General features: G+C 45.6%; 1 protein-coding gene across 2 annotated transcripts; it reads right to left on the bottom strand.

Moving 5' to 3' along the window:
- Nucleotides 1-1,543: 1,543 nt before the first annotated feature.
- On the bottom strand, nt 1,544-33,362 carry BEND3 (BEN domain containing 3). Of its 2 annotated transcripts, none has more exons than XM_087817539.1 (4): nt 33,252-33,362; nt 19,390-19,437; nt 18,489-18,691; nt 1,544-6,685 (listed from the first exon to the last, which is right to left on the bottom strand). In XM_087817539.1, the coding sequence occupies exons 2-4, from the start codon at nt 19,424-19,426 to the stop codon at nt 4,439-4,441; spliced, it is 2,487 nt and encodes an 828-aa protein (XP_087673665.1). In that variant the 5' UTR covers nt 19,427-19,437; nt 33,252-33,362; the 3' UTR covers nt 1,544-4,438. The 2 variants fall into 2 exon arrangements, with proteins under 2 accessions (XP_087673665.1, XP_016073027.1); XM_016217541.2 differs by lacking the exon at nt 33,252-33,362 and adding an exon at nt 32,365-32,438.
- Between the last annotated feature and the right edge of the window lie 17,226 nt (nt 33,363-50,588).

Raw genomic sequence — 50,588 nt, forward strand, 5'->3', positions numbered from 1 at the left:
CAGGGGATTTTAGATTTACCTGGAAGCTCCCTTAAAGAGTCCATTGCAGTAATAGTGGTAAATACTTTGGTGTGGTGCTCTTATCTCTGAGAACTAGATTTCACAAGTAAGCTCGTATATATTAAAATTCTCTGAATTTTCTTTTGGGTGGAAAACAAAGGTACTTACAGCTAGAAGGGGCTTAAAGAATTTAGCCTTCAGTCAAGTCTTGCTTAAACTCGCTTGTGTTATTTCGCCTTCGGGGTTCCAGCCCTTGACCAGTCCCAACCTGCACATGGCTTAGCACCCAAAAGTGTCAGGACTCACAATAGCAAACACTTGCTGGAGGAAAAGTGTTCCAATCACAAGCCACAAGTCACTTCACACACTGTGACCCTTGGGCCAAAAAAAAAAAAAAGTTCCTCCTCTTACAGTGTACAACATTATTTGAAAAGTTATTCAAAGTTGATGATTTATAATTAGCCAAAGGGTGAGAAAAAACATGCATCCTCTTGCTGTCGGTTAATATGTTAGCTTGGAGGAACGAAATCCTATTTAATCCAAAGGGAAAAGAGTGAGATGAAGCTCTGCTCGCCCGGCCTCAGGCAGGGAGCCAGTGCTGCGCTGGCCAAGAAAGGTGAGGCCAAACGCACCTCCCTCGGTGTGGCCAGGAAGTGGTTTGTGCAGAAATGGGCTAGGATTTATTTGGTGGCTTCTCAGTCATTCAGCTGTGACAAACTGACGCCCTGTGAGCTGCGGCCCTGACACCCAGAGTGTGGAAGCCCCAGAGGCGGGGGTGTCCCCAAGCATTCAAGTCCCCCCCGGGAATGGGTAGGAGGCCACACGGAAAGACAAACAGACCAAGACGCGTTCTGAGAGCTCTCTTCCCTAAGAAAATAAGATGTTACGAGACCATATTTTTTCTATTTTTTTATAACATTTTATATAACTCATAAAACAGTGCTTGTATAAAAATTCACACAAAGTTGCTAGAGAGCATACAATTTCCAAAAATGTCCTGGGTTTCTGTTACATTCAGTTTTCTAAGGGTGCACTCAAATCAATGGTAAAATGCGGACATTATGTGATATTTCATTATCTTTGGTAAAACTATTCTCATTATTCTGTCTCCTCACAGTATTAACTCTGATATCCACTTTGTGCAGGGTCTGCTATCACTAGGATGTCAGAAAAACATTAAGGCTGGATCTACGCGAAGCAAGTATTTCCAAATGGCAATAATAGCCCCTTGGCCCCCACCCCCACTTCATATCATCTATTTACACGGGCAGGTGAGAGCTCAATGACCTCCAATCAGGGGTCTTGAGACAAGCCCCCCTCAATCAGGCAAGAGGCAAACATTTGGGGGAAAGGTGGAGACTGAGGCCATCTCTCCAGGAACCTGGCGGCCACGCTGTGGTATGGTCAGCCAGTGACTCTTACCATTTAAACAGCTACTCCGTTCATCACTAAGTAGATCCCATTGGTTGGGTGATGATTGCTGCTGATGTGATTCCCCTCCCCCCACCAAACACTTAAAGGAAGGTACAGGGCGGACACTGAATGGGGAGGGGCACATTAACGCCCACGACACGAGACACGACTTTATTCCCTGTCAAATGGTTGTTGTCATGTAGACACAGCCAAAGTGAACTGAAGCAGGATTAGAACACTTAGTACATTCATGACTATCTTCATACATTCTTTTAAAAGTTACTAACACAGAAAATGAGGGGCACTAACACCTATTGTGACTTGCTATTTTACTTAAGATCAGAATATGTCTGTGCTAATTCTTTAGTTCTCCGGATACAAGGCAATAAAAAAAAAAATCCGAAAAACATGTAAAAACCAAAAAAATTTAGACAGAGAGAAGGAAGGGATTTGCCAACAGATTTTATGGAAAACATCATATTTTGGAAAAAATAAGTATTTTGTACTTGTATTGCTTCATGTAAAAAACTGCCCTTGGAGCCCACCTGCATGGCTGGAGAACTGAGGACACCACACAGAGAGACACAGGGCCTGCTTGCGCTTCCTGATTGACAGTCAGAGGGACAGGAAACAGCTCCCAGAGTGTGGCCACCTCTCTTCACTGAACGGGACTCTAAGATTTGGAGGGGTGGGGAGAAGAAGCCCTATGCAGAAGGGTATTGGGAACCACCAAAATATGGTTTCCAAAAACTGAACATGCTCTAGGTTACAGAGATGTATTTCATCCTTAGAACCTAGAACTGTTGATTTTTTTTAACATGGGTAGATAGGATTTTTAAAAATTATTAATAAATGATTGTGCTTCTGAAGTTGCAGGGTCACATTCTACCCTCTAGAAAGCAGAACAATTTTCACATGGCTTGGAATCCTCTTGGATACATCCTAGAGACCAGAACGAATTCCAGGGCACCCTCCAGTCAGCAGGGCTGGTGGGCGAGTGCCACTGCCATCTTTGGGTAGGGCGTGTGTGTGCACGTGTGCGTGTGCATGTGTGTATGTGCATGCATGCATTTTTGTGTTGGGGAGACTAAGGCATAGAGAAAGGCCCAGGTGTGTGTGGGGGGGGGAGTGAGCCTCCTGGTTGCTCCAGTCCCTTCTTTCCAGGCACAAAGAGGTTGAACTTGTTTATGTAGGTCCCCGTCATCTCACCTCATTTTAATAACAAATGTGTGTGTGCATGTATGGGTGGGTGAGAGAGTCATGAAATCCCTGTGCACTTCTAAATTTCAATAATTTAGTCCTGCAGTTTCAACAGAAATAATCTGTAAATGGCATTTAAAAGCAAATTTACTAAAGTCAGATCAGCACATATACATTGTTCAAAATCCTGTCATATATATTTTAAAAAAGCCTGTTGGGTGCAGGCAAAATTCTGTCATACAGCTACGGGAACTGAAGTCCTTATCAGCTGTACAAAGACAATTCACAGATTGTTTCTGCATTTTAAGGTAGCCAATTATTAAGCCACAGGGTTTTATGAGTACCCTGTGTGATTCACTCATTTTTCCAGGTTTCTGGTATAATGCATTCAGTTTGAGTTAGACTGTTTCCTTTCCCTCTTAGGCATTTGGCTCCCAAAGTCTGGTACATAAAAGTATTATTTCCAAGGACTTTAACTATTGGGCAATTTCCTGGTTGGAACTCCTGGAGAACATGCCACCGGCCTGAAGCAGTCTGACCTTCCCAACCAGTGGGGAGAGAAGAAACATCTCAGGCCAAGGCCAAGGGAACAGCCAGATACAGGACAGTAGGACCTTCTAGAGGGTCTGAGGGGGAAGCTCTGCATGGACCCTGGAAAGGGACATGGGAGCCTCACTTGAGATGATCTGTGTCCTTCCAATACCAGGTATCCCCAAGAGGGCCCAAGGGTCTGGGCCTGCCCTGAGGAACGAGGATGCATACTGACTGGAGGAGCCAACACGGAGGTGTGGTGAAGTCACCATAAGCTCCCAGAACCTAGGCTTCGTACAAATACAAACACAGAAAGTAAACAGTTCTTGGTGAGTCCAAAGGGACCCATCCTTACATCAAACAAGAAGCCAATTATTCACACACACTGTTCTCCAAAGAAATGTGTCTGCCCCTCCAACTAGCATCCTCATGTGGAGAGGGAAGGGGGCAGTGGAAGGACACAGCTCAAATGACATTGTGAACGTGTTTCCACGTCTATCTACATTCATATCATCATCATCATCATCATCCAGTGTTCTTGTCTACAGAGAGTGAGCACAACATTCTACCGGCCCAGCAACGACGAACAGGCTAGGCCACAAGTACGCCCCTTCCTCACACCACAGCAGAAGGGAGAAAGCGGCCATGGTCGGGAAGGACATCGCGCTATCCCACCCCCTCTACTGCCATCCAAGGGGCATCTTGACTCTTCCAAAATCAGATGTAAAAGACAAGGTCAGTCAGGCCAGTCTCTATGCCCCCTGAAGCTGTTATTAGCCCTCATGCATAAACATGGCCATTCTCAAAATTTCATAAACCTGAAACCATCTTAAAAAGAAACCTCAGCCACTGAAGCCTTCTAACAGTATTTCACCATGAATATTTAAAAGATTTTTTTTTTCCTAAGCAAAGTGGCCCCCAAAGAGCCCAATGATCTTTTAAAAAGGGTTTCCTTTTAATTAAAAAACAATTGATAAAAATGGAAGATGTAAAATGTGGGAAGAGGAACAAGGGAGTTGCTGAATTTGCGTTTCAAATTGAGAAGAGGGGAGGGCACAGCCAAGGAGAGAGAAGCCCTGCTCCTGAGGCCTCTCTGCTCTCACAGGGGCTGCACCCCTGGGGAACTCAGGACAAAGGCTGGAAGTAGGAGAGACCAAATGTAAGGCTTCTTTCTTGTGGTTGGGTGGGTGTTCATGTGTGCAAAAGTAATAAGCCACTTCCCACTGACATAAGGTGCGTGTCTGTGGATACCATACACGTGCTCCGAAAGAAGGCCCAGGCCCCAGGGTACCCATCACTTCTCCACTTTCTTGGCTTTCTTCAGGATGTCACATTTTTTTCTGTTGGGCCGGCGGCACCGTTCATCGATGCTGGGGATACATTCGTAATGCCACACCTCCTCCATCTTCTCCACGGGGTACACTGCCTCCACGTAGTGGCGGATGAGCCTGAGCCGCGTGGGGTCCAGCTGCTTCTTGTTGCAGGCCCCGGAGTGGTTGTACTGCAGCCGGAGGTTCTCGGCGGTGAAGAGTTCGGGGAAGAGCCTGACGAGGAGCCGGGCGGCGAAGTTGCCCACGGACAGGCTCTGCTGCACGATCTCGCGCACCTCCTTGTCTGACAGCAGGTACGGCGAAGGCACCGGGAAGTCGGGCGAGGGCACCACCAGCTCGTCCAGAGGGATCTTGCAGAAGTCCTTGCTGCTTCTTTCGGGGGGTAGCGGGGGCCCCTCAAATTCCTCTCGGAACCTCTCGGGGTTGATTGCATAGTTCGCCAGGTCTCTGCACTCAGGGCCTGGCACGTGGACCTTGCGCTGCTGCTGGTAGGAGCGCCTCTGCTCTGTGTCCCGGCGCCGGCAGCGCTCGTCCAGTTTGCCCACAAACTCCAGCGTCCAGACGCGGTCGTTCTTGGCCCGGGGGTAGAGCAGCTGCACATAGTGGCGAATGAGCCTGATGCGGGATGGGTCCAGCTGCTTCTTGCCCAGGGAGCCGCTGCAGTTGTACTGTTTGCGCAGGTTCTCGTGGGTGAAGAGCTCGGGGAAGAGGTGCACCAGCAGGCGTGAGGCGAAGTTGCCGATGGACAGGCTGCTCTCATAGATGCTGCGCAGCTGCTCCTTGCTGAGCAGGCAGTCGGCGCCCGGCACCTCGAAGTCGGGCTGCGGGATCTCCAGCTTATCAAAGTCAATGGGCACCAGCCAGATCTTCTTGGACCGCCGGCCGGGCCGCTCGCCCTCAAAGCTGTCCTCCACCTTGACCACGGAGATGTCGTCGGGCAAGCTGGAGGAGTCGTAGCAGTCGTCCCTCGGGGGCTCACCCTCGCTGCCCCCATCCAGCCCCAGGCCCTCCAGCTCATCGTTGATGCGCTGGGCACACTGCTGCAGCCAGGCCTCCTCCTCCTGCATGTCGGGGAAGTAGATCTCTGTGTAGTTGCGGATGATCTGCAGCCGCTGCGGGTCCAGCTCCTGCTTGCCGCCATCCCCATAACAGCTGTACTGCTCCCCCAGCTTTCGGTGGTCAAAGAGCTCAGGGAAAAGCCGGTGCAGAAGGAAGACCGCAAACTCGCCTGGCGAGGAGGCTTCGTCCAGGAACTCGGTGAGGTCCTGAGTGTCCACCACGTGGTCTGAGGCGATGGTGCTGCTCCGATCCAAGGACAGGGCCTCCTCCTGGTCTTTGCTGTCCAGGAAGTGGCCGGGGTCCACCTGCTCAGCCTCAAAGAAGCTGGAGACCTGGCCCCCCGGCTGGCTGTCCTCCATTTCCCGCTGGGCCCAGAAGCGGCTGAAGAAGTCATTCAACTGGGGCAGGCACTCTGCCTGCCACACAGCAGTGTCCTTCACTGAGGGGTAGTAGACCTCCACATAGTTGCGTATGAGCTGCAGGTGCAGCGACTCCAGCTTCCGCTTGGCTGCAAAGCCGCAGGCACTGCAGCCTCGAGAGAAGTCCACGTCGCTGAAGAGCTCGGGGAAGAGCTGCACCAGCAGGCGGCAGGCCAGGTCGCCGCCCGACAGGCTCTGGTCCACGATCTGCTTGAGCTCTGCGGCTGTCAGCTGGTACTCGGGGGGCGGCTGGAACTTGGCCACCATCTCTGTGGGGCTCACCTGCTTCTTGATGCGGCTCACCTCCAGGGACAGCAGGTCCACCTTGCTGTGCAGCTGGGACATGTTGGAGGAGAGCGTATTGAGCATGTAGAACATCTTCTGGATCAGAAAGTAGATGTTGGGGTCACCGTCGGTGGTAGGGGCCACACTGCCACTGTCCCGCTTCTGTGTCTCGTTTAGGAGCCGCAGCGGTGAAGGGCTGTTGCTGGGGTTTGCCTTCTCCAAGAGCTCATACGTGCTGAGCACATCCCCCGCAGGAGGGTTCTTCTTCTCCATGATCTTGTGTGAGATGCCATACAGAGGCTTCTTGTAGGAGGGGGTGGTCACATCATTGCAGGGCTCCTCCTCACCTGGCCACATGGAGACCAAGTTCTTGCCCCTGCCGGCCTGCTCCCCATTGCCCTGGCAGGGCGAGCTATTCTCCCGGTTCCTCATGCCTGCTAGGAGCGCCTAGAAAACAAAAGCTGTATTAGGGGGTTGCTCTGATTTACTACACCAGACACAGGTCTGAGTCATACACACAGGGGCCAAGGTCAATCGCAGAAGCATGTGAGCAGCTGCTTCCCTCGCCCTGGAGTCACTCTGCCTGTCCAGGATGCACCACGAATACACACCTGCATCCCAATACAAACCTGCTTATGCCTATATCCCGAGAGAGGCTCAGACTGGACCCAGGAGGCTTCGAATTGATGTAGGACACCAACGCTGGAATTCCTGCCCATGGGCCTGACAGGAGATGAAGCACAAATGCTGGCAAAGACGGGCAAGAACCTCGCTTGAGATGGGAGAGAGACCATGGGAACAAGGAGCTCCTGTGGTACCCCTGCTATGGGCAGGTCACCTCACTGACCCGAGGCTCAGCTGTTCTCACACAGGGGCGATGACTCCAGCCTCCAGCAGCTCCAGTGTGTCCTTCAGTCTGCAGCCTCTAGGAGAACAGGTGTCTCCACTCAGGACAGTTGAGATGCACAGTGGTGGGCACAGAAGAATGGGGTCTAGACAGTGGCAGTGTGCTGCCAACTCTACCAAGGCCTGAAATCACATCTTATCTTGGATTGGAAAAGGGCTAGCCCAGAATTTTCCAGAGCCCATGCTACTGTGAGATTCCGTGAAATGATGGGGCCTCCCAGGTTTCTAAGTCTTGGTCTCCTTGTTGGTCCAGCAGCCCTTCTCAACCAGAATTCCAGGAGAGAATTAAGCCCCAATGTCCTAAGTCACCCACTGTATGTAATGAATTAACATGTATCTTATGCATCTAGAAGGGTACTTGCTATGTATTTGTTCAGCCTTGCTCAACAGAGGCCTGTGGGAGAATTCAGCCCTACCAGAAAAGATTTGAGGGCCGGGCTCCTCCACCTGCTCAAGGACGGTACACTCTGCAGGTCCATTGTTGCCACTCCCAGAGAAGCCCAAGATACTCTTTAAGGACCCCAAGGCTGGACTCCAAACTCCACCACTGGAGAGCAGTCACCCTGACCATTGAGAACCCAGTTCTCAGTGCTTTCCTCAGTAGTTTTCCCTATTGTCAGGCCCTCAATGTTTTAAGAGGCTTATTTACATATATGGACAGGTGATTTTCAAAAAAGGTTCACAGGCAAGTCAGTGGAGAAAGGATAATCTTTTCCACAAATGATGCTGATTCATTCTACCATGTTCCATATACAAAAATGAACTCAAAATGGATCGCGGACCTAAATAGAAACCTAATTTAAAATTCTGACACTTCCAGAAGAAAACATAAGAGAAATCCTCTGTGACCTTGGTTTAAGGCAAATATTTCTTAGAACACTATAAGCACGATCCATAACCATAAGAGAACAAATTGATAAGTTGGACTTCGTCAAAATAGAAAACTTCTGCTCTTTGAAGGACACTGCTGAAAGAAAGAAAAACAAGCCCAGATTGGAAGAAAATATTGGTAAATGATTTATCTGATAAAGGACTTGAACCCAGAATACTCAAAGAACTCTCAAATATGATAACAGATGGCTCAATTAACTATTTCAACAACTACTTCAAAGAAGATATATTAACGGCAAATAAGCACATAAAAGATGCTTATTAATGACATGCAAATGAAAACCACAGTGAAATGCCACATCACCCCCACTAGAATGGGTATAATAAAAAATGCAGACAATATGGAGTGTTGGAGAGGAGGTGAAGGAACTGGAACCCTCAGACTCTGCTGCTGAGGATGTAAAATGGTATAACCACTTTGGAAAGCACTTGGTACTTTACATGGACCATATGATCCAGGTATTCCATTCCTAGGTATTTATTTACCAAGCAAAATGAAAGCACAAGATCATATAAATAAATACTTCTAAGCACATGTTCATGGCAGCCCTATTTGTAAATAGCCCCAAACTGGAAACAACCCAATTTTTTATTAACAAGCATATAAACAAACTGTTATATTCATACAATGGAATACTATTCAGAATAAAATTGTTACACATGGTACTCATAAATCTCAAATTATGCTAAAAGAAGCCAGACAAACAAAAGAGGCCACACCGTATGATTCTACTAACATAAATTTCTAGAAAATGCAAACTTGTCTATAGTGACAGAAAGCAGATTAGTGGTTATGTGAGGGTGCAGGGAAGATGCAAAAGGGCATAAAGCTCTAATGTGGATGATTTAAAGCTGATGATGGATATGTTTATCATCTTGATCATGGAGATGGCTTTACTGATGTACATGGGTCAAAACTTACCAAATGGTACACTGTATGTGCCATTCATTGTATTTCAGTCCTAACTTTATAAAGCTGTTTTCGACAAATGTTGAATTTGACCCCAAAATGTTCGGGAATATATTTTTGAAGGTTTAACTGAGCAGAAGAGCTAACTGGCGAGCACTGGTGGATGTCAGGGGAGCAGGCAGGGTTGAAGCAAAGCATTTGCTCCCACTGACATGCATGTGCCCCAGGCAAATGCAGGATAGACAGGAACAAAGTGTACCCTTAGGATGCTTCCACACCTGGAAAACACGGTTGGCTTAGGCTGGCCCTGCCACTGCTTCTGAAACCCTAGTATGAGTCACCTGCAGATTCTGATCCCTGGGTCTGCATTTCTAACAAGTTCCCCGGGTGTGCTGTGATTCCTCTCCAGGGCCTTGAGGAAGGTGGTTGCTCTCAGTTTTTCTCATCCAGACAGATTCAATGTCATTTGTAAGCCTTCAGATAACTAATGCCAGCATCAAACAGTACATGAGGTTTTTTTCTCTTGCAGGGCAAAGAGACAATTTCAAGAGGCCAGGTTTACAAAGGCAGGTAAGCAACATGGTGCTGAGAACACGAAGGCCTAGGGTAAAGACAGGCCATAAGGCCACATAAACCAAAAACTTTGATCCTTCTGAACCTCCCACGTTATTTTTCATTTAATCAATTACTTCCTTGACCCTCTTAGATAACAAAATAATGTGACTCATATTACAGAAAGGTTAATTTTTCTCTTACATCTCTGTTGATAACCACACAAAAGAAAAGCTACTTTACTCTCCTAGGAACCTGAAGATACAGGAATTCTTGTGTTTTCATTATCCCACAGACCTGCCCAGTACTTTCTCAGGGGTTGTCTGTCGAAGCAGATGAAAGGTCAGAGGCATCTGGCCCTCCTGTATCCCACCACCGCCAAACTCAAGAGCGAAGGATGAGGGGCATGCTGGGGTGGGGGAGCGTGCCCCCTTGCCCCACTCCCTTCTGGGGTTTCCTCACCAAGCTGTCCCCAACCTCATCCCACTGCAGGATGGTTACATGACAGGACCAGGCCATTCCTGGTCTACCCCCAGTGCCTAGCACAGTGCCTGGGACACAGCAGAGCTCAATGAATGTTAATCAACCACATACATGGATGTTTAAAGCAGGGCAAGGGGTTCTACTCCTCTCAAATACACGCTTAAGACAGAGCAGTTCAGAGAGGCCACTCGCTTCATGAATAACCTGACTGTAGAGAGGCGAATGGAGTGGATGTTGTGTGACCTTGGCCAAGTTACATGACCTTTCATGTCTCAACTTCCTGTGTGTAACTCAGAGATAAATAATGGTATCTGTCTCACGGGGGTTGTAAAGACCTAAAGAGATAATGTACACAAGTACTTAATATTTATTATTACAATATGGTTATTATTAAACAGTGTTACTCCTGAGCCAGAGCAGAGGTAATACTATAGGCCTTTTATAAAACTAGTTGTAATGATTACCTCAACCAGTAAACAAGAGAACTTGCCTACAGCACCAAGAGCAGGATAAGTCATTCTTGGAAGGTGACTCTTAAGAGGTCTGTTTGCCAGGGGAGGAGTACAGGACAACTGAGCTGAAGGTGGAAATTTAAACTCTTTGTATGTATATGTTCTTTTGTTCTGCTATCAGGCAGAAAGCAAAGTTTTAGGAAGGAAGGAAGAAAGCTCCCCCCTCCCCTGCAGCCCCCACACACATACACACACCAGAAACTTGGAAAAAGGAAGGGATAGAGATAGTTGGAAATCTTTACCCCTAATGCAGCGTGTTTGGAACTGTGGGTCATGGCCCATTAATAAGGGGTGAAATTAACTTAATGGATCATGACTAGCATAAGAAGAAAGAGGGAGGGAAAGGCAAAGTGTGAAATAAGAGTCTGGAAGAAAGAAAGAAAAAAAAAGAAAATAGGATAGAAAATACCAGAGTGCATTGCACACAGTAATTAAATTCAGGAAAGTTTTATTTCATTTCTCTGTGTGTAGCTTCATAATTACATGTAAGTCCATATATGTGAGCCGTATTTCTCTATAAGGTGGATTTAGGACTGTGATCACTGTTCAAAGCACCGCCCAAATAAATTCAAAGTGCCTTACTTGTAATTCCTACAAACTGTGAATTAGACTTTTAGCAACTTATGCACCATTAAATTCTATTACAACAAAACAATTCTGAAGGTCCCGTGGATCGAGATTACATGAGGTTTTACCAATATAGAGAAATTTGAGTTTGCAATGCCCATCACTAAAGAAATCATAACTGCATTGGGAGTGATTTTAGAATCTGGGCCTTTGCTTTACAACCAGTGACCCCACTAATATTTCTAAAGAGATTCTGTGCAGAGAGATCACCAGAAACGCACATGCTGTGAGCACATGTTCTAGAGGGAGGTCTGACCTAACCAATCCCCAGCGTAGAAAGTAAGCAGAGTGAACTGTCTAAATACCAGCAGCAAAAGAAGTCCTCTGACTCCCCCACCCCCACAGCAGGCAAAAGGCCAGAGTAGGTTGGAACTGGAAATCCCCCCTATAACTCTCAATATTCAGCCTCATTAATAAAAACATTTCAGTTTCTACCAAGCATGTAAGAAATACTGCCACCCGCTGAAACATTTTTGGCTAACCGGCTTGAATGAAAAATTAAGTTAGAGTCCCAGTAGAGGGCAACATTTCTCACTCCCAGAGACCTTAGATACACAATTTAACACAAAACATAACACAAGTACCAAAGACAAGGTTCTTAGACATCTCCACACCGGTGTTCTGTCAACTCAGCGCTCCAATTAATTCCACAAATGCTGACAAGGCGATGACGGGCTGGCTGCATTTGCAGCCACTGATAAAATCTCTGCTCAGCTGTCTAGGAGTATCAAGAAATCTTAAATCTGTGCTACTTGGCACTGGGCGTCTGGCTGACACCATTCACAATTCTCTGAGGCTCATCTTCCAACCATATGGGAGCTCGGCGGCATAGCTTAGGCTCTGCAGTGCCAGCATCTATCCTGGATTTGATCAGGGCATTTCATTCTACCACCAACACCCTTAGACTCAAAAGGGGATGCCCAAATCTCTCAGCTGAAGAATCTGAACAAAAAGAGGTTGATGTTGGGTTACAAGTGAGGGGTAAGCAGAATACTTAGGGGAGATTCCACATGTCTGTGCTCAGCGACATCCCAGGGACTGGGTCACCATGGAGATGCTCTATGGATTAAACAGCTTTCTCAGAACTCCAAATCCAAGAGCAGTCACTGAATTCAGTTCAATGAATGATGAGCTGCTAAATGGTGCCCAGAGAGCCAGCAAACTGGAACACCAAGAAAGCAGCATGCCTTCGAGAGAGTAGGGAGTGGAGAATTAATGTGGCATCAAGGGCAGACAGTGTGAAATGCCTCCTGGGGGCCTCATATCACCACCCCCTCCAAATACCTGAAGCAGGGGTGACACGTGTTTCATTTTCAACAGAGCTCTCTTCTTCACCTATCATCACCATCATCATCATCAATTGATCAGATATAGTTTAGCAATAAGGTACAGAAGGGCTCTCTACACCACCAAGTGAATAAAATATTACTGAGTGCCCATCTGCAAGGCACTGTGCAAGGCCGTGGGCCCTCCAGGAACGAGCGAGACACAATCTTTGCCCTCGAGGCTCTTCCCCTTGTGGTCATCCTTACACTGCCAACAGTGTATGGTGAGGATCAGGACTGTGTGCCATGATGCCTGAAAAAATGAGAACCTGGAGAGATAAAGCAGCTATAATGGAAGGAAGAAGAAAAAGAAGGGATGGCAAGATATCAGAGCAGAAAGTCTTCAAAGGCTCCTCACAGCATCTTATAAATACCCCACAGCCTTTAGGGCCACGATGGTGCTTAAGGGCACAGTTCCGAATGAAGCAGGCTTGGTAGTGCTGACTTCCCGAGCCTCGTGAAAATGGGAATGGCCATCGTGTCTATGGGCTCTGTTTGTTGTGGGAACTATTATAATCTCCGGCTGGTCCCACAGGAACTGACACTGAGGAGGGGTTCGGCACATTTGCACTGAACGAACGAATGGCATTTCTGTCCTCCAGAAACAAACCACAGAGACACTTTAGGATTAAAAACAAACACAGAAACAAAAACCCCCAGGAGAACAAAGCTAACTTCTGCCTGGCACACAGCTCTTGAATATCGCCCCCGCTTCTGTGAACAAAAAGATGATTTCCAATAAAAATGTTGGCTACTCATCTTCCACATCTGCTGTGTTTGGCTACGAAGCCTTTTCTAGCAGAGGTGCCAAGTAAGTCTTTATAGAGCCTTTTGTTAAATTTTTTGAGGGAGATTTTCTTTTTCTTCTTAGTATTGTACTAAGTGTCACTCATAAACAAGTCATCGGCCCAGATACAAGTCTGCATGTACCTTTAGCATCACAGCTACCATTCAAATCCTCCCCACTTTGCTCTCCCCCTCTTCCCTTGCATTTGGGGGAAGGCGGCAGAAGGTGGTCTTCTACGTTCCGACTCAAATGATGTTCAGAATCAAGGGCTCAGGCCTGGGGTGTCCTAAAGGGCATCAAATGGCTTCCTTCAGAGGGAGGCAGCTGAACACTGACCACAGGGGTGGGGTTGGATATGGGGATGGGGGGGGCAGTAAGTAAACATTTCTGAAGGCTGAGATGGGTCAGGCCCTGTGCTGGGTTCCTTACGTGGATCTCAATGATCCACATGGAAAATGAGGTGAACAGTGTCATCCCTCACCACCACGGAGGAACCTGAGACTAGGAGGTCACTAATTGGCCAAAGGCCCTATGGAGAACTCCCCCTTTTCTGACTCTAGAGTCTCGGCTCATTCTGGTATTTACTGTTCCTATGGGTTGGATCAGAGAAGGTGGGGCTCAGCTGCCTGGACCAGGAGCAAGGAGCCAAGAGTCCCAGTCATTCCACACCAGGAACAAGGCTGCCCCACTGGCACCCTCACACTTTAACTTACATGCCTGAGTGTGCTTATCTGTCTGGTGAAGATACTAATCCTCTCATCATGGATTTGTTATATGCATAAGTGAAATAACGAATGGTGGTATTTGTCAAGTAGGCACTCAACTTTTTTTGTTTGTTTTACTTTTTAAAATAATTTTTATTGAATTTATTGGGGTGACATTAGTTAATAAAATTATATAGGCATTAGGTGTACAAGTCTATAATACATCCTCTATATACTGTATTGTGTGTTCACCACCCCAAGTCAAGTCTCCTTCCATCACCATTTCTCCCGCTTTACCTCCTTCCACTCCCCCAATAACTGCTAACGCAGTTCCTCTCCACCTGTTCGATCACTGCTTATTTCAGCCTCCTGGTTCCTCCAGCCTCACCCTGAAGTGAAAGTGCTTAAGAAGCCGCACGCACTCCCCACCTCCACCTCCACCACACGTGTAAGAAGGATCAGAGAAGATTCAGGGGAGAAGGGGAAGACTATTCACTCTGAATGAGAGCTAGTACCATTCTGAAAAGTCATCATATACTATAAAACTGATGGGTTGTTCTCCAGTCCCCAGGTTCTGAGGCTCCTGATTTACTGACAAACCGACTTACACAAACTTGAGAAGGAAATACTGCCCTGAAATCACATGACACCCTTCTACAAGGACCTCAAGAATTTCAAAAGGTTCTACTTATATACATTCTTTCCACAGAACAGGAAGGGGTCCAGGACATCAACCTCACTTTATATACACTAAGGAAAATGAACAAAGCTCATAAAAGGCCCAAAATAAAATGCAGGAGGAAACATGTCTTTTCCTTGCCAAAATGTAATGGTTCAGAACTGTAGCAAATCCACTGAAAAGTAAACCTATGTGACCAATTAGAATATGTAAATTGAACCAGTCATATTAGAAATAGTCAAATACATTTTGGTTCCCTTTTCTCTGAACGTGTCAGAATTCTCGGATGATGCCTGAAGCTCTGGCCCAACAGAGCTGGCTGCCTCACCAGCTGAAGAGGGGCATTTGAAACCCACCACATCACTCATGTGGTGTACAAGCAGTTCCCCCACCATGAACCACGGGGAGTTCTAGCCCAATGCCAGATCTTTTCTGACATGCTTCACATCCTGAAGGGTTCAACTAAAACACAAATCCTAAGAACCTTCTCTTTACCTTTCTGCTCCAAGAATATGAAGATGCTCCCTTCTCTAGGATGCCATGACAACAAAAATGTATTGAACAAAAGTACAGAGTAAAACCATTTGTCCAATGAGCCAGTGAGACCACCTGGGACTGTCCACAAAGGGCACAACCCAGGCTTCACATGGTCAGAATTCCTTCTGGATGAGGAGCCTGTGGTTTCTTACTGTGGTAATTGTTTATGAAAACAGCCACACTAGTCCCCCCTCCTGTGTGAAAGCCTCTTTGCAATGAGACTTTGTTGCTCCTGCCATCAGGGGTGGGATCTATTTTCCCACCCCTTGCATCCAGGTTTGACCATATGACTTGCTTTGACCAGTGGGACACTGGCCAACACAACGCAAGCAGAGGCCTGACAAGTCTGCCCTCCAGAGCCTGTCCTGTCTTGCTCCCAGGAACTCTTCCATGTCATGTGAACAGGCCTGGACTGGCTTCTTGGAGAGTGAGAAAGTGCACAGTGGAAGCTGCAGTCATCCTACCAGCTCAGAGGAGGCCCCGGATGTGGGAGTGAACTCATCTCAGACCACCTCGCCCCAACCATGTCAGGCCAAATCAGGAGAACCACCACCTGACCCACATGATTCTGAAAAAAATAGTGGCTGTTTTAAGGTTTCTGTTTTAGCCCTGGCCAGGTTGGCTCAATGGTTAGAGCGTTGGCCCGTGGACCAAAGAGTCTTGGGTTCTATTCCCAGGTCAAGGGCACATACCTCGGTTGCAGGTTCAATCCCCAGCCCCAGCTGGCATGCGGAAGGCCACCAATCAATGTCTATCTCCCCCCCTCTAAAAAAAAAAAAAAAAAAAATTTTTGCCCGGCCGGGCGTGGCTCAGCGGTTGAGCCTCGACCTGGGATCCAGGCGATCGGGGTTTGATTCCCGGTCAGGGCACATGCCCAGGTTGCGGGCTGCAGCTGATCAATGACTCATCATTGGTGTTTCTATCTCTCTCTCCCCCTCGCCCTTCCTCTCTCTGAAATCAACAAAGATATATAAAATAAATAAATAAAAGTTTTCTTGTTTTGTTCTGGTTTTTTTGGGGGCAGGAGCCAGTTGTTACACAGCAAAAGTGAATCAATGGACTCAACTTTGTGTTCCACTTCTTAAACTCTGGCTTTACTCACAAACTTGAAGGATTTTGTAGGACTGATCATAAGCAGACGACAAACAGAAGAAAATTTTTCAGGAGTTCCCTTAGGAACTTAACAGTGCTTTGCAAACTCCTCAACACTTTCAGAATAACCTCTAGGAACCCAACCCACGGGCACACTCATGGAGGGGTGCTACATTCATGTATATGGATGGTCCTGTGGCACTACTGTAATAGTATAAAAGTGCAAAACACCTGAGTATCAATCATTAGGGAAAAGAATGATAAATTATGGTCTAAAGTAAAACATAAGAAAGGGCAAATGGTTAAATGTTCTTCAAAGAAGCTATTCTACTAACCATCTTGTAGCTTTCAACAGACAGAAATCTGAGATGTATTCTGTAGTCACTACTTACTGCACCAGAAACTGTTATTCACACAGGCAAATTTCCCCAGAGTAAGAAGGTACGCAGTCAGTGGCTGGTTTAGGCAGCCAGAGTCAAGGGTGGGATATCTCTAATCAATCCTTTATTTAAAAAATGCTCATATAGGTATAAAAATTCAACTTTTCTTCTGGGCATTGTAGATTTTTTTTTTAAGCATGAAAGATTTATTTTTATTTATTTTTTAAATATATATTTTTATTGATTTCAGAGAGAGGAAGGGAAAGGGAGAGAGACAGAAACATCAATGATAAGAAAGAGTCACTGACTGGCTGCCTCCTGCACACCTCCTGCTGGGGATCGAACCGGAAACCTGGACATGTGCCCTGACCAGGAATTGAACCACAATCTCCTGGATCCTAGGTCACTGCTTAACCCCTGAGCCACGCTGGTCGGGCTGGGCATTATTGATTTTAAAAAATGTATTGTTTGAGTATTACTTATGATAATCAAAAAGTGAAAGCAAGTCAAATATCTATCAACTGATGAATGAATAAACAAAATATAGTATATTCACTTCATGGAATATTATTAGGCCATAAAAAGGAATGAAGTACTGATACATGCTAAAGCATTGATGAACTTTGAACACATTTGCTAAATTAAAGAAACCAGACACAAAAGACCACCTATTCTATGATTCCAATTGTAACAAATGTTCAGAACATGCAAATCCATAGAGACAAAAAGTAGACTAATGGTTGCCAGGAGCTAGAAGAGGGGCGAAATGGAGAGTGGCTGCTAATGGATACAGGATTTCTTTGTGGGGTGATGAAAATGTTCTAAAACTTATTGCGGTGGTGGTTGTACAACTCTGTGAACATATGAAAAACCACTGACTTGTACAACTTAAATTGGTGACTTGTACAGTATGTGAGTTATATGTCAATAAAGCTGTTTTTTGGGGGAGGGCCTATATAAATAGATAGAGAGATAGACAGACAGATAAACATATTGCTCAATGTTCTATGATGTGGAATGCAGGTCAGTCCTCATTATAATGTATTATATACATGTATATTAAGACAGTGAGAGTGAGTGAGTGAGTGAGTGTGTGTGTGTGTGTGTGTGTGTGTGGCTGGGTTAGAGAGTTTGGGAAAATGTTCTAAGAGTTTAAGGTGTAATCTGCTGGTCCATGGGGAGGCTCAATGACAAGACATCCCAGGCGACACCCCTCCTCATCTCCCAAAGCCCCCTCTCTCTCCTCAGTCTTCACTGTTTTGTGTACTTGTCTTATCTCCCATCTGGACCTCAGGCTGCTAGAGGGGGCCACTTTCACTCATCAGTTCCATTTTCTCCCTCAGAATTTGGCAAAGTTCAATAAAACCGCCAGGTGACTAAGAAATAAAGTCAATTCATAAAATAGATAACTTAGGAATACAAGTGTGATATAGAATTCTCCACTTCACAAAAAAGATTCCCTGAACAGTTTCTTTAGGCAACAAGCTCCCCTAATAGGCATAAAAGATGACTTTGATTTAGGAAAAGACCTGCCAACCCTTGGCACTTTCCTGAGAATCCATGTAGAGTATACGATGAAAACCAGGCTTGCCATCAACAAGTTCTTGTCTTCCCTGCAGAGCAGGGCAAAACCAAGAACTCAGAAGCAGATACTTATGAAGGCTCCCTCCACCCACTGAACCCAGACACAGACAAGATTCCAGTTAAGGACACTTTGTAGACACTCAAGCCAGAGATGGGACAGCTGAAATAAGAGCCTTCTCATGCCCAGGGGTTCAGGAATTGCTCAGGTCCCATGAGCAGAGATTCAGCATCTCGTTAGAGGGTTAGAGCCCAAGCAGACACAGCAGAGGCTGCCCCCTCACCTCGGGAATCAGCCGCCGCCTCTTCACGCTGGAGACAGAGTCTGGCTGGCCCTCGCTGCCCGGCTGCTTTCGCTTGTTGGAGTCCTGAAGGGTGGTGAAGACGCTGTCCAGAGGGTGCTTCTCTGAAGATCTGGAATTCACTGAGCAGTCCAGGACAGCATCTTCAGCCTCCGTCTCCACTTTCACAGTGTTATTTTTTAGAACTGTGGCAGAGAAGAGATAGGGCTCAGTGGGAAAGAACGTTGGGTTGCTTAGAGAGCAGCAGGGTACCCCCAGAGACAGGCTGTTTGTGGGCTGTCCTTTGACACTACCACTCAGATGATAAAGTCTAGTCACTATGAAACTGCATCTTCCAACCAAGCAATTTTTATCTTACCGCACTAGTGCTATACAATAAAACCCTGTTCCAAGTACATTTTGTTCAAAACTGGTTTTAAAGTCTTTTTGGAGGGTAGGGGGGGAGAGAGGAGATAGAGGGAAACAAATACTACTTTTAAAAAATGCTTTTAGAAAAAGTAACTCTGGAAAAACACATAGATAAGGGGCATGTTGTGTACCAGGGGAAGGAGACTTTTCATTTTTCATTTTGTGTGTGTGTATATAAAATCTCCATCCTCAGGTGAAGATATTTTTTCTATTGCTTTTCAGAGAGTAGAAGGGAGAGAGAGAGACAGAGTGAGAGAAACATTGATGAGAAGAGACACATCAATTGGTTGCCTCCAGCCTGCAACAAAGGTACATGCCCTTGACCAGAATCGAACGTTAGACCCTTCAGTGTGCGGGCCGACGCTCTACCCACTGAGCCAAACCGGCCAGGGCTTTTCATATTTTTGAACCACGTGAATGTATGACCAATAATAATATTAAATTAAAAATAATTTTTAATAAGAGTTTTTTTTACCTTCTTCTACATCTTCACTGAATTCAGTTGAGTTCATCTTCTATTCCACTACATGAAAAGACAAAGACAAGGTCTTGATTTATTGCTTAACTTGTTGCTTAATTTTCCCTCCCCATGAGAAAGTCCCCTCCCCTCTGAACCCTGGCTCGGGGGAATAGAAGGTTGAGCCCACACTGCTCTGCAACATCATGGAAAATCAAATCCTCTCATTCTCATTTGCAGTTGCTCAAAGCAGCCCAGCTTCTGTGCACTTGCTGGGAGCACTTCTGCAAGACTCTACATGGGCAGAATGGGTCTTACAACTTCGACTGAGAGCATTTACAGAGAGTGCTAGGGGAACATTACTGAAGAAAATCAACTCTTTTGTACGGACTCCAATTTAAATGATCTGTTAGACCCTGCTTTATCATTTCCAGCCACAAAAATGAAAAGGCTGACCAAGGATGGAAGTTGTGTGAATCCTGTGAACCCGAGCTGAGGACTTAGGACCCCAGGTAGTACCAAGAGACCTGTGCTGCCCATGAATATAGTCACTAGCCACGTAGCTACTGAGGACTGGAAATGTGGCCGGTCCAGATGGATACGTACACTCTGGATTTCAAAGACTTAGCATAGCAAAAAGAATGTAAAGTATCTCATTAGTAATTTTTTATGTTGATTACATGTTGAAATAATTTTTTTTTTATTTATTGAGCTAAATAAAATACTTTACTAAAATTAATTTCACCTTCTTTAATGCGGCTACTGAAAAATTTTAAATTACATATGTGGCTTGTGTTATATTTTTATTGGATGGTGCTGGTCTAGCCTTTCCTTCAGAAACAACTTTCTCTTTCAGAGAAAGAGGCAGTGTGGGGTTTTTAAAGCTCTCGAGCTCCACACAACCTGGTCCAAACCCTTCTTTTTATTGACGAGGGAGTGAGGCGGGTGGGGTGGAAGGTGCCCTGTATGGATTATGGGATCTGGTGCAGCGCCGGCCCAACCCCCATTGCCCCAGCTGGAATGGAACAGACACCATGACTAAAAGGACCAGTAAGTCTCTGAGGTTCCCCAAGTTATATAACAGCATGTCCATAACAACGATAAGGTGTAAATGAGGTAGCGGAAAAGAATACACGTGACAGCGACAGCCTTTACTATCGACAATGAGGAGCTGTGGTTCCCACAACTGATTACGCAGACTACAATTATCCGTCTAATTTTGGTGAAGGATCAGAGGAGAGCAGGACTAGAAATCTCTTAAGAAATTTCTATAAGGAAAAGGGATGCCACCTACAAAGTTCAGTAAACCACCCCGAGGAGCTGTGGAACGGCGTGTGGCCCTGTTTTACACCAGGGAGTGGAGCACTGGGAGGTGGGGCAGGACAGAAGGAGTATCTAGGTGGTCTAGGCACAGGGTAACCTCCAAATTCATTAATCACAGCAACATGGACACAGTGCTTACGATGGGATGCACTATTCTCACCATGTCACATTCACTTTATGAGAGGTAGAGTGCCTTTCATCCCTGCACTACTGATTTTCAGAGGAATTAATAAGGAAAATTTAAGATTTGAAATGGAAACTAACACTGAATATAATTCTGACTTACCAAACTATCTCCTATCTGGAAAACATAACACACAAGATGATACTGAGGGAAAGTAAACACATAAACTTCGATAGTCCGAGAACGATTTTACCAGCGGTGAATTCTAGCAAATACGACTCCCACTGTATTCTAGGCAAGTCAACCTCATGCTTGATGACATCACCTATCTGGGTGTCTCTGAGAGGAGGCACAGGCAGGCAGGTGGGAATTTCCCATTAGCAAGTCAAATCCACAACTGCATCTCCGAAAAGAGGGTGACCAGCGTTAGGCAGAAATTCAGGCCTCCCGATTCCCAGCCCCCTCAGAGGCCTCTCAAGGGGACGCACTTCAGGCTTCACCAGAAGGTCCGAGTATGGCAACTGCCCTTGGAAACCTGCCACAGGGTCATATAACCAGTTCCCTCAAATCCAGAAGAGGTGAGCGCAGCAGAACAGACAGGGACAGTGAGAAACGGCTGGTGAGGGGGTACAGTGTACAAAATAAGGCACATTCTGGACAGAAAAGGTGGGAGAGGGAGGAGATGGAGAATGATTTATTTGGGGGGAAAGGGGGTGAAGTGAAAGAAAACCACAAAGACTGGCTAAATAGAAAGCATTAAAAGGACAAGTAAATCCTAGAAGAAAAGAAAACAGGAGTCGATGAAAAAACAGGAGACAGAAGGACTAGTGCTGAACAAGGACAGTAGGGCCATCCACAAGTACGCCCTCCCACCCCTATTTCTCGCAGTAGGAGCGGGGGAGCCCAGGAGGCTACAGGCCGGGCAGGGGCCTGGAGTGAAGGGCTGGGTGTGGCCTCTGCCCGGTTGTGGCTCAGTGAGCAGGAAGGGTATTTTCTGAACCACCACGTGACACAACTGCAGGCAATTTAGGACCTGAATTCTGAGTTACTAGGACTGTCTTCTCAGAAAATCATGGGAGCACACACATGAGCCACGTGTGGTGTGAGGAAAAGCAGAGGGTGGGTGGGGAGGCTCACAGGGAGGACATGGGAGGAAGGGGTGGCGGGCTTTGTGGGCACTCAAGATGCCCAGAGTGCATCTTCTTTGGAAAACATTGCTGTGTTCATTTATAGACCGGTGACAGATGCTGTATTAGCACAGAAGTAACCCAGAACACAGAACCGTGGGCCCCTTCCCTCCCAGCCAGCAAAGAAACCATGCTCTTTGGGAAGCTGGGGAATTTCCCATTTGCGAGGCCTGGAAAACCCACAACTACGTGGTGCTTGTGTGGCAGGGAGTGAGGCCAGGGTCCTCATTAACATCTGCAGCCCACAAACTTCGTGCCAGGCCCTGCTGGCCACTGTGTGTGCCTCCATCTCACCCTATTTTAATCCCTGTTTTACCAATAAAGAAACTGGCGGCATATACCTCAAATACGTATACTTTTTGTCATTGAAGCTGGAAAAAGATTTTTTTAATATTTTGATTAAGGAAATGAAATATTTGAATACCGGAAGGGGGAAAAGAGGAAACAGGGGGGTGGGGGGACACAGGTAACTCGCCAGTGTCACACAGCTGTTAAGCGGCAGAACTGGGGTTGAAACCGAGTCTATGTTTGCTCCTGTCAGCCACCAGGAGAGGAAATATTAAGAGAATCCCCATTCTTCTGTTGAGGTTCTTCTGTTGAACACAGGGGCCAATTTTCAGCCTTAGATTTCTCAGCCCAACAGCAGCTGGAACATCCAAAGCTTTCATCTCCACGTGGCTACCTGGAAAACCAGTGTGCACTGTACTTATAAACAGACCCCAGCTCACATACAGAAGTTTCTGCAGGAGGGGTGTGTGGGTCACTCCAGGCATCCTGAGCTGACGCAGCGACAGCACATGAACAACATCAGGGCCGGGTGAGGGCGGACGGGTACAGTGTTTGCTACCTCCATTTCCTGGTCATTCGCGACATGAAGGTCACAGGGCTGCTCATCCTGGGTGGATACCGAGTATCCGGATGCCAAGCATGCCACAGAAATTCCTTCCGTTACTTAACTATAGGTTATGGAGGAGCCACCAACAACCACAGCTCCCGCCCACCCAGGCTGCTAAGATTGCAATCTCCTTTGCCTGCTGGACTTCACAGAATTTCTCATTCTAACATTCTCTTTTCAAAACCTTATTTTTCTCACCATGAATCTCAAATTGTGAGACAGTCTTATGTATCCACAGGTTCCTGAAAATCAGCTTTCTTCCCAAGGGGTGGCTATTCCATGACTCTCAAAAACCCCTGAACAAGCCCCTCAACAAGGGAAGGTGATTTAACTGAATAAAGGGAACGTGTGTCAGCGAGACCTGTGTAGCTTGCTGCTGCCTCTAGTTAAACCGGTACAGGTTCTAAGACATTGATAAGCTATCAAAGGGTAATTCTCAAACAGGACTAATCTCCAGTGGTTAATCTAATGAGTGAAATGCTCTTTTAAAAAAAAAAAAAGGACTTGGGAAGCCTGAGGCGAAGTGACTGTCACTGTTACAGAAAGGTTTGCAATGTTGCAGAGCATGTAGGAGTATATATAATTTTATTAAAATGCCTCCTGGTCTCTATCCTTCTGCACAGAGTGAGATGGACAATATTCAATTTTCCATCGTGGGTGTAATTCTGTTCATGGCTGAGGGAAGATCAGAATGTCCTCAGAAAAGCCTTCCGTTTATAAAAAGCACAAAAGAGAGGGTAAGAAGGTAATCCCAAGTGTCCACGAACAAGATGCTTTAGCCACTTAAATATAAAATTACAAAGGATAAGTTGCTTAAAGTGGCTGCATAAATGCAATAACTGGCAGCACTGCCCCCGTGCCTCCTGCTGAGATGAGGCTGAGGCTGAACCTGAACCCCGGCATCAGCATGCACCTGGCGTGGGGCAGGAAGGGATGCTGAGGAGGGAAGGAGTTTGTGAAGCATGACAAGGAGGCGACAAGGAGGCGGCAGAGAAGTGAGAACCATTCCCTGGTGCTTAGGGAGAACCAATTCCAAGAGATGCCACAAAGCAATGGAAAAGCTGGAAAGATTTACAATTATAGGTCAACTTATATTTTTAGAATTCATTTTAAGAAGGAAGATGCTTAAAGATCTTTTTTTAAAAAAATATATCTTTATTGATCTCAGAGAGAGGAAAGGAGAGGGAGAGAGAGAGAGACAGAAACATCAATGATGAGAGTCATTGATCGAGCCTGCAACCCGGGCACGTGCCCCCACTGGGAATTGAACCCCGATCGCCTAGATCCTAGGTCGGTGCTCAACAGCTGAGCCACGCCCGGCCTGGCTCTTTTTTTTTTTTTTGACTAGGTTATACATGCACATGAAACAAAATTCAAAAGCTATAAAAGAATATTTGATTAGCACTTCCACTGCCCTCCAGTCACTGCGCTACTCTCTTGGAAGCAACCATGCTTTTTCTTGTGTGTCCTACCAGAGATACTGTGTCAGTGGCTCAAGTGTGCTCCATACACAGTGGTTCACTGCAGCCGGCCTATACAGGCTTGTACAGATTCTCTCTCCCAACTCCACTGTTAGTGGGGTCAAGCTGGCAGCTCAAAAGTGGCCATAGTGGGAGTATTTACACCATGGAACCTGACACTTTTACAACCAGGGCATTTTGTTTTTCTTTTTGGAGAACAAGTTTACCAGTACATCCAAGACCCTTTCAGGGTGGGAGTTGGGGGGCGGCATCCATGAGATCAAAACTATTTTCACACACCGGCCAGGGCATTTCATAATGACACTAAGAAGTTATTGCCCTTTTCTCACATAGGTACAGAGGGGAGCTTTCCTGAGGCTACATGATATATTAGTTTGCAGAAGACTGAATACAGAGGCAGATCTGAAAATTTAACTGTCTACCTTCCGTTAAGTCAGATAGTAAAGAGATTTACAAAAATGTAAATACCAGTTTTGCCCTGGCCAGTGTGGCTTAGGGATTAAGCATTAAGCGTTGGCCCTTGGACCGAAGGGTCTTGGGTTCAACTCCTGGTCAAGGGCATGTACCTGGGTTGCAGGTTCAATCCCCAGCCTCAGTCATGGCGCATGCAGGAGGCAACCAATCAATGTGTCTCTCTCACATCGATGTTTTTCTCTCTCCCCCTCCCTCCCTCTATCTCTGAAAACCAATGGAAAAAATATCCTCAGGTGAGAAGTAACAAAAAAAAAAGGTAAATGATACCACTCTTTTCACTAAGATTTTTTTTTGGGGGGGGGAATAGTTATTTTTCATTAAAATGTTATTGATATTAAACTTACAATGAATTTATTATGGTTATTTTTAAATGAATTAATAAATATTTAAAATTTTGTTTTAATTTCTAACACAGTAAATATTGACAGATATAACCCATATCAATAAAAGTTCTTTGGGGTTATCAACAATTTTTAAGAGTATAAAGGGATCCTGAGAATAAAAGGTTTAGGATCCTCATTCCTTGCTGTTTTTTTTACTTAATGTATCATGGAAATTTTCTGTCTTTTTTTAGTTTGAGTTCCCCCAGAGGCAACTTTTGAGACAAGGATTTGGAGTAGTTTCTTTGGGAAGAAAGAGAAAGGCTGAAAACCGGTAAGAGGCACATTAAGGGCTTCAGGTGGGGAAAACCATCTAGCTACAGGCAGTGCTGAGGGCACTACCTGCGGTGTCCAACAGGGTCTGGGGAGCAGAGGGTCATCCCAGTCCATCTGGACAAGCTCCTGGAAGGCAGCAACCCTGCTGTGCCTCCCCTTCCCGACAGCTCACCACACAGCATCCTATATTGTGTGGAAGGTGCTATGCTAAGAGCTTCACAGTTTTAAACTTAACCTAAAAATCCTACGAGGTAGAAACCTGTTTGTCTCATTTACGAGTGAGGAAACTGAGGCACAGTTTTAGAGCCAAAGGGACCTCAGAGACCACCTTGTTTTATAGGTGTGGTACCCGGGGCTCAGAAAGGTTAGGAACATGTTCATGATCACAGTGTCAGGAATGGTCTCTTGTCTCCCTGCCTTGGGTTTTGGTGGCCACGTGCCCCAGTGTGATGGGAGCGTTGGGGACAGTGGGGCACTGCCCTCTGTGCAGGGAATGCACTGAACGGACCGCTTATCCATGGGGATCACACCGACCGATGTGGGAGGACCTGGAGGATGAAGAGGGGCCTCTGGGAACCTGTGTCTGAGGGAAGGAAGAGGAAACCCCAGAAGGTGAAAGTAGCAGGAAGGAAAGAGCAGCCAGGACCCCAAGGTTAGAAGGCACTACCTTAGGGTTTCTGTAACAGCGCACTCACATCTAGCAAACACAGGCTGCATGCCACGGCTGTGCCGGGGACCACCCATGCTTACAATTTTGGGCTCTAGATACAGTTAATTTTAAACTTTAACATATACCTACAAGACTTTTTTCCTTTGCAGGGGAGAAATGTTAATCCAAGAAAATTATGGGGGTGTGGAGGGGGATCTACTTTGAAAATAACTTCGTCAGTGTTCAAATGGAGCATATCTTGATCCTTTGTTTATAAAGACCTAAAACCAAATCTTCCTGTCACTTATAGAGCCGCACACACTTGACAATTATATGTCCTCGTTGTTACCACGATGAGCAGCGGCCAAAGGGCAAAACAAAGAGCCTGGGCCAGCAGGTCTTTTACTTCACAGCGTATCTTAAGTTAAGCACGGGCAGGAACTCCAGGGTCAGGCCACTCCTGGGGCGGAGTACGCCCTCCAAAACCACTAGCCCTACTTAATTACTGATAAATTCCACAAAAAGCTGCAGAGAAAACGAAGGGACAACAAGCTGAAGGTGACCTGGACTGAGACCATCACACAAAGTTAGGAAATCAACTTCTACACATTTTCTCAACACATGACTTCAACCTCTACTGACAGAAAGAGCCAAGCACTCAATTATGTGTAAAGATTCAAAAATCAATTGTTCATTACAGGGCTACCCAGTCAATAACAACATACTTCCAAGTGCACTGGGGATATCTCAACTCCATAATTAAAAATGCCATAAAGCAGCTGGAAGGAAATATGCCAAAACGGTAATTACTTCCAATTAGGAGGATTATGGATGATTTTTTTTCCTTTATGTTTTCCTCTACTTTCCAAATATTTTACAGTGAGCAAGCAATTCTCTGGAAACAAAAAAAAATTTTAAGTGAAAAAAGAAGTATAGTAATCTTTACTAGTGAGTTCATATTCTGTTATGTCCACAAACAAAAACAAGCTAAGAATGTAAAATCAAATTATTAAATTTCAACAACTGACAAACTAGTAAAGAGCCTTCATTTCAAAGCTGTCCCTGAATTATTGCCTCTAAAGGTATAAAAAGCTCCTCAGTATGGGGAGAGGGGACATCAGGAAAAAGTCTCAATCACAAACCCAGGTGTTAATAAAAAGGTATAGAGATCAGCTTTGTTGTTTCCTGGTGGGTGCACTATAGGCTCTATCAATGCATGTGCCTGATACTTGAAGTATTTATCAAAATAAGGCAAATTTCACAGGAGGGGGAAAAAATAAACCCGGACCAAGTCTTCTGGATGAGGGGTCTGAACTGAGTGCTGAGAGTCAGATCATTTAGAGGGCGTGAGGCTGCTGGGAAAACGAATGAACTTGGGGTGCACCCCGGTGAGTCACGGAGCCCAGATGCCTAACCTGCTGGGTATTTGCACTCTGGATGGCAGACGACTGTTACATGTGGTCCCTTCTTTGGGCTTCTCTTGTGCCTAAGCACCCTGAGAGATGTTCTGACTCCCTCCTTCCATGACATCTGAAAGCTGGACCAAACTGGGCAATCAGAGGCTTGCTCAAGGGCCCTGGCTCCACGGTGAAGCAGCAGGCAGCAGAAGGGACAGAGGGAAGGCGAGGAGGTCTGGGGAGTTGAGAAGAAGCCGGGCCACAGAAAAAGGAAGGAGTGTAGGGAGGCCACTGGTTAAAAGTGGGTAATGAGTCACTCAAGAATCTGACTTGGGGGAAACTCTGCTTGTTAAAAGCTGGATGCAAGACCACAGCAACGTGAGCAGGGGACACCTGGTACGGCGATTCCTTGGAAAAGATCATTGGTCTCTTCCCTAAATGTCCCATAGGTTCCCAAAGGAAAACGTCCTCTAGGGCTGCCCACAGCAGGGCAGGACTGATCTGTGGTGCCTCTCTACTAAGTTCTTTTAAGAGAACTGGCTGCTCCTAAGCGATCAGCCAGACCAGGCCTCTGGTGAGAGCAGCACGACACTAATCAGAGGCACCAGAGGCTTGTGGCTGGCCAGTGTCACACAGGACAAACGGCAGGCCCCAAAAGGGGAAGTACTTGGACTTCCTGAAAGCCCGAGGTTCAAATCCCAGCTGGCTGACTCAGGATTCGGCCCCACTAAATCAGAAAAGTCCACTGAACATAGGACTGGCCACTGGGCTGAGGTGCAGGTCCGGGAACAGCTGGCCCCTGCCCTGCATCCCTGACCTCAGGCCACGCAGGGGCAAGTCCTCCTCGCGTCCCAAGTCAGGTTTCCAGACGTAAAGTGAAGCAAACTCTCACCCCTGAAGGAGGTCTGGGGAATGTGAGCCACTGGAACTGGAGATCATTAGGACAGTGGTTACGTAGCACAACCACGTACAAAAGGCACAGCAGAGAGAATGGGCTCAAACCATTTGACAGGTGTTAATAAAACCTTCTCAACAATTTAAAAAGTTTTAGATTTATTAAGACCTAACTAACCTTATTTCATCCTTTCTCAACTGTCACACCACACGATCTGACTTCCTGACACCTCTCCTCTGCAGGTCACACTGATTTTTAAAAATGAAAGAGAAAAGGAGGACAGCAGCTGACATTCATGTAGGGCTGGCCCCACAGTCTAAGTGTTTCACGTTAGCCCACACAGTCCTCACAAGAGCCCTCTTATGTTGCAGATGGAGAACCAGGGGGTCAAGCAATCTGGGTCACACATGGAGGATGCTGCAGAGAGCAAGGAGACGGAAAGTAGTGGGGTGCACACGGGACTGATGGTCTCATTCCAGTCTTTCAAGAAGAGCTGGGACTGGATAGGGCATGACCATCCCTTCCTGCTGAGCACCCATTTGGAGACTGGGTTCAGACGCAGGAGCAAGTCAACTGGCCACATGGGCCCTCGAACCACCATGGTAGGGATTTAGTGCTGCTGATCTCACAGAAAATGGGATTCCCTGCTAAACTTTAGAGTCAGACAGAACTGGGTTAAAACCCTGGCTCCACCCAGTTTAGTTCCTAACACTGGGCAAGTTGCTAGGCCACCCAAACCTTGGTTCTTTCTTCTGTAAAATGGAGCTGATCACACTACCTCACCTACAGTTTTAGTGAAAACTACAAGGGAGAAAGTGCCTGGCACACAGCACTCAGTAAATGTTATCTATTATAAAGCCTTTTTTAAAAAGATGTTTAAAGTGCATCTTAATAAGGACTATCTTTTTAAACTGCAAAATTAAATGACTTAAAGCTTTTGAAAAGGTTAGTAGTATAACTTGTGTTTCAAATGAAAGAAACTGGAAAGGGTGAAATCAAGTCAGTGCTCTCCCTAAGGACAGGAAGAATGTTCCCATGCCCCCCCCTCTCTCTCTCCCTCCCCTCCCCCACGCTGGTCTCTGGGTCTACAGGAATGGCTGGGAGCCTCGGGGCTCCCAGAACGGGACCCTCCCGGCAGTGGCATCCTGCCCATGGGACTTGCAGGACATGTTTGCAATTTGTTTTTATTTTTAGACACATCTGCACACACTGTTTGAAAAATACCAGTCCTCACAAAACCAGGGCAATTTTCCCCCAAGTTGTTCTAAAGCTGTAATTGTCAATGCCTTCCTTACTCAGTCAGAGCACTACCTCATCTCTCACCATGCCAACGAAGGGCAACCACACAACCCTGCCTACGACTCAGTGTCTCACCCCTGCGACGCCGCGTTTTCTGAAGGTGACTAAACATGATGTCTTCCTTAGTGAAAGGAAGGACAACTGCTTTAGGTGTCATTGGTAGGAGGCGTAAGACTCAGCTTATAACTTTAACCTTGGTGTGCAGTAGCTAGGCTCAAAGAGGAAAGGAGGGCCAGTACATCCCAGCATGTGACTGGACAATGGTGACTAATTTTTCAGGGAGGTATAAGCTGAGTTTCCTCTGTATTTCCCACTTTTTAGTATGTTGTCTTATGACCACACAAGCTAATCAGAGTTGGGGCAAAATCTATTGTAAACTAACCCCCACCTCAATCCCAAATCTCCATCCTTTGATTTATTAGTTTCATGCTCAAACCAACAACCCCTTGCATACATGACCACTAAGTGATTTATTCAACTGAGCAATCAATGCCCTTATAGAGACTGATTCAACTGTGTTTCACTGGCCAGTGATAACTGAAGATCAGACCAAAGAGGAAAGGTGGCCATTGGTAGAAAACAACATACTAAGAGGGCTGGCTTTTATGTGTTGCATGTTGGATAAAAAATGGAGGAAAGGACGCGCCAGCGTGGCTCAGCGGTTGAGCTTCAACCTATGAACCAGGAGGTCATGATTCGATTGCGGTTGGGACACATGCCCCGGTTTCCGGCTCCATCCTCAGTAGGGGGCATGCAGGAGGCAGCGAATCAATAATTTTATGTTTCTCTCTCTCCCTTTTCCTTCCTGTCTCTGAAAGCAATAAAAACATATTTAAAAAAAAAAAAAAAAATGGAGGAAAGATATGTTACCAGGTGAGCTGCTAAGAAAAACTCAGCTCTGAAACAACAGTCTGGCCGTTCAGTGACAAACATAAATGCCACTCCAAGTGAAATAGCATCTCTCCTGTTTGACACACCAAGGCCTGATGCCAGCATGGAGAGCTCTTAGCTTGGCATGTGCAGGTCATGTGTGGCAGCTAGTTCCAGAAACCAAAAGAGCTCTAGGCTGAAATAATAATGTTGCAGAAGATACTGGAACATCAGAAAAGGGAGAAGAGGAAGTGTCCAATCTGGAGGGGGAGGAAACAGCAAGAACAAGGTGACATGCACATAGCGCATTAAAATATCCGTGTTCTTGGCATGTGCAATTTATGTAACTTTAAATTTTATTTTTAAAAATTATCATACAGTAAAATTTACTCTCTGAAGGATGTACAGTTCTATGAAAAAGCACATGTATACATACTTCCCTATAACCACTAATAAGCAGATACAAAAAAGTTCCATCACCCAAAAGATTAATTCTACAAATAATTCTTCTTACTTAAGCCAATAATGGGCACAATGAATAAGGGTAGCAACCATAATTCTCCACTTGCCATCAAAATTAAGTGCCAAAAACAAAACACCACGCCCCAACTTCCCATACACTAATACCAAACTTTTTGCTGGTTGGCTGGCTACCTTTATGTTTTTACATTATAAATTGAGACACATGTTGTTTCTTTCCTCAGTGCTTCAGGGGCTTTCCAGACAGCTCTAAAAAGTGGTAGATGAGACATTTCTGCAGGATATTAAATTTTTTCACCCAATCAAACCTCAGTCAGGCTTGATTCCAATTTTTCTTACTAATTATTAGACATTCTGCTATTTCTTTGCTTACATAAGGGATGCTTAGGAACTTACAAGTGACCAGAATGGAGAGTGTAAATTAAATGTGTCAATGTAATACACTTCAATGGACTGGGATGTTGACTACCTTGTCTGCTAGGTCCTGACTGGTCTCTCTGGCTGTTACTAGTGCTTTCGTTGATAGTGGTGGTGGTGGTAGGGAAGACATACAACTTTTCTCTTAAATTACTTGGCATCTGTCAGGTAAAACCCACATTCAGTGGCAGTTTTCATGTGACAAATTTTAAAGGCTTCGTGAACTTCATTTTAAGCGCCATGCACCGACCGGCTAACCCACCAGCAGGAATAGGCTGCATTCACCCCACCTTTCTTTAGGAATCCAAGAGGCTCTCCGTTCATATGGCAAATGTTTACTGAGCACCTACTAAGTTATCAAACACTGGGTTAGTGGCTACAGATGGAAACCGCTTAAGATACAAAATCTTGCACAAATCTCACTACTGAGGGTAAGGGAACCAAAGCCACAAACCAGGAATGGTTGTTTTAAAAAACAAAAAGAGGTGGAGTTGGGGGTGTGGATAGCAAAAGAACCTCCTCCAGCCCTCTTGTTTATGTGCTGAGGCGGTCCCAGAATTGAGGTTCCTCGCCCGGGCGTCCTGCTGCCTCAGCTTTCTGGCACCCTACACGTTGCCCTGTGACACATTAAACATTCCAAAGTTACTTTAAAAAGGTGAAGTTGAACACTGCCGACTCTGAAGTGCTTAGCGCTGTCCACGCACCCTTCTCTGGTGAGCCTTGGCGCATAAGGTTCTTCCAGACAGGCCACCTGAGCAATCACTCTTTTACCTTTGTAAAAACCCCTTGTAAAAAAAATGTATGTCTCTGTACACAGGTCCTCACAGGGGTTGCTGCACAACTCACCGATACGGCGAGGGCAAAGTCTGCGTGGGGAACCGCGTTTGCAAGAGGAGGAAAAGGGGGCGGTCAGGAGCAGCGGCGAGCGCCCTCGGCCGCAGTGCGCGGCCGGCCGCGAAGGCCTCGCGCCAGCCGGGGTGCACACCCAAGGCGCCGGGCCCGCCTCCAGCTCCCGGGCAGCGGGAACGGCGAAGCGCGCCGTGGACGGCCCGGAGAGAGCGCTGCGCCCCCTGGCGGCGGGGCCTGTATCCGTCCGCTCCCGGCCGCCGCCGCCGCGGGCCGGCCTCACTCCATTTGCAGACTCCGGAGGCAGCGTCCCTCCGAGCGGCGGCTCCTCTGGCCTCCCGCGCCCCACTCGGCATCTCCCTCCAGTCCCCGCCCCCTGCTCCGCTCTGACACCCCCTTCTTCACGCCGAACGGTCCCCCGCCGCAGCCCGGCCGAGCGCGAGCGCCGAGCCCTCGCGGGCGCCGCAGAGCCTTCCGGCCGCCCCGGCCGCTCCATCGCGGCGCCAGGCAGGGGTGCGGAGCCGGCGCGCGGCGCGAGTGGGGCGGGCAGCGGCGGCAGCGTGGACCAGTCCACTCCGCGTCTCCCCCGCCCCCGCGCGGCGCGCGTGCTCCCGGGGACGCCATGGAGCCGCCGCGTTCCGAGCGGCACAAAGGGGTGCGCGGCACAATGGGCGCGGCGAGCCCGTGGGGGCCGGGTGCTGGCTCAGCGGCTCGGCCCTGCACGGGGGTGGGCGCTCCTCCCGCCGGGCGCGCTCAGGGCAGCCCCCCTTCGCGTCCCCTCCCCTGCTCCCGCCCCCACCCCGGCATGGATGTTGCAGCCACTCCGGTCCGTCTGCCCGGAGCCGCCGCCGCCGCCGCACAGCCGGCTCGATCCGCCCCACACTTACCTGGGACACGAGTTCTGTACTTTGCAGAGCCGGCCCGCTCCGAGTTTGGCGCCACGTGGGGTGCGGGGTAGCGCAGGTCCGGGGAGTGGGGGACGCGCGCGGAGGGCCTGGCCGGGGCGGCCCGGAGAGTTGCTGGGGGCGGCGGGCGGGCGCCGTGTATTTTCCCCTCTTTGTGTGTGTCCGTGCGCTGCGCTCTCGCGTGACGTGACGGGACTCCGTGTGTCATTTCCGCACAAGGACACAGGAGCCCCCGCCGCATTAGAACCACAACCCCTCCGCCCCCACCCCTGGCCCGCCCCTCCCCCTCAGCGGGGCACACGCGGGACCGGCGGCGGCGCTCCGGCGTGAACGGCCGCGGCGGGGAGCTGGGGCGCGCGCTCCGGGGACCCGGGCGGCACGGCGCGCTCGGCGGGTGCCGCGCTGCTCCACGTGGGCCCGCGCTGGCCGCCCGGGCGGGGGGCGGAGGCCGCGCACCCACGGCGCTCCTGCGCAGCGCTGGGTAACAATGACCCCTGCACACCGTGTGTTCTCCCCCCGCAAGCCGTGGCTCTAAAACGTGGTTTCTCAGACCCGAGGAGTTTGACCTGAAAAGCCTCTTTTTCTACTTTTTTTTTTTTTTCCCCTCCGCGGGACGGCAACTGTGCGGGGCGTTTCCTTCCCTAGCGCTCGCGCCTCTCCCCAATTCTTGGTATTTCCGCGGTGCCCAGGGCCCCCGAACGGGTATCCCCGCGCCGAGCGCCGCACAAAGGCATCGGGGCTCGGGGCCCCCGTGGCCCCTGCGACCCGGCGGGGCGGGCGAGGAATCGAGGGCTGCCGGGGAGCGACCTCGGCGCTGGGAAACGCTGGCTCTGGCCACTCCCCCAGCGAGTGGCCGCCCTGTGCTGAGAGCCCGAGAGCTAAATCTGCCTTCTCCTTGGAACCCGAAGTTTTGAGTGTTGAGGCTGCAAATCGAGAGATTCAGAACTGCGCGCGCTCGCAGACCCACATGCCTCAGACAAACCCACGGGATATCTGTGCCCAGCGCTTAAAATAGAAAAACAGGAGTCGCCATCTGAATAAAGGCTGATTCTTTAGACTTCTAATTCCCGGACTGGAGATTTCAACTTGATAAATATACAACCTACCCCCCGGGTATTTCCTCAAGCGGCAGTGACTTGAAAGGGTGTGGTGGGTGAGGGTGAGGGAAGCCCAGCCCAACCATCAGACGGCGTTTATATTTTAGGCAAACGGCGAGAATGTAATTTTTTTTTAATCCTTTAATTTGCCTGTCGAAGAAAATGTAAGAAGAAAAATGCAAATGATCCCATCTGCTGCTCACAGCTGGACTGGCTGCAAGAGGGCCATGTGGCCCAGCCCGGCGCGGTCAGTGAATAGGTAGAATAGATTTTAAAATAAGGCATATGCTGGCTCCTTGCTGCCCAGGCTCCGGGAGGGTTTGAATGAACGTTTAGCTTTGGATTACCGTACCTTCCTCCAGACCACTCCAATTGGGAATTCAGTAATTATGCAAGTTCCAATTCGGATTTTAAATAAAAAGCACAGGGTTACCCATGACCTCTGAGGAGCTACGTGGGGCATTCTCGAACTGGATTTGGATAGCCCATTTTGAGAAGTCAGTACTAATTGCTATGCAAAATTAGCAAGCTGCCAGGAGAATGGAGCCCTGCGTCCAGGGGGTGGTTTTATAAAAGAATCCATACGTGCTCAGTGTCATTCAAAACAGGATGATGAAAAGAATGGAGCCGAGATAGCAGCCCTTCAAATTCAAAAGGCTCGAGTCGCCCTATCTACATTTAAAATAGGGCGGAGGGAGGAAGGGAGGACCGCTGGGCGAGAATGGTTAATTTATACGTTCCCAGAAGACAGAAAGGAGGCACTTCGATTTCTGCCGGGGACTTGACTTTTACTCTCGCACACTAAATAACACGTATGATATAGTACATCGCTCGATTTAGTTAACAGATACAGCAGTTTTAGTCTCACCTTCAATTTAATGTGACAGTCAGAATTTTAACAGTAAAAGTTGCATTTCATTAGTTCCGTTTTCTAGGATTGCCCAGTAGGAGAGAGAGGAAGAGTTAAGAGTAGCATTTAAGCTCACTTTGCATTTTTAAACCTCCAGTTGTTTAAATAACCTCTAGTTTAAAAATGCAAAGTGGTTTAAAAATGTAAAACGACTTTAATTTTTACAAAGGGGACTACAAGTGTGCTTTTTGAAGGAATTATCTTTAGTCACTATCAACTCAGGTATTTAAGGATAAATTAAAACAAGACAATAGAAATAAGAATAGAAATTAACATTTCTTTGTTCATATTGTTTGAAACCAAAGATTTTGTCAACTAGAATGATTTTACTAAAAAAATGCATCTAAGGCAACATGCGTAACTGATATAGTTGACTTTTCAAAGCATCTCTCAAACTACACAGTGAGATTGAGAATTATTATAAATATGTATCTTAATTTGCATAACTGGATCAATCTACTTAACAAAGTAAGCTGTTTATTCCAAATAAGTTATTAACAGAAATGGAAATCATTGCTGTCTAGGAAAGGAAACTACCTTCAAATGGTTTTGTATGTTTATCTGAGGGATTTTTGGTCTTTTTTAATAAGCACTGTTTAAAAAAAAAAAAAAATTCAAGTAAATTTGAAAATCTAATTGGCTTTATTAAGCAATTTATGAATCAGGCAGCATCCCACCTAAAAGAAGGGTGGGATAAGGAATCTATTAAAAGAAAAGAAATGATTTTTAGGCCCGGACATCTTCCTTGGGGGTGGGGGGGAGCAAATGGCCATGGTTTTTATCATGCAGATTGCCTTTTCTTTCAGTTGGGGGGCAGGGATTGAAAGGGCCACGTGACAGATTACCTCACTGGTGACAGACCAGAAAATTCCAAAGTAGATAAGATTACATTTTTGGGAGGGGTTGAAACTGTAATTAGAACAAGTATTAAATCTAGGTTTGATATCATGGGCTTTTAGCACAAGTGACACCATTTTGGGCCTGTGGTTTTCTCTTTAACAGGAGGAAGAGAAAATAATACGTATAGGTGAAACCACCTACATTAGAATAGTTGTATTCCAGTATTTTGGAGACTTCAAAAAATAATAGTTCTGAAAATGCTATTGGATAAACGTAATACCTTATAAAAAATATGAATAAACATGGAATAAGATGAGGAGAGAAATGAGGTATGAAAAAAAAAACTGCTGCTCAACCCAACCCAAAGAAGTCAGTAGGAGTGACTGTTCATGGTTCATAAGGATATGCATGAAGACCTGAAAAAAATAACAATCTGAGTTTTAGAGGTCTGCTTGGTTGGAAATTTCTTAATTAGAAATGCATTTTTCACGATTTCAAATTAGAGTTGCTGCAGTTGATCTAATGAACTCATTTCCGATTTTATGAGTAAAATGCAGCAGGGGGGAAATTGGCTACTTGACCATATAAAGGACTCATATAAAACACTAATGTAAAACCTCAAATGGAAAATTACACAGCATTCAATGAAGACTGGTATATGTGTGTGTGTGTGTGTATACGGACATATGTAATGTATATATAATTGAGAGTGGTGGCAAACACTAAGTTTCAGGTATTTGTTAATTATTACTCTAAGGTTTTATCATTGCTAAAATATAGTTACCAAGACAATATTTAGTAGGGCTTTTTCCCCCCCATTAGTTAAGTCTTAAAACAACACAACAGATTTTGCTGTTCGTTGTGAGACATTTCCACTTTCTTTCTTTCCTGCTGGATGCATAATTTTGCCAAGTCTTCAACTTCAGACAGAAGTAAATGGCAGATCCAGATTCCATGAAGACCCAAAACAGTAAAGAGGGAAAATGAGGGGTAGAGGAGCACTATTAACCTGTAAGTTCTATTTAATAAGGTTAATAGTGCTCCTCTGCCCCTCCTCGTTTTCCCTCTTTGCTGTTTTGGGAGATGAGAAGACCTTGGTTCTTTTCTCCTTAGGGAAAGATTTCAATCAAGAGACAAAGTGTAGAAAAGAAAGCAAGAATTTATTGACTGCAGCAAAAATATACTTAGGACAGTGAAACAAGGAAGGGCACAGAGGAAGCAACAGGAGAGTCTAGGCTGGGCTGCTTTGGCTCACTGGGAAGTCAGAGGAAAAGGGGGAATAGGGGGCCTTGGAGACAGGTTCAGGGGGTTAGCCTGGGACGAGCTGCCGCTTCCCATTACTCCCCTGGTTGCAAGTCTCATGGGGTCCCTTAGATGGAAGAAGGGGGACGATGGTGCGGGCGTGCTCCCTTGGAGGGAGAGCACATTGGGACATTCATTTTCAGGGGTTTCAAAGGCTGGGCATTTAGGGGAGGTCTTAGGGGCAGATCGATAAAATATTCATCAGCTTTATGCTGATGTACCAAAATGATGTTTATTCTCTTAATTTGTCTGTCCTTGGGTGTGGTTGTCCAATGGCACTAACTGGATTCCTGTTATCTGTCTCTCTGAGTAGGGTAATTTAAGCTATTTACCCTTGGGTTGGGGAGGAAAAGTGCAAACCACTTACTTAAGTGTCCTTGGTTTAGGGAAGATAGGATTTACTAGGTGGCTACAAACTGCAGTTTAACTGTCTGCCTTAGTTTCCCTATTCCAGTAGTCCTGAAAATTTCCTAGCTTTTACTATACTATAATAATACCTTGCTAAATAACTCGCAAAACTGACTTTTGGTGGGAAGTTGGGCCCAAGGAGTTGAATCTAACCCATTGTGTGCTGAGGGGAAAAACAACTACTTTAGTAGAATCAGGAGCTGATAAATGACACACCATGACACATGTGGGAGGTTGGGCGTAGATTTGAATGAAATGCTGAAGAGAATTTGTGCTGGGCAGTTTTCCTTATGTGTAGAACTTTAATAATTTATAGCAGCTTGAGATGTAAAGCACCCAACACAGCCATTAGGATCTGGTTTTAGTTGAATCTCTGGCTTGCACAATAGGAATCTCAAAAAGATACTAGGGAGAGTGAAAACTACTGCAATCCCACTCTCAATTTCAAGCCCCTAAGAAAACAAACACCAAACTTGAGCTCATTGTGAGCCCAGAATGCTGGCTGGAGGCGCTGTAGCCACCAGGGGCCCCTTGCCTAGAGGGGCGCCCAAGGGCCTGCAGTCCAGAGTCTCCACACTGATCACAAAGCTGCAGCGACAGGCAGGAAGCAGGGAGCTTGGGGAGGCTGGTTCCCTAGCTAATCAGACCCATTAAAAAAGAAAAGGAGCCCAGCCGCGCGTGGCTCAGCAGCTGAGCATCGACCTAGGATCCAGGAGATCAAGGTTCGATTCCTGGTCAGGGCACATATGCCCAGGTTGTGGGTTAGATCCCCAGTCGGGGGCGTGCAGGAGGCAGCCGATCATGACTCTCTCATCATTGATATTTCTATCTATCTCTCTCCCTCTCCTTTCCTCTCTCTGAAATCAATAAAGATATATTTAAAAAAAAAAAAAAGGACACACATACTGCTCTAGTAATTGTCCGATTTAAAAAAATAAAATTATTTCATGCTGTGAGTGACTGTAAATGAAATGGTATACATATATTCGTATATATAGATATATTTAATCTTATTTGACTGCCTAGAATCTTTTCTGGAAAATGAAATAAACTTGAGATCAAGTGAGTCCTCTTCTAGGAATCTGTCCTGAAGTAAATCTACAGAGATGCTCACTGCAGGATCATTCATGATAGCAAATAAATTGGAGAGAACTTGGGAAATAGTTAAATGAATGACATATGCTATGGTATACAGTGGTACCTTGGTTTTGAAAGTGATCCGCTCCGGAAGACCGTCCGAGTTCTGAAACGTTGGAAAACCGTGGGATCCACAGCCGACAGCCAGGCCTCAGGACCTTGCCCTCAGGGGAAGCCATGTGGCATGTTTGACTTCCGAGGTGTGTTCGAAAACTGAAGCATTTCCTTCTGGGTTTATGGTGTTCGTAAACTGAAATGTTTGTCAACGGAGATGTTGGAAAACCAAGGTACTACTGTATGATGAAGGCTTTAGAAAAAAGGAAGGTATCCTTTTTTATAGATTCAAAACAATGGCTATGATATATTGAGTAAAAGATTACAGATCTATACATTGTGTAATTCCATTTTTTTTAAAAAAATAAATGTATGGCCCAGCTGGCGTGGCTCAGTGGTTGAGCGTAGATCTATGAACCAGGAGGTCATGGTTCGATTCCCAGTCAGGGCACATGCCCAGGTTGTGGGCTCGATCCCCAGTTGGGGGCGTGCAGGAGGCAGCTGATTAATGACTCTCATCATTGATATTTCTATCTATCCCTCTTTTCCTTTCTCTGAAATCAATAAAAACATTAAAAAAAAAAAAAGTACGTACATGGGTGTGAATAGAAAAGGTATGGGAAACATAGTGGTGACAGTGGTTACCTCTGAGGTATAGGATGGTAGAGAGGAAAGGGACTGTTACTTTTCCAGATTATACTTTCATGTAATGTTTGATTTTTTCCCCCTCCACAATGAGCAGATATTGTTTTTGTAGCCCTTTCCTGCTCCCACAGACTAAAAACAGAGTGGTCTCCATGGCCTAAGGAGCAGAAGTCACCCTGGAGTAACTAATCCATGCCAATCTAGGGTTCTACCCACCATACTGCACCAACTCTGAAATAATATCACCCAGCTATCAAGTTCTTTCCATAGTTGTCTTAGTCTGCTCAGCTTCCGTAACAAAATACCATAGACTGGGTGGCACAAATAACAGAAAGTCATTTTCTCACATTTCTGGAGGCTGGCTATCCCAGATCAGGGTACCAGCATAGTTGGGTTCTGGTGACAGCTGTCTTTCTGGTGGGCAGACAGCCACCTTCTTGCTGCCTCCTTACATGGTGGAGAGAGTAAACTTCCTGCTATCTCTTCTTATAAGAGCCCTAATTCATCAAGAGGGTCCCACCCTCATGACCTCCCAAAGACCCCACCTCCAAACACCGTCACTTCCAGGGTTAGGGCTTCGACATTTGAATCTGGGCAGGACACAAACACTTAGCCCATAACAATAGTGCTTTTCATGTTTTGTTACCTTGATCACAGGTCTGAGAGAGGTGGAACAGGTATATCACCTCCCCACACCAATTCAACTCATTTTTAAACTGATGAGAAAAAAAAATGTCCGGAAACATTACATGGTTTGTAATTCATTCCTTCATTTAGCAAATTACTACTGCAGGGCTAACATGTGCCAAGCTCTAGATACATGACTGGCAATTGCCATGACCTACATTATATCCAAGTATGAATTCTTGCATTGTTTTCCAATTAAGTCCAGTTGTTTCACAGTTTAATTGTTCAAAACATCAGTAGTGCAGACCAGAGTGAAATTTAATCTTTTCCTTTCAGAAAATTCAATTCTACTCCAAGACTCGAAGGCATGATTACGCACTCCTCCCTGCTCAGCTTGAGCATTTCTACCTTCTCTGCCTTTGCTCATGAGGCTTCTACAGTCCTCTTGTCAACTCCTATTCATCCTTCAAAGCCCGGTCTCCATTGTGAGCTTTTCATCATTCCCCTTCCCCACCAGAGGTCATAGCACCCAGATCTATGTTCCCACAGTGCTCCAGTTGCATCTTTATTACAGAGAGACCTTGTCTCAGCCTAACTGGTATTACTTGGTTGTACTGTTTATTTGTACCTTCCAAGATGCTCTTTTTTATTTTATTTTAATAATTATTTAAAAATCTTCACCTGAGGATATGTTTTTCATTGATTTGAGAGAGAGGAAGGGAGAAAGAGAGAAACATTGATGTGAGAGAGAAACATCAATCAGCTGTTTCCTGCACGTGCCCCAACCTGGGAGCGAACCTGCATCTTGGGCATGTGCCCTGACTGGGAGTCAAACGCATCGCCTTTTGGTGTGTGGGACGCCGCTCCAACCAACCAAGCCATCTGTCCAGGCCCAAGGTGCTCTTGCACTGGACTCCACGCAGCCTCCGAACACGCCTCTCCTGCTGCCTTGCTGTGCCCGTGACGCATGCGCTGGACACTCAGCTGACTAACCTGGGGTGGGGAGTCATTCACATCTGCATGTGGGTGATGCCAGCCCTTCCAGGTGCCCTGGTACCAGCCCTGCTCAGTAGGAGACTCTGAAGTGGATGCTGACAAACCCAGACAACTGAATCTCCTCTTTTAAAAAGTATAAATGTTGGGTGGTGTTTTCCTTTCCTAGGGCTTCCATAACAGAGTGCCACAAACTGGGTGGCTTAGAACATCAGAAATTTATTGTCTTACAGTTCTGGAGGCTAGAAATCCGAGATCAAGGTGTTGGTCTGAGGGCTGTGAGGGAGAATCTGTCCCAGGCCTGTCTCTTAGCTCCTGGTGGCCTCAGGTGTTCATTGGCTCGCAGAGGCCATTCTCTCTGTGTCTTCCCATCATCTTTTCTCTGTACATGTCTGACTCTGGTCCAAATTTCTCCTTTTTATAAGGATACCAATCATATTGGACCAGGGCCCACGCTAATGCCCTCATCTTAACATAATCATCTATCTGCAAAGAATCTATTTCCAAAGAATGTGATATTCACAGGAACTGGGGTGAGGGCTTCAGTATGTTTTGGGGGACACAAATCATAATAGTTGGGAAAAGAGTAACATGCTCCCTTGGATTCAGCCCTAATATCCCAGGAACACTGGGTCCCAGAATGATGTTCTGCTGACAGGGTGGCTTCTTGTGCTACAGAACAACTCCAAGGATTCTTGCAAAAACCTCTGTCATTGCAGGTACCTGCCTCACCTTTTTTCCTAATGAATGCGCCTAGCCCTGGCCAGCTGACTCAGTTGGAGCATCGACCCCCATGCACGGAGGTTTCAGGTTCGGGGCACATGCAGGAGTCAACCAGTGAGTGTGAGAATGGGTGGAACAGCAGGTCGATATTTCTTTCCCTTCCTCTCTCTAAAATCAATAAAAATAAAAATAATTCTTAAAAAAAGAAAAGAAAAAAGAATAAAGATTGTGTCTAATTTAATTTTGCTGCTCTTTGGGGCCTGGACCATTTGCATCCAGATTTCCATCCCTCCCTCCCTGTTGCTGTCCTGCAGACAGCAGGTGGTGACAAATGCTGCTGTGTTTGCTAACTGTAGAGTGCAAGCCTTTTGAAGTCCGGCAGAGCTGGATTTGAATCCAGACTCCAGCATGTACTAAGTTGAGACCTTAGGAAGCTGTTTAAACTCTTAGCTTCCATTTCCTTATTCACAGCATGGGGCAGCCGCACCCTGCAGGGTTATAAATGAGGCAGTTATGCATAGCACTGGTACAGTAGCCGGCATAAGATGAGCTCAATAAAGAATAGCTGTTAAAAAAAATAGCTGTTCTTTTTTATTATAAATGAGGTTATAAATGAGGTGAGCAAACTCTTGAAATAACTAGCCCAGGCACATCACAGTCAGGGTTTTGAAAAACACATTTCTAGTTTAGCAGCAAAAGCACAAAAGTTCATGTGACGGGCCTGAGTGCTGTCTGGAAGACGCACAAAGAATACCACTTTAAATTCAGACTCCACCAGAAAGGAAAAAGATATCGCCATGAAATTCTAGAACATGCGATGGTCCCCAAACCAGACCTCTAATGCTCCTTCTCCTTACTCCACCCACAAGGAAAGGAAGACTGAGTCCCACCGTGTCTCCAGACAAGCGCTGGAGCCCGCATCTCAGGTGCGCGTTGGTGCCACTAGCAGCCTGAGCTGAGTTACCCAGCCCATGAGAAGGCATAGGCAAGACGCGCCAATCTCAGTCCATACATTCGTGAGCAACAAAATAACTGTTTTTATCATTTACTTTCTATTTTGAGCCCCATCCTGTGGAGTCCTCCCCACCCCCAGGCTTCCTGGGGCCTCTGACCTGCAGGCATCTGCCCACGTGGGTTCATTCCGCCCACATTTCCTGCGGGCAGCGGCTCTGTCATGCCCAGCCGGGGACAGGGTCATCTCTCTGCAAGGCTGCCTAGAACAGGGATACGTGAGGCAAATGCCTGCAGGGAGCCAGCAAGGAGAGCTCATGAGTGAGGCAGGAGGTGTGCCCGTCAAACACAGAACAATCTTCCCTTCTACAAAGAAATGCACTAGTCCCCCTGTTCCTTTCAACATGAGCCATCTCCAGTTCATCTTTTGTTTCCCAGTGATGAAAAAATCTTGGGTAAAGAGAAACATCCTCTGTTGTCTGGAACACAGCAGGGCCAGTGTCATGATGAGTGGCAACTATCAGGGGAGGGATAAAGCAGGGACTGGTGGGGACTTGGGCAAATGAGAGTGTTCATTCCTTAACCACCGGATGCACTGACAGAGAGAACGCAGTATGGCCAAATCTGCCAGTTATTCAAGAAAAGCCCAAATACGGATTTTTATGTGAAATTGCCTAGATTTTTAATGTTGAATGCCTGGGATTCATATGGTCAAACACAGTCAGATGGAGCCCACAGGCCTCCAGTTCGTGGTCGCAGCCGACAGTTACACCTTGCCTGGGAGTAGGCCTGCCTCCCAGCCAGGTGGCTGGAGAGTCCATCCAGCTACCCCACCAGCCCCACCTCCCTGTCCAGGGTCCTCCTGCCTGTGCCCACGACATTTTGCCTGTGGCTCAAATCTCCTCCCTGCTGGTGCTTAAGCTTTTAGAAACATAAGCTTGGATATCAGTTCTCTGGTCCATCTCATCCCTTTCACCAAGACAATAAACCCAGATGGGAAGATCTGCTTGGAGGCAGGAAGGGGAAGGGGGAAACACCAGGAGAAAATAATATAGATTAAAATCTCAAAAATTTTACCTTCCCACACATACTGACTAAACATATTTGACCTGAGGTTATTTATAAAACCTTTTCAGTGTATGTGTGTATTTTTTTAATATATCCTTATTGATTTCAGAAAGAGGAAGGAAGAGGGAGAGGGAGAGATAGAAACATCAATGATGAGAGAGTCACTGATCCACTGCCTCCCGCAGGCCCCCAACCTGGGATCGAGCCCGCAACCCAGGCATGTGCCCTGACCGGGAATCGAATTGCGATCTCCTGGATCCTAGTCGATGCTCAACCGCTGAGACACGCCCGGCTGGGCTCAGCATTTCTTTAAACTGTGAATTCTAAGGAAGCACTAGGAAAATCTTTTAGGAAGGAATTTCTAATTCAGCCAATTAAAGGTTCCATTTTTCACGGTAAAATATGAGTATCTAACACAGCGTCTTCTTAATAATATATTGCGATGTAACATTTACTTTCATTAGTATAGTACCCTGTTCTCTTGATTCTGCCATGGGCAATTTCTGAATTCAATAATAAGGTTTTAAAAAACATATGTAATACCTTGAAGGTTTATCCACTGAGTTAATAGTAAACACGTGATACTAGTTATTACTGAGCCACCATTGGTTTGAAGGACTAACATTATTACTGAGCCGTTACTGGTTTAAAGAACTAAAGCAATATAACGCTTGTGCCCTGAGAAGATAATAAATTTGGAGCAGAAAGTTCAGACTCAAATTACCTCTGTTTCATCATTTTCTTTTGTGGTGGGGAGAGATGCTGGTTTTACTGATACTGATTTGAGTGGTCAGGAGTGGGGCAAGAATATTAGAAATACACCAGATAAAAATCCTTCAAATAAACAATCTTAGTACCCTCTTGACCTATATAATCGGCACGGAGCAAAGAGGAATAATTGCCTTTGGGAACCCGAGCATCTGAGTTTGAGGGAGAAGGGGCTAAAGGAATGCAACCATCCACATTCCCTGCTGCTTCCCTCTGAATATTTTACATTAGAAATTAGAAAGGATTTGGGTGACTTTCCTCTAATAACATTAAAAACTTTTTTTTTTTTAAATAAAAGTGTTAGCATTAGCAGAAATAAATAGCACATGTATGGTGGCAGGGAGAAACTCACAAGTTTTGGGGCAGACATGGTACTTATGTTGAGATTCTCTAAGACTCATACATTTGGTGTTTCCTGAATTCTCTTTCTGGAGATACTGAAGTTTTCAAATGGTATATGTGGGGTGTCCCCCCAAAATGTACACACACACTGAATAACTGTAAAGGCAGAGTTTATTAAAATACATTTCATTTTCAAAATTGAGCTATCAGCTGTTAAAGTGTGTATACACTTTTTTGGGACACCCTGTATAATAAAATATATTATATCCAAGTTGATATCCAATGATGTCATACCATTTAATATTAAAAAATTAAGACACATAAAAGGTACAGCTCTGTAGCCATGCAAATTCTCCCTGAGATGCTTGTTGCAATCCTAGCGATCAGTAAGTAAACTTTGTACTTGTGGAAACTGCATTTATTCAGCCTTGACATTAGTAAGTAAATTATTTCAGTGCCAAAGGGATCTCTAATCTAGGCTGGAGTAAATGAATGTTTCCCAATGCCTGCATTTCCAGAGAATTTTTGCAGTGACAGGATCTGGCTCGTATCAATTATAGAGAGAGCTGGGGGAGACTATTTACTACCTAGATAGAGGGCTGAGCACCTGTGCAGTTGGCAGGAGAAGGTGAGAACACTTTGGAAGATGGCCTGACCAGCTTTAATGTGACAAAAGCTTTCAAAATTAAACAAATATTTATTGAACACCTATGACTGCAAAGCTTTGATTCTTTGGGGAATTAAGAGACCAGTAAGGAAGGCCCCTGTCCTTAAGGAGCTTTCAGTGTACCCTAAGAATTGATTGTGACCCCTGAAAACTATGATATCAAGCAGAAGGTGCACCAAGTGAGGGTAAGTGAGGAGCTGGTGGAGATCAGGAAGGTTCCATGGAGAAGTGAGCTGTCTGGGAGCCTGTAGGCAGGCTGAGCAGGATTCTGGCCCATGCAGGCTGGGTGCAGGGCATTCTCAGCAGCAAAAACTGTAGGCAGAAAACTGCAGGCTAATCATGGAAAACTATAAATAGCCCTTTTGAGTAAAAACCAGAGAGCCTTGAAGTTAGAGGGCAGGCAGAAGAAATAGGTGAGGTAAGAGGGAAAGGTTGTGGGCAGATTAAGGCCTTCCTCTGGTCTGTGCCACATCTTCCAAAACACTCAGCTTGGTGCTTGACAATTTCATTGAAGACAAATGTGACGTCTGGCAGCCATAAGCCAAGAAGACCTTGATCCCAAACCACTAGCTCTGCTGCTCTCAGCAGTGCTGGTCTCTCAGACCGCCTACCTCCTACCTCTGACTCTGTTAGCGACTCAGCCATCACTCCGAAGTGGGAGGATGCCAGCAAGCGGGACGGGCACAGAAAGAGAACACAGCCAGTGAACAAGCACTGCCCCTCACAGCCTTGCACCTTCATGCAGCTTCCACAAAGCCCAGTTTGTCTATTTGGGGCATACTTAAAAACACCACATTAGGGGCACCAGTTTATACAAGAAAGGAAAAGCTGCCCCAACAAACCAAGATATTTAACAAAGAAATAACCAATCTAAGACTTTCTGTGCCTGCTGGGTAACAAGAGGTCATCCGCAAAGGTAACTGTACATTTAAAATTTCATGGCACTCATGCAACAGGGTTATTACTCCCTGGATGGGATTTTCCACCTTTGTGTATCGTCCCTTTTTTTCCTGCTTGAATTTCAATTAGCCTCAACCTAATAAAGGCTTTTTATAGGTAAACAGAAACACTTATAGTAATCGAAGGCTTTAAAATAAAAAATATAGAGCTACTATGCGTAAGCATTCATGGGATCCTTGATAAGCACAGTTAAAACCCCACGATAACGCAATCATCAAAAATATAATTTTAGAGTCTTGGCATATGTCGTCAGTTTGGTCAAATAAACTCATATATATATAAATTTTATATATATAACCTTTATATATATACATTTATACATATATGTGTATATATATAATGCAGAATTGGCAACTGGCTCTCATTCCTTGCCTAGTGGGAATTAAAGTTCTATACTAGGGGGTGGGATAGGGTCTTGGAGTGGAGGCCAAGGCCATGATGGTAAGGGAAAGCCATGCAAACTTGTTTTAGAAAGAAACGAAGTGAAGGGTGGGTTTCTGGTCCTTGGTATTCTCCGAGTCAGCTCTCTGAATCTAGCCAACTAACTGGGATGTTTCTGGAATCACTTGGCCTCTTGGAGCCAGTCCCCACCACCAGGTGGCACCAAATCACAGCTGAGTCTGGCGTGAATTTGGATAGGGCAGTTGGACTCCCAGAATTCCTCAGCAGCTGGCTCCACAGACCCACACTGGTCATTTTGTTAATGTTACAAAAAATTGTGACGTTACATTTCACATGACTGAATTCTTATCCAATTACAGTAGGCTTTTACTGTATTAATTTATGAAAACCAACAGAGGCAAGTGGTCTCTTAGTAAAGACCAAAGGAGATTAGACATCGTGCTATTTGTTTAGATAAATAGCTAATTTAATCTCTTCAACAACCTATGATGCATAGGTTGAGTAATATGAAACTACCACTTTTATAGGTCAAAAATGGTCAACTGTTGATATTTCACGTAGTTCAATCTAATAGTTATTAAATTATTCCTTAGGTGCTAAATTCTATATATACCTCATAGCTTGAGTTCATTAACTGTAGTATTCAGAATTTCAACATGTGCACTTCTGTCTGCTTGATCTGTCAACTTCTGAAAGATGTGGTCAGAATCTTTTAACTCTAACTTGACTTACTCTTTTCTCCCTGCATTTTTGTTCCAGTTGTTCTTTGTATATTTTGAGGCTGTATTATTAGGTGCATACATATTTTTTATGGTAATATCTTCTTGCTCTATTGTTTTTTTAAAATCAGAATATAACACCTTTCTTTGCCCCTCCCCTTTTTTTGGTCTTCTGTTCTATATTGTCAGATATTAAGATTCTTTCCATTTTTCGTTTGGTTCATATTTTTCCCATCTTTTATTTTCAATCTTTCTGCCTTTTTTATTTAAGTTGCTCTTTTAGACAACTTATTGGATCTTGCTTTTTAACACAACTTGAGAATCTGTTTTTCAATTGGTGAATTTAATTAATTTATATTTATTATAATTCATTGTGTACTTATTTCTGCCATTTTATTCTATATTTTTTATTTACTACACATCCTTCTTTTCCTCTTTCTGCTTTCTCCTGGGTAGATTCCCACCCTTCACCCTCCCCCCCATATAAATGTTGAGCATTACAACCTGCCTGGAACCTGTTACTTACCTTTCTTAAATAGGAACTAGATCGTACACAATGATGCACGAAAAGACATTTCTAAAGGATTGTTTCATACTAATGGACATTTGATTTCTGTTGAATCTATTAGAGGACAAAGTTACATGAAATATGAATCTTTGGCCTGACAGATTTGGATGACATGAGGGGTACTGCCATTTCTAAGTCAACATACCATAGGATGCCTTCCATTTACCCTACTGCGATAATTTGTATGTAAAGCAAATAAAGTAAAATAATCTGAAAGGAAGAAGATAACATTTGGAAAGCCAGGAGTAAATAAAATCACCATGATTTTCAGGGCCGATTTTATTTCAAATACTTCAAAATGGTAAAGTAAGGGGTAAAGCAAATAATTAGCTAGTTGAACAGAAACCGCAAATAGACTTCTGCTTGTGTAAGAGCTCTGATATTAGTGGCTGCCTGCAGTGCTGTGTTGAGGAGGATTCTGAGGTTCTGCAGAAAAAAGGGCTGTTAGGGCTGGGAGGGAGACCAGGGGGTAAAAGACTTGTTAAATGGGATGGTGGGGGTGCGATGGGTGCGGAATGGAAGGGAAGGATCGTTAGCCCAAAGCACCCAACTACAAACTCTAAATTTATTCCAATGCTTACATTTTATATTAAAATAAATGCAAATCTGCCTGGCTGGCGTGGCTCAGTGGTTGAGCATCGACCTATGATTCAGGAGGTCGAGGTTCGATTCAGGTTCGGTCAGAGCACACACCGGGTTGTGGGCTTGATCCCGTCAGGGGCATGCAGGAGGCAGCCGATCAATGATGATTCTCTCATCACTGATGCTTCAACTCTCTCTCCCTTCCTCTCTCTGAAATCAATAAAGATATGTTAAAAAAATTAAATTAAAAAGTTTATCTTTATTGTTGAAAGTATTACAGATGTCCCCTTTCCCCCACTCATTGATCCCCTCCACCCCGAATCCACCCCCAACCCCAGGCCTTCCCCACACTATTGTCTGTGTCCCTGGGTTATGCATTTATGCAAATAAGTTCTTTGGTTAATCTCTCCCCACCCACTGCTCCACCCCCGCCTTCCCTCTGAGATTCTCCAGTCTGTTCCATGCTGCTGTGTCTCTGGATCTATTTTGTTCATTAGATTCCACATATGAGTGAGATCATGTGATACTTGTCTTTCTCTGACTGGCTTATTTCACTTAGCATAATACTCTCTAGGCCCACTCATGCTCAGAGCTGCAATTTGAAGACCCCAACCCCAATTTCTTAAAAAAGTCTGTCTACAGTAGTCCCCCCATATCTGTGGTTTTGCATTTGGCGATTTCAATTACCTGCAGTCAAAAATACTAAACGGAAAATTCCAAAAATAAACAATGCATGTTTTAAATTGTGTGCCATTCTGAGTAGCGTGATGAAATCTCACACTCTTCCCCCTCCACCCTGCCCAGGATGTGAATCATCCCTTGTCCAAAATATCAACGCTGTACATGTTATCAGATCGACTGCCAGGATATCAGTGTTTGTGATCAAGAAACAGTTATTTTACCTTATAATGGCCCCTAAGTGTAAGAATAGTGATGCTGGTAATTCAGATATACCAAAGAGACGACATAAATTGCTTACTTTAAGTGAAAAGGCATGTATGCATTGAAAAAAAAAAGTATATATAGGGTTTGATACTATCCTCAGTTTCAAGCATCCATTGGGAGTCACGGACTATACCCTCCATGGATAAGGGGGGACTACTGCTGTATATTTTTCCAGACAAGTACCAGGATTCCCTGGGATTCAGAGGTTAGCACTAAATTACTGATCTGAAAAAAGACTTTGGGGGGCACAGAAGACCACACAGTAAGAAGCAAGCTGGCAATTTCGGTATTGCTGTTAAAGAAAAAAAAAGCATAGTTTCTCTTTGGGGTGATGGAAAAGTTGTGGAAATAGTGGTGACGGCTGCACAACAGCGTGAATGTAATGAATGTCAATGAATTATAAATGACTAATATGGCATATGCTATACTACACATACTGCCACAACAGGAAAAAAAAAGGAAATCATGATTCATGAAGATCAGCATTAAGATGGCAATTATCCAAAACCTGATCTATATAGTCAATGCAATCCCAATCAAAATTCCAGCACTCTTTTGTAGAAATTGACAAACCGATCCAAAAATTTTCATGGAAATGCAAAGAACCTGGA

This window comes from Miniopterus natalensis, chromosome 5 (assembly GCF_054644295.1).
Source record: "Miniopterus natalensis isolate mMinNat1 chromosome 5, mMinNat1.hap1, whole genome shotgun sequence".
Lineage (NCBI taxonomy): Eukaryota > Metazoa > Chordata > Mammalia > Chiroptera > Miniopteridae > Miniopterus > Miniopterus natalensis.

Coding starts and splice junctions, on each gene's coding strand:
- BEND3 (XM_087817539.1), bottom strand. CDS start 19,426: ATGAACTCAACTGAATTCAGTGAAGATGTAGAAGAAG. Junction 18,692..19,389: donor CAGTGAAGATGTAGAAGAAG/GTAAAAAAAACT, acceptor TCTCTGCCACAG/TTCTAAAAAATAACACTGTG. Junction 6,686..18,488: donor GGCGGCGGCTGATTCCCGAG/GTGAGGGGGCAG, acceptor TTTGTTTTCTAG/GCGCTCCTAGCAGGCATGAG.